The 69,015-nt window shown below is 44.2% G+C and overlaps 8 protein-coding genes across 10 annotated transcripts; 4 read left to right on the forward strand and 4 right to left on the reverse strand.

Moving 5' to 3' along the window:
* On the forward strand, positions 5,521-8,907 carry LOC8078468 (putative inactive cadmium/zinc-transporting ATPase HMA3). The gene is given in 5 exon segments (XM_021452222.1): positions 5,521-5,904; positions 6,058-6,075; positions 6,078-6,818; positions 6,934-7,261; positions 7,348-8,907. Coding segments are annotated over 5 exon segments (2,691 nt in total). The 5' UTR covers positions 5,521-5,606; the 3' UTR covers positions 8,654-8,907.
* LOC8069131 (putative inactive cadmium/zinc-transporting ATPase HMA3) lies at positions 11,694-15,111 on the forward strand. Its single transcript, XM_021452971.1, has 6 exons — positions 11,694-11,779; positions 11,943-12,552; positions 12,640-12,777; positions 12,884-13,211; positions 13,329-13,537; positions 13,654-15,111. Exons 1-6 carry the CDS (start codon positions 11,747-11,749, stop codon positions 14,877-14,879), a joined length of 2,544 nt encoding a protein of 847 aa, XP_021308646.1. The 5' UTR covers positions 11,694-11,746; the 3' UTR covers positions 14,880-15,111.
* Positions 17,327-20,053, reverse strand: LOC8069132 (zinc transporter 8). The gene is made up of 3 exons (XM_002461670.2): positions 19,361-20,053; positions 18,782-18,931; positions 17,327-17,897 (listed from the first exon to the last, which is right to left on the reverse strand). Exons 1-3 carry the CDS (start codon positions 20,051-20,053, stop codon positions 17,592-17,594), a joined length of 1,149 nt encoding a protein of 382 aa, XP_002461715.1. The 3' UTR covers positions 17,327-17,591.
* LOC110433021 lies at positions 29,902-35,738 on the reverse strand. The gene is made up of 6 exons (XM_021454566.1): positions 35,125-35,738; positions 34,635-34,764; positions 33,001-33,349; positions 30,815-30,949; positions 30,632-30,682; positions 29,902-30,374 (listed from the first exon to the last, which is right to left on the reverse strand). The coding sequence occupies exons 1-6, from the start codon at positions 35,583-35,585 to the stop codon at positions 30,298-30,300; spliced, it is 1,203 nt and encodes a 400-aa protein (XP_021310241.1). The 5' UTR covers positions 35,586-35,738; the 3' UTR covers positions 29,902-30,297.
* Positions 36,432-39,846, reverse strand: LOC8078469 (PHD finger protein ALFIN-LIKE 2). Its single transcript, XM_002461671.2, has 5 exons — positions 39,678-39,846; positions 39,515-39,547; positions 39,184-39,406; positions 37,076-37,196; positions 36,432-36,965 (listed from the first exon to the last, which is right to left on the reverse strand). Exons 1-5 carry the CDS (start codon positions 39,778-39,780, stop codon positions 36,711-36,713), a joined length of 735 nt encoding a protein of 244 aa, XP_002461716.1. The 5' UTR covers positions 39,781-39,846; the 3' UTR covers positions 36,432-36,710.
* Positions 41,648-44,514, reverse strand: LOC110433010 (F-box/LRR-repeat protein 25-like). Of its 2 annotated transcripts, XM_021454500.1 has the most exons (5): positions 44,288-44,514; positions 42,841-43,839; positions 42,365-42,535; positions 42,073-42,278; positions 41,648-41,969 (listed from the first exon to the last, which is right to left on the reverse strand). In XM_021454500.1, exons 2-5 carry the CDS (start codon positions 43,753-43,755, stop codon positions 41,960-41,962), a joined length of 1,302 nt encoding a protein of 433 aa, XP_021310175.1. In that variant the 5' UTR covers positions 43,756-43,839; positions 44,288-44,514; the 3' UTR covers positions 41,648-41,959. The 2 variants fall into 2 exon arrangements, with proteins under 2 accessions (XP_021310175.1, XP_021310174.1); XM_021454499.1 differs by having other exon boundaries at positions 41,648-42,278.
* Positions 50,138-54,507, forward strand: LOC8078470 (floral homeotic protein APETALA 2). 2 transcript variants are annotated; one of them, XM_021452367.1, is made up of 10 exons: positions 50,138-50,922; positions 51,060-51,085; positions 51,178-51,208; positions 51,303-51,390; positions 51,491-51,636; positions 52,053-52,097; positions 52,202-52,311; positions 52,396-52,535; positions 53,155-53,259; positions 53,848-54,507. In XM_021452367.1, the coding sequence occupies exons 1-10, from the start codon at positions 50,258-50,260 to the stop codon at positions 54,112-54,114; spliced, it is 1,623 nt and encodes a 540-aa protein (XP_021308042.1). In that variant the 5' UTR covers positions 50,138-50,257; the 3' UTR covers positions 54,115-54,507. The 2 variants fall into 2 exon arrangements, with proteins under 2 accessions (XP_021308042.1, XP_002459580.1); XM_002459535.2 differs by having other exon boundaries at positions 50,142-50,922; positions 52,399-52,535.
* On the forward strand, positions 63,721-67,009 carry LOC8069133 (vacuolar protein sorting-associated protein 2 homolog 1). The gene is made up of 5 exons (XM_002459536.2): positions 63,721-64,103; positions 64,614-64,744; positions 65,356-65,460; positions 65,798-66,058; positions 66,693-67,009. The coding sequence occupies exons 1-5, from the start codon at positions 64,067-64,069 to the stop codon at positions 66,828-66,830; spliced, it is 672 nt and encodes a 223-aa protein (XP_002459581.1). The 5' UTR covers positions 63,721-64,066; the 3' UTR covers positions 66,831-67,009.

Here is a 69,015-nt window from a genome sequence, read left to right on the forward strand (position 1 = left end):
GATTTATCATGAGAAAAAACACTACTGGCTGGCAGAAAAATTATAGCTTATAAAACAAGCGAACAAAGTCCGGCCTTAGTTTGATCCATGGTTGGACAATAATTAACAAATACTCCCTCCACCCCAAATTGTAAGTCATTTCAAGAATCTTGGAGAGTCAAACTTTTTTAAATTTGACCAAATTTATATTATAAAATAATTATTATTATGGTAGTAACTAAGTATTATTAGATTCTTTCTTAATTATATTTTCATAGTATACTCACATTACGTTACAAAACTTACTATTTTTCTCTATAATTTTGGTCAAACGTGAGAATGCTTCGACTCTCCAAGATTTTTGGAGTGATTTACAATTTGCGATGGAGGGAGTACAAACAAAAGTGCTACATTAGTCAAATCCAAAAAAAAGTTTTGGATCTAAACAAGGTCTTAGTTGCATCCAAAATTCAAAACTTTTTAAGATTTTTCATTACATCGAATCTTGCGGCACATGTCATTAAACAAGGTCATAGAGCATTAAATATAGATAAAAAATAACTAATTATACAATTTATCTGTAATTTATGAGACAAATCTTTTGAGCATAATGAGTTTATAGTTGGATAATAATTGTTAAATACAAATAAAACTGTTACAATGTTTAAATCAAAAAAATGGATCTAATTAAGACCTAAAACACACATAATGACCGCCGATTTGCAGACGGGGACATTTCACGATGGAAATACATAGGATATTGTATGAAATCAGATTCGGATTTGGATTGGAATTCAGATTAGAAGCGTGTAGCAGTAAGATGAACAGTTTTAAAAAATTAAAGAAGATATTTTGTCTAGTTTTAAATATCAGAAAAAAGAAACAGAATTTCGCGAATGTTAAGGAAGGTAAAGTGGATCCTTTGGCCTTGTTTAGTTCCGAAAAAATTTCGGATTTCGCTACTGTAGCACTTTTGTTTTTATTTTTGATAAATATTGTTCAATCATTAACTAACTAGAATCAAAAGATTCGTCTCGTGATTTACAAACAAACTGTGTAATTAATTTTTATTTTCGTCTATATTTAATGCTTCATGTATGTGACGCAAGATTCGATGTGACAGGGAGTCTCGAAAACTTTTTGGATTTCGGCGTGAACTAAACAAGGCCTTTCTCTAAAGAAATCGACAAGAGAGCGAACTGCTACAAAGAAGCCCAATAGCGAATGACAGTCCAGCCTAAATTCAGCGTTAGAAGAGAAGCCAAGCCTGTCCCACCGATCCATACTTGATTCAGCTTTCAGCCGTCGCTCTGCTCGTTCATCTCCCCGAGGGAATCCAAATTGACCCGTGCGGTGCCTCTTCCTCCTCCACTCCGACGGCCGCCGGAGCCGGAGCGTCCCGGCACATCCTCCTCCGTCCTCTACATCGACAGCAGCATCTCCCCGTTCGCATCCGCTTGGCCGGCAACCGCTCCTCCACGCACTCCAACAACGGCCGGCAGCACAGCGCCTCCTCCACTCTGACGGCAGCAGCGCAGCCTGGTTCCTCCTCCTCAACAAGAACGGCCGTCAGCCGCGGTGTAGGCATCTCTACTCGAATGGCCGTGTCGTATCGTGTCACCGTGCCGCGGTCGCAGCCCAAACACGGCACTACAAGCCATTAGTCGTGTCGTGCCGTCGAGCACGCAGGTTGTTGTGCCGCCATGCTTTTAGTTGCCGTCACAGACGCGCCCCAGCCACTCGTCGTCACCGCAAATGCATCATCATCATGGTTCGCCACCGCAAGGACATGCTCCAACTGTGCGGTTGCGCCTGCGCCGCCGACGCCGCTACAGGACACGACGTCCTGTCACCTGAGGTATCAAACGATTTACCGATATGATGCCATTGCAGGACGCGACGCCGCCTCGGGGACACGCCGTAGACACGATGCCGCAGCGGGGATGTGACCTTGGCCGTGCCTTGCCGGCCGCGCGCTAGCACCTGCATGAGGACGTGCTCGTGGACTCGCCTTGCCGCCGCCGGGAGGAAGCACACCAACCATACACACCGTCACACCCCCAGTCAAGTGCCTCCTGTTCGTGTGGTGCTGAGAGCCAGGGAGTGAAAAAAAATGATGCTGAGAGGGATGGGAGGGAGGAGAACGGAAGTTTGCTTATATATATCTATGTAGGTTTTGAAGATCTAAGAGAAATTCTCTAAATGAATCAAACGGTTGAGATCTATCGTGCCAGTCCAATTTTTATGCCGTGCCCGTGCCGACACTACAGGCCAGACCTGCGCCCAGGCACGGCCCTACATCGTGTCTGTGCCGGCACTGACACTATGCATTCCGTACCCGTGCCGTGGTAGTCTCGTGCTTTTTTTTCGGACTGAGCCCATATTGATTCAGCATTCAGCAAGTCTGACCATTTGGAAAACTATAACCCCCCTCTAGCTAGCTAGCTAGATAGCTGCAGCTTCCTACCTCGACGGAGAGGTTGCTGCAGAAGTGGCCTGCGGACGCAGCACTGCCCCCGGACCTCGCCATTGCCAAGTTCGACGCGGTCGACGCCGCCGTCTCCTACCTCGTTAGGTCCGTGTGCGTGCTCGACGTCGACGGAGAGGTGGATCCTGCACTGGTACCAGGTCCACCTGGACTAGCTGTGTTACGTTACGCACATGCATGATCGTTGGTATTTTCTTTTTGGCTTTCATTGTATAAAAAGTCGTTTTTTTACTAGTACACTATTTTATTCCACGTCTAAAAATATAATATATATATATATATATATATAATAAAAATCATATATGTAGAAAAGTCAAATTGACTTACAATTTGCAATTTAAGGCAGAGGGAGCATCAGCTTATCTCCGAAAATTTGGCGCAACTACAGACTCAATCTTGGCATTCCAAGAGACTTTGTATATTTTCCTAAATGCTAGGAATAGCAATTTTGGTGAAAACTACCCTCCAACACCTTCTCTAAATGGTCATCCAAATATAGTCATTGTCTATTCCGGGTTTTTCGCTAGCCAAATATAAAAGACGAGAATGACTCTATAGAGTGCGCATGAGATTTAACAAAACTGTTGGAAAGTAAAAAAATATAGAAAGCGATTTTTATGCAAATGACTCTCCAAATGATGATTTAGAAAGTGAGATTTAGAAAGACTCTTGGAGATGCTCTTAGAGCCAGATGGAGTTTGTTTGCGGTGGTTCCTCCTGATTTTTTTAACTCTTATCACATCGAATGTTTAGACACATGTATTGGGTACTAAATATATACTATTTATACAACTAAAAGCACAACTAAGGAATAATTTACGAGACAAATTAGTCTATTAATTGTCAAATAAAACAAAAATACTACACTATTAAATTTTAACACCCTCAACCAAACACTCCAAAAAGTGCTTACAATATGATCTGTTCAGACCAATGGGCTACAGCATTCTAATCATGTGCTAACGCAAGTGAGAGTGTGAGACTAAACCATTTATTAACCAGGTTCCAAAAAATATTGTTGTAAATTTAAATAAAGTCAAATTTTCTTAAATTTGACTAGGTTTATTATGTGACTCATCTAGCGATACGTATTATACATTCTAAATATTAGTATATTTTAATTATATATATTTAGTTAAATCTAAGATTCATTGACTTAAAACAACAATATTATTTTTTAGATTGAGTGAGTAAACTGCTTAGCATCTCCAATAGTTTAAAAAATAATTGGTAAATCAATAAGTTTTCCAAGTAGCTAAGAAAGTTGTGAGCATTTGTGTTGGGTTGTGCTAGCGGTTTTCAACATCTCACTCCTAAAACATAGAGGCAATTTGCATCAAGAATTCCAGACTATTTCGAAAACACCTTAACTAATTTGATATTTTCTTTCTCTCTTATACGTGTTTTGTTTGGATAACTCCTTTGGCTCATAGTGCCAACATGAGCATGACCCATTACATGTTGGCTTGTTAACAACCCATAGAAAAAACCAGTTAATGAACCAAACTATTGCTCCTCCTCTCCCTAACCATATGTCGCCCGATTCCTTCCCTATGGACCTCTTCCACGCCATCGTTCTCTTCCATGCTCCCTGATTCCTCTTCGCCCCGCCAACCACCACTCCCTCGGCTTCCTCACCTCCTTGTGATTCCTCTCCTCTTGATACACCTCTCAATTTTCGCTTCGCAACTCTACCAGAAAAAGACACTCCTTCCCTTCTTCCTTCTCTTTGCATAGGTGAGCAAGGCGTGCGCCATTGTGTAGGCGCGGCTGAATAACAATAATGTTGTGCCATAGCGTGCAGCAGCTTGGCGCCCATGGTAAGATCCATGGCTTCCCCATGGCCAATTCCAATTTGTGATTGATTTGGGGATATGTGAATTGGACTTGTGATTAAGATATGCTGAGTTTATGATTTTTATTGATTTTGTTTGGCTGGAATGAGATTAAAGGGCTTGGCATAACTCATTGGGCTCATCACTAGGCTGGTACAACATGGCTAACCTCGCTAGTGGGACTTAGGCAGAGCGCATTGACCGTTACAGCATGGGTCGTTGCCCTTTCATGCCTAAGGCCTCAATCCTTTGGAGATGTCCTACTATACTGTTTAGTGGAAGGAATTGTTTAGAGTCATTTTACAGTGTAAAAATAGAAGCAAGAACCATTTTAGAGAAACACAAGTCCTCGTGGAGAAACCCGTTGCGCCTAAATATCGGCCCTGTTTGGTACAGCTCACGACAGCTTTATGAGCTGTTTTTTTTTTGTCAAACACTTATTTTCAAAACAGCTTCATGTGTGAAGCTGTTTTTTTCTTCTCTCACAAAAACATGAGTGGGATGAAGTAGCCTATTGCAGCTCTCTCTCTCTCATTTCTTTCTCCTATCTATGTAAGAAGTAGTTGGTGAAACTATTTTACCAAACATTTTTTTTTCAAAATAGCTTATTTTTATTTAGAAAGTTGCTCATAAAATTATTTTCTAAAAAAAATAGATTCACTCGTGAAGTTGAGTTGTGACAAACAGCACCGAGGCCGTGCCATATGAGGCATGCCGCCTAGTTGGCCATCTACAAAAACACTTCCGAAATGAGAAGTCAAAAGCGTGGGATTTGGGGAGGGATGCGTGCATTGCCTTGTGTTGCGTTGCAACAAAATCGAGTGCCAACAGATAGTACTACACACACACAAAAACACGCCATTGAGCACTACTGGCTCGATGACGTCAGCGTGTCCATCTCACATTTGCACGTCCCCTACCTAAACGCGCCGTTTGGTTTGGTTGACGGAACGAGTCTCATCCGTCACCAGGTCCGGCCGGTCATGCCCTCGCTCCGCCAGCATAAACGAGTCATCGACTCGTTCCCAGCGAAACAGTCGGACAACTCCAGCGCTGATCCTGTCGCAATACTGAATTCATTCAGAAGTGGCTCACACAACCTCCAATCTCGTCGCTCATCGGTGGCCGCCGTCGTTGTCGCTGTCGGCTGTCGCTGCCGTACCGTGCCGCCAGAAATTTTTGCGTGCTCCCCGCACCAACTGCTATCTTATATCTATATCTATATATATATCTTCGTTCGTGGATTTCCCTTTCACCTTTCGCGTTCCTGCTGTCCTTGATTCTGGCCAGGAGCTCCAGCGGCGATGAGGGGTGGCGATAGCCCGGCAAAGGCGCCTGCTGAAGCCGCCGCGCTCGAGGAGAGGCTGCTGCCACCGCCGGTGACGAGGAGCGGAGATGCTGGCGCCGGCGGCGGGAAGAGGGGCGGCAGCAAGTGGGAGAAGACTTACCTGGACGTGCTGGGCGTGTGCTGCTCCGCGGAGGTCGCGCTCGTGGAGCGCCTCCTGAAGCCGATCGACGGCGTGAGGTCGGTCACCGTCGTCGTCCCTTCCCGCACCGTCGTCGTCGAGCACGACCCCGCCGCCGTCTCCCAGTCCCACATCGGTACGTAATCCAGCCTCTCCTCCTCCTCCTCCTCCGGCTCCGGGCCTCCTCGGACGGAAGTCACCATCCATCTCCGTGTTCCCAGATAGATTCTTGGCTTGGCCTTGGCTCCTCACCCTTGCCCTGCTGCCCCTGCCTCGGATCATCAACCAGTGAAGGCGCTCAACAAGGGGGGCTGGAGGCATCCGTCCGCGCGTACGGCAGCACCAGCGGCGGCGTCGGCGTCGTCGCGCGCTGGCCGAGCCCGTACGTCGTGGCCAGCGGCGGGCTCCTCCTGGCGTCCCTGCTCGCGCCGCTGCTCCCGCCGCTGCGCTGGCTCGCGCTGGCGGCGGCGTGCGCGGGCGCGCCGCCGATGCTGCTCCGTGCGCTCGCGTCGGGGCTCGCCCTGGCCCTGGACATCAACGCGCTCATGCTCGTCGCCGTGGCGGGCGCCGCGGCGCTCGGGGACTACGCGGAGGCCGGCGCCATCGTGTTCCTCTTCACCGCCGCGGAGTGGCTGGAGACGCTGGCGTGCACCAAGGCCAGCGCCGGGATGTCGACGCTCCTGACCATGGTCCCGCCCAGGGTCGTGCTGGCCGGGACAGGGGAGGTCGTCAGCGTGCGCGACGTCGAGGTGGGCACCGTCGTCGCGGTCAGGGCCGGGGAGGTCGTCCCCGTCGACGGCGTGGTGGTCGACGGGCAGAGCGAGGTCGACGAGAGCAGCCTCACCGGCGAGTCCTTCCCCGTGCCCAAACTGCCGCCGTCCGAGGTCTGGGCCGGCACCATGAACATGGACGGTTACATAGCCGTGAGGACAACAGCTCTGGCCGACGACTCGACAGTGGCCAGGATGCAGAGGCTTGTGGAGGCGGCGCAGAACAGCCGGTCCAAGACGCAGCGGCTGGTCGATTCATGCGCAAAGTACTACACCCCAGGTAACAGTAACACAGTCACCTTCATGATCTCATGGCGATATACTGTGCGTAGAATTGACAAGATGGAGTGTTTACCAGCAGAATGAAAATGATGAATTGTTGTTGCTGTTTGCAGGTGTGGTTGTTCTTGCAGCAAGCGTGGCGCTTGTGCCGCTGCTGCTGGGAGCAAAAGACCTGAAACGGTGGTGTCAGCTAGCATTGGTGCTGCTGGTGAGCGCGTGCCCGTGCGCGCTGGTGCTGTCGACGCCGGTCGCCACGTTCTGCGCGCTCCTGCGGGCGGCGAGGATGGGGGTTCTCATCAAGGGCGGGGACGTTCTTGAATCGTTGGGGGAGATCAGGGTCGCGGCGTTCGACAAGACGGGGACGATCACCAAGGGGCAGTTCAGCATCGATGGGTTCCATGTGGTTGGGGACAAGGTTGAAATGAGCCAGCTTCTTTACTGGTACGACTGATGGCTTCAGTCTTTTTTTCTGTAGTGCAATTTCACCTATTATTCAGTAAAATTTTGACCTTTTGTGAGCAAATCAGGGTGTCAAGCATTGAGAGCAAATCAAGCCACCCAATGGCGGCGGCACTTGTTGAGTACTCTCAGTCCAAATCCATCCAACCCAAGCCGGAAAACGTCACTGAATTCCGTATCTTCCCTGGGGAGGGCATCTCCGGAGTGATCAATGGAAGACAGATCTTCATTGGAAACAGAAGGATCATGGCAAGGTCCTCATGTTACACAGCTCCGGAAATGGATGATCACAGAGGTGCGTCGATCGGGTATGTGATCGTCGACGGCGACCTCGTGGGGGCGTTTTCGCTCTCCGACGACTGTAGGACCGGCGCGGCAGAAGCGATCATGGAGCTGAGATCAATGGGCATCAAGTCGGTGATGCTTACAGGGGACAGCAGGGCGGCGGCGACGCGGGCACAGCAGCAGCTCGGAGGCGTCCTGGAGGAGCTCCACTGGGAGCTCCTCCCGGCGGACAAGGTCAGTCTCGTCGGCGACCTCAAGGCGAGGGCGGGCGCGACGCTGATGGTGGGCGACGGCATGAACGACGCGCCGGCGCTGGCGGCGTCGGACGTGGGCGTGTCCATGGGCCTGTCGGGGTCCGCGGCCGCCATGGAGACGAGCCACGCCACGCTCATGTCCAGCGACATCCTCAGGGTGCCCGCGGCCGTCGCGCTCGGGCGCTGCACCCGCGCCACCATCGCCGCCAACGTGGTCGTCTCCGTGGGCGCCAAGGCCGCCGTCCTCGCGCTGGCCGTCGCGTGGCGGCCCCTGCTGTGGGCGGCCGTGCTCGCCGACGTCGGCACGTGCCTCCTCGTCGTGCTCCACAGCATGCTGCTGCTGCGGGAGCCGGCGGGCACGGGCAGCTGGCGGCGGAGAGGTGGGCCGCCCGAGGCGTGCCGTGCCACGGCGAGGTCGCTGGCGATGAGGTCCCAGCTCGACGGAGCATCCAACGGCGGCGCCGCGGGTGGGAGCGTTCGGCGGGAACCAGGCTGCCGTTGCTGTCAGAAGCCAAGAAAGCCGTTTGAGCAGGAGCACGCAGCAGTGGTGATCGACATACCGGCACCGTCCGCCGACGCTGAGCATCCTCGCGCGACGGCGAAAGGCGACGCCACCGGATGTTGCGGCGGCGCCCGCGTAGCTTGTGCTGCTCCCACCACGGTGACTAGCGTGAATTGCGCGCCACGAGGATGCTGTGGCGGCAAAGGCAAAGGAGACAGCCGCGTGAGCGCAAGGACGAGCTGCAGCAGCAATGGAGGTGGAGGAGCTGCCCGTGATCCTCCTAAGAAGGCAGGGAATGGATGCAATGCGAGGTGTTGCTCTAGTGGCAAATAAGATATATATATGAAATGCAGGATACTGTCTCATTAATCTCAACTCTGAAGTGATAGTGAAATACTGACTGTTCATGCGACGCCTGCAAAACTTAACCGGTGGATCCAGCGTGTGTTCAGATCGCGACTGGGCAGCTCGAATCTGTTGACATTTGTGTACAGTAGTTAATTTTGTACAGTGCCCTATTGAGATTTGTCCTCAACTGTGGAGTATACTCGGATTTGTGATAGTGAAAAGTAGAAGCTTTTTTTTTTTGCGAGTTGGAGCCGTTTTTGCCCTCAGTACCAAAACTAGAATACTATTAGAACAAGGTATTTTTAGGTTGAAGTAGAAAAGTACTTTTGCTGCCAAAAAAAAGTAAAACGTCAATCAAATAGATAGAACCTAAAGTTGATTTACTTTTTCGAGTTTTCGTAGAACCTTAGGGCACTATCAAGACAAGCTAACAAAAATGTTGGCCTCAACTCAGAACTACTATCCACATAGACAAGAGAACGTACAACATGGTTAATAATCCCACTCGCACAACACAAACTACCAATGATGAAAGAAAAGTTTATTGGCTTGTTGTCTCTTCATTTGCCGGTCCTTCATGCCTCCCTCTCAACTAGCTCAACTTTGTTTGGTGAGGTGTTGTTTTCCAATGCGCAAACTACAATGATAGGACATGGGACTAGTAGTCTATCTGACTTGATCACTGCATGCTTATGTGGATGCTGAGACTCCTTGCCATGGTGGTGTGTTCGGGAGGCCCTTAGGCCATGTCCAATGCAAGTATACAGTAGTAGTGATCTAGGAGAGAGAAGATAACATGTATTCCCAAACCACTAGGCCTTCTCCAACGCGCCACCATGGCTTGTAGTTCTAGTCTTCACCTCTATGCAAAATCATATCCATATCATATAGAATAGCGGCTTGGTTGCATGTCACAACATCTTGTAGAGGATGTGGATGCTTCAACTAACAAAAGGTGCAAGCCACTACTTATTGGGAAGAAAAGCTAGGACTAACTGTGAGAAAGCAAAGGCACGCGAGCCAGTGGGTGCCGGCATAGAGAGAGAAATGGTGATATCCACAATAGTAAAGTGACTAGCCTACGACATAGAGAAGCCAACTTCAACTATTTTTCATTTTCATGGCAACTAACTTTTGATTGAGGCCACTAGCATTAGTTGCCTACATAGAGAAAAATGGTGATATCCGCAATAGATAAAGTGACTAGCCTACGATATAGAGAAGGCAACTTCAACTATTTTTCATTTTCATGGCAACTAACTTTTGATTGAGGCCATTAACATTAGCTGCCAGTATGCTATAATGCAAGCCACATTGATGAGTAAAGAAAAAGTAAGCATGCAACATGCCTTTACCTTTTTTCTCTTATTACTCTCTCTCTCTCTCTCTCTCTCTCTCTCTCTCTCTCTCCTGACTCGTAAGGCAATATAGGTATTTTAGTAGGTAAACCTAAGTAAATTGAGCCTGCTCTGACCCGTGGGCTTGGCCCAAACCCACCGATTTTTGGTCCATACACGAACCTTAGTGGGGTGTCTAAGCATAGTTCGTGCTGTCTAGAAAAAAATTCTCAACCTGAGTGTGACCCAAAATATTTTGTTTTACACTGCAAACTACGTAGATGGCCCTATCCAGTACCAGGCCCCACTTAATGCTCACGTCTGAAGTACTGCTGCCACCTACAAGCTATTACTTTTTCCTTCTCTTACCTCCAAGTTAGATTTGTTTCTATGTGGCATGATGGAGCCATTAGGGCACTCATAATGCAGACTCTATCATAGAGTCTAAAGTTATTTATTACCTCGAACAATGTGGACTTAGAGTCTAAATAAGACTTGAAGTCTTATTTTTTCTACCTCTTTCTTTAATAAATATGCTGCCACATCAGCAAAATACCATAAATAATATGTAATTAAGTGTCTTGGACTCTGTAATAGAGTCTTGCATTGTGAGTGCCCTTATCCTAGCTAGTTGTCTCGTTGGACATGGTTCTAAATCCTGCTTTTGACTTTCTACTTTTTTTTCCAGTGGATGGAAATAGAAAGATGTTTTATGATCGTTTCAAGTGACACAGGAGAATGGGTATGTTTCATATCTGTTTCAATCAAACAATTTACAATTTTTTTGGGAACACAGAGCTCAAATAACTTTTTTTTCACGGATAAAAAAACTAAGGGTGAATGCTGAACCAAGATGTTTCTTAGGTTAAATAGTTTCTACTACTTGTGTTTTTTTTGCATGTAGGATTCTTTTTTAAAATGAAAGAAAAGAGTTCTTACGTAATAAACTAAGTTAAGCATGGAAACTGTAGGAAATGTTTGAGAAACAATGCGTCAATTTATTTTGAAGATATTAAGGTAACTTATAAGATTATATATTAATTGATTTTTATAGTACATTTTAGTAGACATAAACCGTGTCCTTATTCGAAATGATAAGATGGAGAGAGTAGCATGCTAGCGCGCAATTGCACGGGGGCACTTGATAATAGATTGATAGTTGGTCAGATTATTATGTGACTAATAATGTCACCCTTTTGGAGCGAGGTATCTTTGAATTGCTGCTGCTAAAATAAATCAGAGGTTTCATAGAATTTGGTTGATGATGAGCAAAAAGCATCGAAAGAGAAGGAAACCAGTCAGGTCTCCAGAGAAGCGCAGCTCCCAAAATAGGGATTGGAAGGGGAGGAACCTGGAAACTCGGGAGCCGGCCACGCCAAGGATAAAAAAACAGCCGGTGGCTAAATTTTTGGCTGGCCCCGCGGGCGCACGTCGTTTCGCGTCTCCGCTCGCCCGCCTTGGTCCTTGCCCCTGCAGGGGCCCTCCGAGATGCCGGGACCGGCCGTGGAGGCAGCGGCCAAGGGCGGCGGTCACCACCACCACGACGGCGGTCACCACCACGACGGCCACGGCTGCGGCGGCGGGAAGGCGGCGGCCGGCAGCAAGTGGGAGAAGACGTACCTGGATGTCCTGGGCATCTGCTGCACCGCCGAGGTGGCGCTCGTCGAGCGTCTCCTGTCGCCCATCCACGGCGTCAGGGCGGTCACCGTCGTCGTCCCTTCCCGCACCGTCATCGTCGACCATGACACCGCCGTCGTCTCCCAGTTCCACATTGGTAACCAAATAGAAATCCCTCGCTCGTCTCCTACCTACGATCGCCTGCTGCCTACATTGTCACATCACATCTCTCGTCTCCCTCTTCGTTACGCGAACTTGAATTCTTGCACAATGGATTGGAGTCGATCAATCTCTCTCGCTCATTTTCCGGATCAGTGAAGGTCCTGAACAAGGCGGGTCTCGAGGCCTCCATTCGAGCCTATGGCAGCAGCGCCGGCGCCTCCTGGCGGTGGCCCAGCCCGTTCATCATCGCCTGCGGCGTCCTGCTCGCGGCGTCGCTGTTCGCGCCGCTGCTCCCTCCGCTGCAGTGGCTGGCGGTGGTTGCCGCCGTCGTGGGGTCCCAGCCCATGCTGCTGCGGGCGTTCGCGGCGGCGGGGAAGCTGACGCTGGACATCAACATCCTGATGCTCATCGCGGTGGTGGGCTCCGTGGCGCTCGGGAGCTACACGGAGGCCGGCGCCATCGTGTTCCTCTTCACCGTCGCCGAGTGGCTGGAGACGCTGGCGTGCACCAAGGCCAGCGCCGGGATGATGTCCCTCATGTCCACCGTGCCCAAGACCGTCGTGCTCGCCGAGACCGGGCAGGTCGTCGGCATGGGCGACGTCGCGGTCGGCACGGTCGTCGCCGTCAGGGCCGGAGACGTCGTCCCCGTCGACGGCGTGGTCGTCGACGGGCATAGCGAGGTCGACGAGAGCAGCCTCACCGGCGAGTCCTTCCCCGTTCCCAAGCAGCCGCAGTCCGAGGTCTGGGCTGGCACCATCAACCTAGACGGTAACCATAACAGCCAACCTTCTTCGATCTGCTGTTTTCTTTTCGAGCTTCTTCAACAACAACAATGTCCATGAGGTGATGTCGCAGGTTACATCTCCGTGAGGACGACGGCGCTGGCGGAGAACTCGACGGTGGCGAAGATGGAGAGGCTGGTGGAGGATGCGCAGAACAGCGCGTCGAGGACGCAGCGGCTCATCGACTCGTGCGCCAAGCACTACACCCCTGGTACGCCGGCACGGTCACCGCCGGGAACGACCGCCGTCTCAAAAATGCATTGAATTGGCATAGGAGTTCAGCAGCAGCAGTGTCGCTGTGTCTTCTGCTTGTGCAGCCGTGGTGGTGATCGCGGCGACGGTGGTCGTCGTGCCGGCGCTGCTGGGATCCCGGGACCTGGAGCACTGGTTCCGGCTGTCCCTGGTGCTGCTGGTGAGCGCGTGCCCGTGCGCGCTGGTGCTGTCCACGCCCGTCGCCACCTTCTGCGCGCTCCTGCGCGCGGCGCGGATGGGCCTCCTCATCAAGGGCGGCAACGTCCTCGAGTCGCTCGGCGAGGTCAGCGTCGCCGCGTTCGACAAGACCGGGACCATCACCAGAGGGGAGTTCAGCATCAAGGACTTCCTCGTGGTTGGGGACAAGGTCGAAATGAACAAACTGCTCTACTGGTATATATATATATACTCCAAGTTCATTCAACTGCTGTCAGTGTACTGTTCCATCAGTAGATTAAACTGTTACTGTTTCAGTAGATTAAACTGTCAAGTTGATTACTCTTCTTGCAGGGTATCTAGCATTGAGAGCAAATCAAGCCATCCAATGGCTGCTGCACTTGTCGACTATGCTCAGTCCAAATCTATACAGGCGAGGCCGGACGACGTGACTGAAACCTGCATCTATCATGGCGAGGGCATCTATGGTGAGATCAATGGGAAGAAAATCTACATCGGAAACGAAAGGATCATGGCAAGGTCCTCCTGTCATCAACATGCAGGTAATTAAGCAAGCACATTCTTGAGCTTTGTTCACGCATTCTTGAACAACAGCAGCTAACGATTTCTGAGTTCTGACATGGCGACGGAACAAACTTTCATCATATGTAATGTAAAGCTGCCCACCAAGAAACAGATGGTCTGATGAAAGGTGTGTCGATGGGTCTCGTGATCTGCGACGGCGACCTCGTGGGCAAGTTCTCGCTCTCCGACACCTGCAGAACCGGGGCGGCCGAGGCGATCCTGCAGCTGAAATCAATGGGGATCAAGTCGGTGATGCTCACCGGGGACAGCGCGGCGGCGGCGAAGCACGCGCAGGAGCAGCTCGGCGGCGTCCTGGAGGAGCTCCACGCGGGGCTCCTCCCGGAGGACAAGGTCCGGCTGATCAGAGAGCTGCAGACGAGGCACGGGGCGACGATGATGGTGGGCGACGGCATGAACGACGCGCCGGCGCTGGCCGCGGCGGACGTGGGCATCTCCATGGGCCTGTCGGGCTCCGCGGCGGCCATCGAGACGAGCCACGCCACGCTCATGTCCGGCGACATTCTGAGGGTGCCCAAGGCCGTCCGGCTCGGGCGGCGCACCCGGCGCACCATCGCCCTGAACGTGGCCTCCTCCGTCGCCACCAAGGCCGCCGTCATGGCGCTCGCCGTCGCGTGGCGCCCAGTGCTGTGGGTGGCCGTGCTCGCCGACGTCGGCACCTGCCTGCTCGTCGTGCTCCACAGCATGCTGCTGCTCAGGGACGCCGGCCGCGCGCGGCGGAGGTGCGGCGGCGGGGCGTCCAAGGGGGGTTGCTGCGGGACGCCGCACAAGGCGCCCAAGGCGTGCTCCTCGACGGCGGCGTGCAAGTCGCCCAAGTCGTGCTGCTCGACGCCGACCAAGTCTCCCAAGGCGTGCTGCGGGACGATGAAGCCGGTGGCGACGAGGCCGCAGCACGCAGAGACGGCAGGAGGCGACCACAGCCACAAGCACGGCAAAGACGGGCACCACCATTGCAGCCATAACCTGAGCAAGCTGCCGGAGGACGCCGTGGTGATCGCGATACCGGGGCCGGGGCGGGCCGTGGAGCACCGGAAGGACGCGGCCGGCCACGAGAAGGCGGACGGCCACGGCGGCGCCGGGGGATGCTGCGGCGGCCACGGTGCTTCACCGACGGCGGCGCACGGTGCGTCCGGGTGCTGCGCGTCAGGACACGGCGAAGAAGAGGTGTGCATCGTCATCAGCGGGAGGTCGCCATGCTGCAGCACGGCGAGGAGTCGGTCTGGGTCTCCCAAGGACGCCATTTGCTGCCACGGCTCCGGTGGTAAAGACGGCGGCGGCGCCATCTCAGCCCTCGTGTGCTGACTGCTGACTGAGCTGGTACCATTAGTGGAATACGATCGCCTGGTATACCGAGGAAAATTACTCGTATCGTATGACCTGTACAGGAAGTTGTTACTATTACGAGTCCTACTGTACTTCGTAGAGTGCTCTTATGTAACCTACGGTCCCTTTGAGATCAGTTGGGACGAAGAGCTTAATTTACGAGGCAGTGACGTGGCTGGCCCATTGTCAGCCTTGTTGTTTTTTCTTTGCATCACCGTCGTCAGCTTGTCCATTGCGTGTGCTTTTTTTTCCTCAGTCGGAGCCCGTTTTTCGTTAAACAGATATGAAAACTTTAAGGGTTACAACAATGAGTGTAACTTTTGCTAAGGATCGAGTCACCAGCAAGACCGAAACACTAAACAAGTGAAATCATTAATCGTTGTACTATGCAACTGTAGAATTGAGTGACTAAGGTGGCCAATGCTCAGCCTAGACAGTCGCAGTCGTACCTTTCTAGGGCAGCCTATATGGAAAGAGAGCCCACACATTGTCTCCTTTTTCATGGTTGATAACGGTTGAGCAAAGGCTTGCTAAAATTCTTCGGAGGACGCCAACCCTAACCTCCTCATAATAACCTTTCTCACTTGAGCTTTCAGTTTCTATGTCGCCCTAAACTTATTTTTGGCTGCTAGACAGGCGCTCTGCGCTTGGACACGAAATCTCCTTGGTAAACCTAGGCGAGGACGCAACGAGCAAGGGGCTGCTATAGGGGACATATAGGAAGGAGTATATCGACGACATCAGTAGCCAAATCTTGTTTGGCGTGGGAGGTTGACTGGTTGGCCTCTGGGCCAAATCGTGGCGACATAAGGAGCTCATCAGGGCCTTCAATCTCCATAGGGTCAGTGGAGCTGGAGGCTGTGACAGTGAGCAGTTCCTCAGCTAGCCCCCCAGCAATCAGCTGTCGGATCCGAACTGTCATGGCACTAGACCAGGGAAGTAGAGTTCATTTTTTTTTAAATTTAAGTAGAGTTCGAATTGGCTTGTGGAAGGAAGGCCGGCCTGCTATCAACGCTGTCCTCTTAAAGGATGGGCCCCCAGGAACCCCACGAGAATACGAGACCCACTATGTCTTGACGACAACAGTGAGGGTAATTAGGTATGAAATGAAATCCCAACTACTGAAATTAAGCTAGGTACTGAAATAAAACGCCAGGATGAAATCAAACACTCGTCGAATTTTCGTTCCCTCCCCTTCAGTTGCAAATATTGCAACGAGGTGACACGCATGCGTGCACACAGAGCGACACACGCGAGAACGGAAGACTATAATGAATTTGGTAGCTACTAATAGATGGAAATGGAATTGTACACAGTGGTGATGGTGATGGTGATGAATTCACCAGCTCAGCAAGAGGGCATTTCGGCGCTGGGGCGGGGCATCTGTGGACAATGGTGATGTACTGATGGTGACGAATTCGGTTGCTTTGCTGGTTACCAGTCAACAAGTCCTGCGTCAAAAGTCAAGGGAATATAGCAGCTCATACATACAGTCGTACAGATATATATGTACACAGCATGATATGTACCTGAAAGTCGTTATTCCACTTCAGTCTCTCCCTATCAGAAACCGTCGTTTCCTTGGACGAAGTTGGGCATTTCGTGCCAAACTCGTCAAAGAAGTAGGGCGCCATGCGCGTGAGCCGTGAAGCACCACGGGCAACCACGTACAGTGATCTCTAACAACAAACACGTTTCGTTCCCCTAAGGTGTCGACATTCGGGAAAGCCACCATGGCAGACTTTAATTAATACTTATAATAAACTGATATTTACGTCTTCCATTATCTCAAACCAAAGTGATATTTACATCGTCAACCTGAGTAATATAATCGGGGTGTGTGTGTGTGGGGTGGGGGGTGGGGGGGTGATACACATACGTATTATTTACATCTTCCATTATCCTAAGAATGTGATCATGTAACGAACTATCAGTTTAGACCCTTGGGTACACTGAATAATGCTGAATTTCTGGGTAAGTGGGTATAATAATATTATTATCATGATCGTACATGCCTCCTTCGTACTAGTGTTTTATTTTGCCTTACGTGTTCCATATCATCCAACATGGATGCAGATCGAATCTGTTCGCTTGGCTGAAAAAATCATAGTTACAAGTTTACTAATTTGTTATGAGAGAAAAACACTGCTATACTTACCGTCAAGGACAAAATTCCAGTGTCGCTACTCTATGGTAATGTTTATTTTGTCCTTCCCTCACTTTAGACATTACAGTACTACGTTTACGCCTTGTCAAAGTCTTGGTGTACTCCTTGTCAAAGTCAAGCTCGCCTTGTGTGCACCGTCGGTAACAAACAAAGGGTGGCGACAGTGTGTCGACATTGCTGCTTCAAGAAAATCTTGGCAACCAACCGGCTGAGAAGAAGCGTATGCTATCCAGACTGCCATCGGTTCAGGGCAAGGATAGAGCAGGCCACAGTTGCTGTCTTCGTTTCTCAATAACAATAATGCTGATGTGCCTCTCCAAACAGTTGCAGCAACTCAATAAAAAAAATGGAAGACAAAAAGCAGGCAGAGAAACACTATAGTATATTCCTTGTCTTAACCACCCCCCTGTTCTCCAATTAATTAACTCTATCTAAAACAACTCCTCTCTGCTGCTGCTGCTGCTGATGATGATAGAACACAACAAAATTCATTGGAAGGGAGTACTAGTATACTAAAATAAAAATTAAGCCCATTTGGCGAGCATGGACATGAGGCCGGCGCCGACGAGCATGGAGACGTTGATGGCGAGCTGCAGCTTCCCCCTGCTCTGCACCTTGGGGTTCATGAAGTCCTCGGCGAGGAGGTCGACGAGCGCCATGTACACCAGGATCCCCGCCGCCACCGAGTTGAGGATCCCCTCCACGATCAGCGCCGTCGGGCTGTCCTCGTTGTACACCGACGAGATCCCGATCCCCACCAGGATCCCCACCGGCGTCGTCAGGCAGAAGAAGAGCACCATGGTCACGATCGACCGCACCTTGAACTTGGCCTGCATGTTAGTATAGTAGAAACCCCCAAAAAAAAGTTTAATTATTTATTTATGCAAAATTATAATGGCAAATCTCCCTTATTATCTATATATACATGAAGAAATACTTGAGCCATGGTCGTTGCATGCACGTGGGGGGCATATATTCTTCTCTAGAATGATTGGAGCAGAATGGTAAAGTTCAGAGTACTGAATTCACGTCTGCTTTGGCTACATTAGTAGATATGATTGTAGATTCACTGAGAAAGGATTTTCAAAATGGGAATCCAATAAGCGAGTGGAACTCCAAGCTTTGTGAACCGCATATATGCATGTCTCCGAACCACCCGAAGTGCAGTGCTTTGGTACTTTGTTCTCACAAAAGGTAGCGGCGGCACCCTTTCCTCACGTTTAAGGATATCAAAATCATATGCTTAGCTTCACTGCAATCCGTCTCTTCATCAATCACCTCTCGTTTCTTAATCATGGCACTAGATCAGTAGATTTTCAAAAGGGATAAAGTGCTCCACTCTTTTCAACCAAATAAAAACAAATTTACCAGCAGATACGGACCTTTCTCTTCTAGTATAATACAACTGTCCTGGACACGTGGCAACTATCCATAGCATGTATGCAGAGAGAGACATAGTGAATACTGTTATTTGCACCGATTTTTTTTCCCTTAAGTTTTAAAGGGTGGAGGAAAGAGTAGAGCTACTCTGCTTCGCGGACGGAAAAGTTGTTTTTGCTATGTAGGCCTCCTCGTAGATGTTCTATTTTAAACGCCTGGGGCTAGCGTTCCTCTCTAACAAGTGTTGCTCACGCCACATCGTAAAATAGAAACTAACCCTAAACCTGTAGCAAACGCAGTATGATATGATATGATATGATGATTAATTAAGTACCTGAACGATGCAGCCGCCAAGTCCCATGCCCTCGAACATTTGGTGGAAGCTCAGGGCGACCACCAGAGGCTTGATGGTGCTCGGGCCTTCGGACGCCCCAAGGGAGATGCCGATGATCACCGAGTGAACCACAATGCCAAGCTCAAGAACCTGCAAAATCAATTGACATTGTTATTAGTCTTCAAAAAATTACTTCTTTTTTTGGATGGAAAGTAGATATCATAGTTGAATTTTCAGAGAACTTTGTGTGCTCGGGTGGAGGGAGAGAGGCCATGTGTGTCCATTGATTTTATTATGTAGTACCTTTTTTTTACATCAAACTAAATAAATTATAGCCTCATTATTAATCTCTCATGTAGCGTGGGTCATATTCTAGCTAGAGAAATTATATATTATATTTAAGTTTCAATCTATTGGTGAACTCCTCTGGTACGGTGTTCATCACGCTAGTACAGTATATGTTTAATTATTTTGCTGTTTTCTTTTTGACGTTAGTGATGATAAATGTATGGTTAAATACAGCTGTTACGCAACTCACGATTAACCCGCTGAAACTAACTAATTACTAGTAGCACGTACCTGCGCGATGACCCGGTGGCGCAGCGCGTGCTCCTTGTCGCCCTCGGTGCCGCCGACGGCGGCGACGAGCGCCGAGGAGCCGTGCGCGTGGCCGTGCGTGGCGTGCGTGTGCATGTGCACGTGGCCGTCGTGGTCGTGGTCGTCGTCTCCGTGCGGCGCCGCGGCGGCGGCGGCCGCCTGCTGCTTCTCCTCGTCCCCGACGGCGGCCGCCTCGGCGGCGGCGGCGCCGTTCTTGAAATGGACGCGCGTGAAGTAGCCCGTGGCGACGGTGTCGACGACGAGCGTGCCGATGGCGCCGACCATGGCCCCGAACCCGGCAAACGGGAAGTCCTGCCACGGCCCGCTTTTGGGGAGGCAGTCGGAGGTGAGCTTCTCGAAGGCGTCGGGGAGGATGTGGATGAACCCGGTGGCGAGGATGACGCCCGCCGCGAACGCCTTGACGAGGAAGAAGACGTCCCCGTCGGCGCGCAGCGCGGGGACGCGGCGGCCCAGCACGGGCAGGCAGCACCCCAGCGCGCCGCACACCAGGATGGAGAAGAACGCCGCGATCTTGAGCGCCTTGGCGCGCGCGCGGTCGCCCGCCTGCACCGCCTCGCCGCCGGCACCGCACGCGTCGCCGCCGTCGGCGGCGGCGGCGCGCGCGACGAGCAGGAGCAGCAAGGCGAAGACGAGCACTGCGCGTGACGACCTCATGGCGGTGGAGCGTGTGGACGACGCGACGCGAGGAGGAAGAGGAGGGGAGAGGAGAGCTCGCAGTCGCAGCGGCAGGCCAAGCTACGTGGTTGGTCTCATATAGGGGGGCGGAGGCGGCGGAGCCTCGTGGTTTTCAGCTCGTAGATTCATTAGTTTAGGGATTTATAATCGCGTTATAGTGTGTAGTTAATTGGAGAGATTTACTGGTAGTAGGGAAACGATGACGACAGGCGTGAGAAAACATTAGTGCGAAGTACGAGTTTTCCCGGGGATCTTCTGGTTGTTGGGAGAAAAATTACCGGCAAATGACGACACTTTTTTTTTTTGGGTTATAGAGAGAGAGAAGAGCGGTGGCGACATGAATAGCCTCTGCCGGCGTGTCAAACTTGGCGCGAGATCATCTCGGTTGAGCACGTGACAAGTAGGCACTGACACGTGGGCCGTCCTTGTGAGTCAGGTGATGTTGGGGGCAGTGATGCACTTTTTTTTTCTTATGTCAAATTAGAGCATCACCAGATCGAAGTCGGTTTGTAAAACTCACTCATGCAATTGAACACAAACCCGAGATGAAAAATCCACACTAGCCCCAATTGTTGAATTCAACATTGGAATGGAACCAAGAAAATCTTGGGTGTATTTGGTTCGTTTTATACGGCTAGTAAAACTAAACCACGCTAGCTATAGCCTGTTCTAGCTAGCCCAATTCGTAGTTGTTTAGTTGTGTGTATTGTACTAGCCTGGCTAGCATTTTGGCGTGTTTTAGAGCCTGGCTCCAAGGACTGGCCAAGCAACCAAGGGCGCGTTTGTGAGGGTGGCCGAGGAGGGTGGCTGCGCCCCCCCTCATGCAAGTCGCATGTTTGCGAGCTAGGGCCCACCAGCGAGCCAGGCTGCCGTGGTGCAAATTGCCTTCTCTCTCATGGCTCCACAGATACGCTCAGAAAGTTCGTTTCCTGGGGGCTCGGCTTGCCTGAGCGCAAGAGCGGTTCGTTGGAGCTCAGAGGCGCGCTCATCTCACCTTCGTCACCTCCTCCTACCTCCTCTCCTCCGTCGCAGCACCGTCGATGTCGTGATCCCAGGCGCCCTCCCCGCCGTGCCATCTTTGCTCCTGTGGTTGTGGCACGAGCTCGGGGCACTCGCAGCCATGGCCATGACGGCGGCGCGCAGCCACGGCCACAACAACGACGGCGACGTGCGAGGCCCTCACCGCCCACGGCCAGGACAACGTTTCGCAAGGCACTCGCTGCCCATGGCTGGAATGCCAAACTTACCTCTCGCCATGGCTCGGGGGCCGAGCTCGCCCCGTGTCGCCATGGCCGGGGGACCGAGCTTGCTCCGCGCCGCCATGGCCGGAAGGCCGAGCTTGCCTCGCGCCATGGCTAGGGAGGATAAGGAGGTAGTGGCTGCACGGGGTGGGTAGACAACCAAGGCTGCTAGCCCCTGCGCAGGGAGAGGAGATGGAGCTGGCCATGGTTGCTCGCCAGGTGCTCGATGATATGCCGGTGAGGCTTCTATGGTGGTAACGCTACCACATCGCAGTGCAAAGGTTACTACACTTCTTTGGTACAGGCACACAAACATGTTCTCGTTGTGGCCTGGCTTGTTTTATACAAGGACACAAACAAGAGACCTTGCACCAATTGAGGCTGGTCTGGAAAGGTCTGGACCTATCGGGCTGGCCAGGCTGGTCGTGACCAGGGTCACAAACGCGCCCCAAACACCCCAAACCTGACCCATTCAAGCAAAAAGCCAGGTTTGGAGGCTAACCAAACACACTCCTTAAGGTGCAACCTAGACGGATGCTCGGGCCTCAGGGTGAGCGGCCAGGCCCTAGGTCCATCACTAATTCACTAGCCTTATTTTATGAAAATATCATGCATTCTCTTGAAACCTAATGGATCATTAGGTTAGTTTCGTATTTCAATTTCTAAGACTCTCATGTTGAAAATAGTCGTCTAGACAAGTTTCATTACATGAAACTCCATTGAGACAGGTGTTAGGGGGTGTTTGGTTGGGATTATTAAAGTTTAACAGGTATTGTAGCATTTTTGTTTTATTTAATGTCCAATTATAGACTAATTAGGCTCAAAAGATTTGTCTTGCCGATTATTCTCTAGCTGTGCTTTTAGTTTTGTAAATACTCTACATTTAGTACTTCATGCATGTGTCTAAATATTTGATATGACGGACGATAAACTTTACTGCCTGTAACCAAACAGGCCCTTAGAACAGAAAGAGCAAAATGCTAGATGTAGGGGGGCCTATAGTCAATAGAAAAACGTGAGTGGGAAGATGACATTGGTGGGAAAAGCAAAAAGATATCAGACATATACGCTGTCTCAAACAGCGAACTGGTGAAGGTCGATTATTTGAGGAGAGGACGGAACGAAGAGATATGATCCGAGCATGAGGACCTTGAGAGGTCCAAACTCGGCTAGGGGTTTTGGGTCTATGGATACCAATAACATTGCAGTCAAGTAGCTAATTAAAACGAAATGTTCATGGTTTGCCAACTACCATAAAAGTCAGGATCCTGAACTGACCCGACCCACGATGTTGTCATCTCTAAGGGCACTCACAATGCAGACTCTATCATAGAGTCTAAAGTTATTTATTATCTCGAATAATGTGGACTTAGAGTCTAAATAAGACTTGGAGTCTTATTTTTTCTACCTCTTTCTTCAATAAATATGCTGCCACATCAGCAAAATACCATAAATAATATGTAATTAATTGTTTTAGACTCTATGATGGAGTCTGCATTGTGAGTGCCCTAAGCTATACCAACTAGTGCTAGCGTCACTCCAACATTGGATCAAGATTGATTCGAAGCTTAGGTCGCAACACATCTCGATACATTGGCCTAAAGTCTGCCGTATGCCCTTATTTTTGTATACCATGTTCTGCTCTCTCTCACAAGTCCACGTCACTAGCTATCTATTGCCATCAATCAGATTGCCCATCTACAACATGAATACACTTTAGTGTCACCCATGGATCCTTCTAGGCTTTTCCTGACATTAGAGCAGAGGCAATAATGTGTGTCGAAAAATCTCATATTCTTCTTCTAACTGCTTGATTGCACGCCTCTGCCACCACTTCTGTTATGTGTCACCTCCTCATGTGCTTTGGAGACTGCCTTGCCATCACACTATCATCCCCCTAACACCGGTGTGTCCCTATTGCTACTATTCATGTGTTTTGTTGCCAGTGCCCGCTCATGTGTTTGCGTCGCCACCTTTGTGGGAGCCATTTTCACCGGTAGCTCTTATCCTTTCGACTCCAGTGGCCCCGCGCTCAAAACTTTACTTTGGGTTCTCCTTCCTCTGTGAGCACAAAGTGAGGTATCTAGTTGTTGTTTCTTTTGCGCTTGCGGTTCTGTGCCCTTCAACTTCAAGTGCTAATAAACGAAATGCCCAAATGGACTGATCTTGCTAATTTGGCATCCGTCTAGCACCTTCCGGTCATCTAGTTATTGGTACGTATTACTTATGTACTCCCTCCGTCCCAAAATAAGAGACGTTTTAGGTTGGGACACAGCTACCAAGACACTAGACAAAATACCAAAGTACTCCTGTTCTGCAGTGCTCTCATCTCTTGCACTCCTCTTCTCAGTCATGGATAAACGTGCTACAAGCTAGCTGGCAAGCTGGACAGCACCTAAAACGACATTAATACTGGAACAACGCTGCAATGCTAGAACGTCAATCTTAGTGGGACAGAGGGAGTACATCTTAACGAGTGTTGCCTTTGTAGCTCGAATCCTTGAGGATCCACATTTTAATGAAAAAATGGCGGTCAATGCTTTTTGGTGACGATAACTGCTTTTCCTTAAAAAAAAAAAACGATTCTTGAGCCGCATGTCCAGCCCTATACTGGCCTTACCAATGACATCTTTCGTCATCAAACTGAATAATTATGTTGTTGTTTTTTCTAACCAATGTTGTTAAGTTGATATGCGTGTTAGAGTATGGACGGATATTCGTTTGGGACAGTGATATGGTTTCTAAAGTCTAACTTTGATTTTTTGTTTTTATAAAAAATATTTATGTATATATCCAATTTTATGAAAGTATTTTTTTTAAAATAAGTCTATTCATATAATTTTTACATTTCTAAATTTAACAATTTAAAAGCTATTTATAATTTATATTTTTAATAATTGACTCAAAGAAACAACTTTGTTTATAAATACGAAAGGGAGTACTGTACCGATTATTGCTTGTTTGGGTTTCCCACTGCAGCTGGCGTGGGTACTGGCTATTTACCATCAAATCGGGCCTTGTTTAGTTTTCAAAATATTCTGCAAAGCTTTTCATATATCTCATTACATCAAATCTTATGGCACATATATGAACCACTAAATATAGATAAAAGAAATAACTAATACATAATTTAACTGTACTTGTGAGATGAATTTTTTAAGCTTAGTTAGCCTATAATTGAGCAATATTTGTTAAATACAAACGAAAGTGCTACTATTTTTATTTAGTAGATTTTTTAGAAAGACTGGGCTAGTGAGTCAACGGTTGACGGGCCCCGATGGTTTTGTCGCCTGCAACTTGTGGGCGACAGCTTGGCCATGCCCCGGCCGGATGTCACGTTTCTTCTGTACTTTTATGGTTTTCATAGTTTCTATAATTTCTATTATATATATATATATATATATATATATATATTAAAAAAAAGACCCGGTAGTCAAGTCCCGGTGGGCAAGAAGCGGAAGTTCGTCACGTCGTTTGTCATCCTGAGCGAGACGGACGACTGCAGTGGGCTGGCGTGCTTTGGCCTTGTTTAGATCTAATTTTTTTATTTTAATACTGTAGTACTTTCGTTTTTATTTGACAAACATTGTTCAATCATAGAGTAACTAGTCTTAAAAGATTCGTCTCGTGATTTACATGTAAACTGTGTAATTAATTATTTTTTTTCTATATTTAATGTTTCATGCATGTGACGCAAGATTCGATGCGATATGAAATCTTGTAAAGTTTTGGTTTTTTTACATCTATTGTCGCGCCCGCCGACGGAGCCCTGTTGGTACGGAAATCAACGAAACGGACGGCGACGCGTTTGGCATGACGACAAGGTGTCGACACTTGCCCCCCAAAGGTTTTTTTTTTAGTGGAGCGGGCTCTTGTTGTCGCCTGTCTGATGGGTCGCCACCACCAAAAACCGGTGTGATATTTTTAATTTTTGCCCAAAAATACACGCTGCATTATAGTACGTAGTAGTGGACCTTGACGTACGTAACCTCCGGCCGTGCCTACTCTACTCCGTATGTGTGTGGGAGCGTGCTTGCGGTGAAATTTGACCATGCGCCGAAACCCCCAGTCTATCAGTACATAATTAAGGTCCACGCACACGACCTCTGCTAACTGAAAAGTTTTCGGAACTGTAGCACTTTCGTTTGTTTGTGGTAAATATTGTCCATTTATAGACTAACTAGAGTTAAAAGATTCATCTCGTGATTTACAGTCAAACTGTGTGATTAGTTTTTGTTTTCGTCTATATTTAATGCTTCATACATGTGCCGCAAGATTCGATGTGATAGGAAATCTTGAAAACTTTTTGGATTTCGGGGTGAACTAAACAAGACCCTAGTCTTCTTATCCAGACCAGTACTGTGGCCACGTACATTTCCAGCACATGTCCACTTCACTGGTGTGCTGAGTGAGCTGCAGTTGCGGCGCTTTTTTTTTCCCACCCCCCGCCATGTAGGGGCCTTGCTCGCTGAACATCAGAAAGACAAACATTTTTTTTGGGAATAAATTAATTCATTCAAACGGCTTTCCATCTGATGATGCTACACCACCGGCCCATCACGCCAAATAAAAAATTTTAGATTTCGCTACTGTAGCACTTTCGTTTTTATTTGACAAATATTGTCCAATCATGAACTAATTAGGATCAAAAGATTTGTCTTGCGATCTACAGACAAACTGTGTAATTAGTTTTTGTTTTCGTCTATATTTAATACTTCATGCATGTGCTACAAAATTCGATGTGACGGAGAATCTTGAAAACTTTTTGGATTTCGAAGTGAACTAAACGAGACGTAAGTTAATTTTTACAGGGACTACTGATGATGTAGTGAAATTTGACCGACGACCATGCACCAACAAGTCCACGGAGGACCACACAACCATTGGTCTTATCCATTTGTCTCAACACATATACAATTTGCTTCTTCTTCTTCTTTTTTTATGGAACCACATGACCATTTTACAAGTAAATTTCTAAAGACGACTAAATATTCTTCGTGGGATCAGAGTGGACCACGTTATTCCACAAACCAAACGCTCTGTTGGTCCAACAATGTTGGATTAGAATTCATTCTCCTTTTTCTTTTTGTCAAACATCGTGTTTTCACTAGTGAACAAAAAAAAGTATTCCTACTGGTCTATTGGAGCAACAAATTAAAGCGCAGGTGCCCTTAGCTTGCTTGATGAGTTTAATTAGCCAATCTTATGGAAGTATAATTTGTACTTACTGAAATTATTTTACCAATACTCTATTGGCAGTCCATTATATTGATCCATTGTCCTTATGTTCTGGACAAATAATTACCAAATACAAATGAAAATGCTATAGTATTTAAAAACTTTTCACCTGCCAAACTGTAGGCCTAAATTTGTGAAGACGGCTAAATATTCTTCACGGGATGACTACCTTATTCCACAAACCGGCCCAACAATGTTGGATTAAAATTCATATCTTTGGTCAAATATCATGTTTTCACAAGTCGGAAAAAAGGTGTTGGTAATTAAATATTTTCAGTAAGTATAAATTATACTTCCATAAGATTGGTTAATTAAACTCAAGCAAGGGCACCTGGGTCTTTTGTTGCTCCAATAGACCAGTACCAAATTACCAATGATGCATCAATATAATGGACTGCCAGTATCAGAAAAAAAAAGTCAATAGCAGCAGTTTTATTTTATTTTGTTACTATACTATTATAATTTATCAATGCTGATTGCTGAAGAAAGCAACTACTAGTTGGGAGAAAGCGCATGGGCTTTTTCGTCTTGGATGCCGTGGAAAAGCAGGTGCCCAACAAGTCGCAACCGTCCATGTCCAAGGTTGAAGATGCCACCAAGCATTGGCCTCTCTTTAATTTCCAGCATTTTGCCTTTCTGCACAATATATCTCAAGCTTTCTGAATTCTAAAGCACACAACACAAGAGCATCTGTCTTACGTACCACCGGCTTTGTTTGACCACAAAACCGGAAAAGGAATTTAGGTCGTACTCTCGAAAGTTTTTTTTTTTTTTGACATTGTAGCACATGTGTAACTATAACAATTAGTGGCTAACCATAGACTAACGAGACTTAAAAGATTCATCTCGCAAAATATATATAAGTTATATGATTAGTTATTTTTTTTATCTATATTTAATGCTCCATAAATATGTCCAAACATTCGATACGATGAGTTAAAAAGTTTTTGAGTGGAAACAAAACAAGACCATAAGATATGGTGATACGGCAGTTAGTTGCAACTTGGACTCCGTCGTAGCCTTTTATCAAAGCGCATATACGAAAGGTGGGGAGGGAAAAAAAAATGACATTTTGAGTGGATTAGGCTTTAGAGAAGCTCAAGTTGAGTGGACCAAACCAAGGATGGACGCGGCAACGGAGGGAAAGGCACGAAAGAACGGCGGACAGCGTCGAGGCCTGTCCTGCTTTCAGCTGGCATCCGGTTCCACTTCGGAGAACTCGTGTGTGTGTGTGTTTTTAAAAGAAAACGTGAGAGATTGATCCATAAGCTAATAATACGTGCGTCACTTAGAGCACGCCCAACGCACGTTGGTTTCAACGGTGGTTCAAGGGGAGAAAGAAAAAGTTACTACATGTAAGCTGAAGTAACCATGCGTTAAAAATATTTTGCAACACAGGCAACTAAAACTGGTCCAGCAGGTATCATTTTTCTTTGAGTCAATATACCATGTGGCAAAGCAGCCCTCTCCCCAAACGCACGGTTCCTTGGCATAGCGGAGCTACAAAGTTTTAAAGAGCTCGGACGATTTTCATTATACATAAATATTTATCTAGAAATATATAATATTTTTATACAATATAAAGAAAATTTTTCTGGTGATAGCTTGAGACTTCCAAATTCTACAAGCCACTATTGCCGTTGATTTATGATTTGTGTGGAGCTCTGAAGGTCAACATCTGGCGTGGCACATCCTTAGGGCGTTGCTGTGTGTGCCGGTCATTTCATTCTCTTCTTAGGTGGAAGAGAGAGAAATGTGGGAAAGATATCTATTTTTATCTACGTATAATGCGTAAAAGCTAGAGTTCTTGAGATGCGTGACATTTAGGGTCTGATAGGTTCTTAGCCAGCATGTTTGGTGTGGCTATTTCTGGCTAATAACCAAACAAGTCCTTAATACTCTCTCTGTCCTAAAATATAAGCTGCTCTAGAAATTCTAGGACATATTATGGGGTAATACAAATAACGCATGTAACCCTCTCTTAACTATAAAGAGACTTTGTGTTATGTTTTATTAAGTCTTGTGCTAGACACTAATCGTAGGTTGAACTTTGGAGAGAGTTAATTCATCTAGAATAAAAAAAGGTTACTTCTAAACATCTTTTAAAAAAAATCAACTGCAAAGTTGTATATTATATTGAGAGCTATACCTTTAGTATAGACCATGTCAATATCCAACTATTTGCAAAGGCGGTCTCTCGATATGTCCGTCTCTATTAGTCACAATGGTTGTCTCTTTAAAATCCTTTTCCTCTACTAGTGTATAGCAATTGATTTTTTTAGAAAGAATAAAAAATGCTCTCTATCTAAACTCCTGGTCTTTTCACACTTAGGAAAATTTATCTAATTGCACGAAATATGCACATGTATCAATCAGTAAATCTAGAGGTGAAAAAATATGAGACAGAATAAAGAGTAAAGGTAGAGTTCCCAATACAAATATACGAGAGAGGAAGTATAAAAGTGTCAGAGTAATTTACAAACTCGTTAAATTATTTCTGTAATTGCTAAATTAAATATATCAAAAAAAAGAAAAAATGTAACTTAGGATTTTCGGAGATGATCAAAGGCATCACACAAGGTGTTAACTGGAGTTTGAGGTCGGGTGGTTTATGTAGCACTGTGCTATATTCACAGTTAACGTTGTTTACGTCGTTGAGTTACTATACACGTTTCACGTTTCGTCATATTATCTTGTTGGTTTATACATGACGTTTATTTCTAGATAGAAAATAATACTGATCCGTACGTACATAGCTGCTGCACCACGCTTAGAACAGATGTTCTTCTTGTCACTAGTCCACATTGGAATTGTATATTGTTCCAATATCTTGGGAGTTGTTTAAGCATATAGGAGTATATAGTGTTCCCCGAAGCAAGTACATACATAGCTCTCATAGATTGGTTGCCATAAACATTTCTAGTAAATCCAACTCCACAGAAACCATCCGCACATACTATGCGATACAAGACACATACGTTGTTTTCATCAAAATATAATATACGGACGTAACAAATGAATTATATTTAGCAAGTTAAAAAGAAATACTTCCACCTCTGGAACAAAACAAATTTAAATCAAGGCTGTTTCGCTAATGATCGTTTTGCCTCATTAACTGTAGTTGTTGGGTTATGTGTAAGTTCTGAATCTTTGTAACTACTCATTCGACCCATCTTTCTATTTGTGCCAAACAATTTTAAATTTATATTTAATTCTAAAACAAGGTCAGGAAAGTTTCAAGAAACTACATCAATACAAAAGAATAACAAAACTTCAAAACAAGTCATCAGCACTTCTTGAAAAAATTGAACTTGTAAATCCTTTTGCATGTTGAACACGATAGTTATCTGTGATGTTAAATGAAAGTTTCCAGTTGTGAAAAAAAATATGAAAAATCAATATATATGCATATTACAGTAGTCGGAAAGGATTATAACACAGCATATATAAACAACCACTCGTTTTCTACACAGACAAGCGTTCATCTTGACGATGTCATGGCTGTGGCATGTATTCCATCAGGTGTTGCAATTCACCTCGTAGTGTAATGACATACCAATATTGGACTGGATTTTCTCATCTCCATAACAATTCTGCTTTCCTTTTTGAAACAGAATTGAATCAATGTATTCCCGTTTTGATACAATAGAACATTTAGATTCTTTAATTCATCTACTGAGGTGCCTACAAACAGTCAGGGTGTGCATCAAGTGATAAAATGCCATGCGGCCTGAACCCCCAGATCTACTCGTTGGGATCAAGGAATCCGACAAGGCACTTCTCCAAGAGGAACTCTGCATTTACCCAAGCATGGTATTTATCTATAGTCAAGTCAAGGAGCAATCAAGAATCATAAGCATCTACAATCACAAAATGGGACAGTTAACGAATGTAATCATCAGCAGGTCAATCACCAAGAGATTGAGGAAAAAGGCTGCAAAGGCATCATAGTGGTCGCTGTATGTATGCCATGCCTTTAGCTACCACACTAACTTGCATAATAAGAATGGTCTTCCAGTATGTGTCCACAAGCAGCAAGATAATGAGTTACAGTGCAGAAATAATAATGGAAGGATACTGAACAAAGCAGTGCAGTCTTTCCCAGCAGCTTTCATAAGCATATCAACACCTGCAAATCAACCCAAAACATGGTACAGGTTAGGAAAATATATCATACAGAAAAGGCTGTGACTTGTGAGGTGAGAACAGTGGTTCTGAAACTCAAACATAATAACTCCACATGAACTAAAACTATGACTACCTCCAGGATGAAATTTCATGTATGGAGCAATGTTGTACACGCGGCCTTTGAGAACTGTCCAAATACAATCTCCTGCTTTGTGCTGCTTAACCTCTTCTAAAGAAATTAACTTTCGGTTTGACTGCCCCTTAAGCCCTATAAAAGGAAGGAAAGCAAACATCATTTCATCAATTATCAGATAATCAATTGAGGGCAAAAAAAACTTGCAAGTAGGTAAACAAAAATGGCAAACATGATTATAACTGTAGTGGAATTGTGTAAGCATATAGTTCTGGTTACTCCCAGATTGACATAATAAGGTTTACAAGATCCCAAAATGTGTCAATCTAACCTTCAAGAGATTTTAAAATGTGGGGGTTAAGCATTGCAAACCCAAGGCACTATTTCTGACACAAACATCATCCTGTTTATAATTTGAGGAAAATAGATCAATGATAACAGCTTGCATTGTAGGGATGCACTGCAAGTAGGTCATAAATATCGCAAAATGCTCAACCATGTCAAAAAAGCTGTTTTGTGGGTGCATTTAGGGCCTGTTTGGTACCCTTCCCAAACCAGCCTGGTTCGCACCAACCTTGCCAGGCTAAACTTGGCCAGCCCCAACGCATGCAACCATATGTTGTTTGGCTGCCTGTTTAAATAGAACTAGGCCACACAGAGAATTTGTTTGGTTCATAGGATGCACCAGCAAAGTTGCATGCGGGAAGGCAAAAATCGGCCACGAGCGCACGCCGGCGGCATCAACCGAGCCAGGCTCGATGGAAACGAACCTCAGCTGCGTTCCTGCTCAGCCTGGCCCGAAGGGAATCTTTGCATCTGTTCAGCCTGGCTCCAGGTGCAATCCAGGACACCAAACACGTGAAATCTGAAGCACAGTCATACCACAGTACCACACAGTGCCACAACAGCTCTCAGCTAGGCATCATTGACATGTTGACGGCAGCGCTGACAGTTCAACATTCTTTTTTATCCTTTTGAGATCATCTGATGACTCAAGGTTGTAGAAGGGGATTGGAAGCTATTTACAACGGGGATTGTACCTGATCTAGTAATAGCTTTAAACAATCTAACAGTAGTAGCAGCTGTTATTAACGTACTTATTTTTAAAAAGGGTCCGTGTCATGGCCTTCTTTGGAGGCCATTATGGGAGCCACGTCTCGAGTTCTGGCCAGTCAGCTCACACCTTGGAGCTTAACCAGGGCAAGAGAATATAGAGTGATGAATGCATGTGTGCTAATACATGGAAATTCACCACCATTACTGCCCTAATTCTCACAAGCAAAAATCACTTAAATCAGCACATACAAAGATGCAATGCAGCTTACAGCAGACACAAACAAACTCCAGAAAACAGCCCTAGTGGCTTTCCTAGAAATTACCTAAGAGAAGACCTTGACTTGCAGTCAAGTCTTCTGCTGCTATTCAGCCTAGATGTTGCTATGCACTTGCAAGGAAACTACACTGCAATTGGTTGCAGGCTTCTATGCAAGGCCAGCTAGCTCACCAGTGAGCACACAGCATGCGCACAAGTCTGCTCTAATTGCAGACTTAACTACGCAGCTGTTAGGCTGCTGCTGCACTACACGTGTACAGAGATGGAGGCTGTTAAAAGTTCTCAACTTAGTTGATTGAACTATTCATAAAGGTAAACATTGAATCTCAAGCTGGCTATGTTCATTCTACACTGATGGAACCTCTAAGGACTTTTCTTTCAGACAAAAGTGCCCGGCAGAATAATAGAGCACAGTAAATGACATGAGTTTAAGCATTTTAGTTATTACTCCCTCCGTCCACCAAAGAGTCAATTTCTAGAGTTGTCCTAAGTCAAATTTTTTAAACTTTAACTAAATTTCTAGAAAAAATGCTAAGATTTGTGGTATCAAATTAGTATCATTAGATTCATCATAGAATATATTTTCATATGATGCGCATTTTATGTCATAGATGTTGTTACTCTTTTCTATAAAGTTAGTCAAACTTAAAAAAGTTTGACTGGCACGGATTCTAGGAATTAATTCTTTCGTGGACAGAGGGAGTATAAAACATCAACTAATATAATTATGACTCGCTGTCATTCCCAGACCCCACAACAGGTCCTCTGAGAGGCACTAATTATGCAGATAGACCAAACTACCAAAGATCAGCAAACAGCTTACCAGAAAAGTCAGTAACAAGTAACAACTTACCAGCTAGATCAGGATGTGTTTGTGTCAGCTTTAGCCAATCCATTTGACTATAGCCTTTCTCAAAAGGAACCTTTGCCCGTGCTGCAGGTTTCTTCGATGAACGCTTTGCCTGTGATGGCACATTTGATTCTGCTCCACCACTTGTCTGTGTAACTGGTGCTTGCATGTTATTGTCTTTTGTTGAAACACTGACATTGTTACCAGACCTATCTTTTTCTGAGTCAACAGTTTCCAACCCATTGTTCTTTGAAGTATTTGCACTATCAACATGAACATCCTCGAGTGTCATACTTTCTACAGGAATGGCTTTAGGAGATTCTGGTTGACCGTCATTTTCTGCAGAAATAACCTACAAAACAGATATATCAAAATAAGTTCTTAGAAGTCATATCAGAAAGTAAACCAGAAAGCAAGAAAAAACAAAATGGCACATGTAAGTTTGTAAGTCATACCATTTGGGATCTTAACAACTCAAGGGTCTTAGGGAGAAATAGCCGATAAATATTCAATAGAAAAGGTTTAGACCACTACAGTAACAATTGATAAGCTATCATGCAACTGAGTGTATCAAGTGGAAGTGATACATATATACTACAACCTATATCCAAATAAGAACCTAAATAAAAAGGTAATGAAGTGACTACCCATAAAGATGCACTTGCTTTGTACTGTCCACAGCTAATTGACCCAATCCAATGGCATAAGCAGCAAGAGCATCTCCAAAAACTCCTTAAAACAACTCCCTAATTCTGTTTTGGCAAAAAAAAAAAAAGGGCCCTCCAACAGTTTTGTAAAACAACTTCCTAAGGATAAGCACTAGGTAAATCGCCCCCTCAACTCCCAGATACGTGTGTTTCGTGATTGCTATCTGCCCGGGTGCCCCCTCCCCTGTGCTTCGTGCAGTTTTCGCCCCATACTGCTTGGTATTTTATTTTTAGGAAGCTAATTATTGGAGAGAGGAAAGAAAATAGAGCTCTTATCCATTTTATTCACTTGAGATAGTCATTGGTTTACCAAGTGTTTTTTAAGGAGCTTTTGGAGATGAAGATAAATAGAAAAATAAATGAAAGCAACTGTTTAAATGCCTGTAGTGAGAGACAGCGCCAAAACAGATTTTAAGCAAGCAAAAAGCAATTAGACCTCGTCTCCCTAAGCGATCAGGTGTTTTCTCAATTGCTTAATTCCTGTTGACTTGTTCACATAGTGTTTGAACAAAACTTATGCCCTATGCACTTATACTGGTTTCAGAAATGAACATATATCAGTGAAATGATATCCCATGCTTATTGTGGGTTCTTGAGACAATCCACAAGATTTTAAACTTCTGGTGATATTTTTCATGTGGAAACAACAAGTGAGCACAAAACAAATCATTCAGTATGGTATGGTAAAGCATAAGGCCCGCGAAACTGGCAATCACAATCTATATGTTAAATGGTCGATAACAAAATGCTTCTCTTATGTTGACAATTTCTATGATCACCCCGATAAACCATGAATTAATCAGGCACGATGATTTTATGACCAGAAGAGTACCGATAAGGAACAGACATGAAGCACTAGAACAACAAACAAAGTAGCTTAACATAAACGACCACCATGGTGTAAAGTGACACAAGCAGAAGCATGCATACCTTGCAGAAGGTGAAGTCGGATGAGTCCTCATCAGCCATCTCAGAGCCAAAGTAAACCTGTCCGAGCTCACTTTGGAAAGAGGGATTGCCCTGCCAACCCCGTGTTTGCGAGCAGCGGTCCAAGTATATCCTGGTTCATGTCGACAAGATTGAGAATACGTAAACTGCCAGCTGACTTCATCAGAAATAACAAGTACATTCTGGTTCATGTTGACAGGACTGAATATGCAAAGTTGTAAACTACCATCTGATTTCAGAAATCTCAAGCAAAACCGGGACTGATTCACGATTGCATAGAAATGGCCGAGAAACAGCAACATGCGGTTACTGTTCAGGTAAACGCTAGTTTTTTTTTTTCTTCTCCCCGTGGGATTAGAGCACCCACCCCAGAAAGCGAGATTTGGAATCCATTGCCCGCTTGGGAGAAGATATGTACAGGCAAAACAAAACATACATCCAGAGCAAGCTAGGTTAGGGCGGGGCGGCGTACCAAGAAAAAGGAGAAGGCGATCCAATCAATTCCTGATGGATCCCCCGCTTCCCCCTCCAGGCCAGTAGAGCGGGGGTGCGGCGGGGGAACACGAGGGCCCCGAATCCCTCCGAGCTGGGCGGCGTGCCTGCCGCGCGTCGGTGGGAGGCGGCCTGGGGCGCTGGGAGAGCGCGGGGAGGGAGGGAGGGAGGGCTCGACGTAGGCGCGGGAGCTTGCGAAGGCAGGAGTAGATAAGCGGAAGGCGGCAGGGAGTAGGTTAGGAGAGCGTCACCGGTGACCTCGGCGCTCCTCGCCGCCGCGCTCCAGCCCGCAGGGGAAGGAAGGGAGAAAAGCAGAGGAAACAACAGAGGAAGATCTGGACTAGTTTGACAATGGACACGGCGTGCGTAATTTGACTTTGTTGGTGCCTTTGGTGGTTGGCCGAACGGGGCTGCCCGGCACGGCACGGCACGGCACGGCATGCCTGCCAGCCCACGGGCTCAGCTGGCGGCCCAGGCAGCACGGAAGGCCTGCAACAGCCCACCGCCTCTCCACCGTGCCGGCGCTCGCCGGAGACGGTGGCGCCGCGCAGCCCGTCTGTCACTCTCTCCCCGCGCGCCGCGTTCGCCTACCTACGCCACCCCCAGCCCTCCACGCAGGGAAAGATCTCCGATCCGTGGCGACGAGAGGCACCCACATCCACAACTGTGAATCGTCGTTGATTTGTTTTCAGACTTCTACAAACTGTAGTACAAGACAAGCCGAAACGAATCAACTTGGGTCTTGTTTACTTCCACCCAAAATACAAAAACTTTTCAAAATTCTCCGTCACATCGAATCTTTAGACGCATGTATAGAGTATTAAATATAAACAAAATTAAAAACTAATTGCACAGTTTAATCAAAATTTACGAGATGAATCTTTTGAGCCTAGTTAGTTTATGATTAGACAATAATTACCACAAACAAACAAAAGTGCTACAGTGTCCCAAAAAATTTCGGCAAGGAACTAAACAAGGCGTTGACGACCTTCAAATACGCAGTCAGGGGCAAAATCTCAGATTTCCCAAATGGTAATCACTCATCACGTTGCTAGAGCCCACAACGCAAAGATTACATACAATCCACCAAGACTGCAGCCTTGTTTTGTTCGCGAAAAATTGTGTGTTTAGCTAGTATAACACTTTCATTTGTAATTGGCAATTATTGTCCAACCATGGACTAACTAGGCTCAAAAGATTCATCTTACAAATTACAGACAAATTGTACAATTAGTTATTTTTTTAATTTATATTTAATGCTCCATGCATGCATCTAAAGATCCAATATGACGAGAAATCTTGAAAATTTTTTGAAACTAAACAAGGCATGTATCAACAAATGACATTCCAAGACATGGCCAGTAAACAGGTGTCAATGAAACAAGCACAAAAGCAATGGACCAGTCTGTAAGATCAACTATCCTGTATATGTCTTTTTTCCAGCATCTACCACAACAAAGAAGAAATGCCTAGGGTAATTAACATCTACGGCCAACTTGGAGAGAGAGTATGGTTTGGTTGATCAGCTGAGTCAGCAATAGGAGGCCAGCAGCAGCCTCACGGTTTTTATTGCCTGCCGCTTTTCTTGTAGCTGCAATCAGGACACTTGTAGTGCTTTATCTGTTCCGCTTTCGCTGGAGTTATCCTCACGCATTTGCCGTGGAACCACCGCTCGCAAATGTCGCATCCAATCCAGAACTCGCTTGAGTTGTAGAGACCACTGCAGGACCCGCAAAGGGTTTCACTGTGTTCATCATCATCCCCATACCCATCTTCGACAACTGCCACTCTTGAGTTCTTTGTCTTGCCATCATTTGATCGCTGCATATATATGAACAAAGTAAAATGCCAGTCTGTTAAAGCTCAAAGACATCTGATAACAACAATGTGCAAACAGACTAACAGAGTAATAAAAGGTATCAAAATGGAACCTTTGTTGAGTGCCTAGATTTGCTGCTGTTATCAACACCAGGCTTATTCTCCCTTCCCTTCCGTTCAGTCATTGTTTCATACACAGATGGATGTTCATTAATCATGTTGAATAAGCGCTTCCTGATGAATGAAAAGGTAGCATACTGAGTGCAGGAGAAGATTTCAGTTAAGGCATTCAACCACACTTTCTATTAACCATGCCCACTGCATTCCCTAGAAAAAGAGGTGGTGGATGCTGTAGCAGTAATTACAAATCAGTATGAGAATCAAGGAGACTAGGTACTTGACATATCACCTTTAACAAGGATTCATTAAGAACATCCTAAATGGGCCCTGAAAACCTGAAGAAAAATATAGTGCAGTAAAACAATTAACATGTCACCTTATAGTACTATTATTTGTATGCTCTATATTTGTGGCTCCTGTGGGATTTCATCTCTAGCCTACCCTAAATTAGCTCGTGGTACTAAAATGCTTTGTTGTGGAATGATAAATAAACAACTAAAATGTACTGTGAAAACAGAGTGCAATCTGTTGACGTATATACAGGCAACCTTGTGAACTTATGAAGTAACTACCACAGAATATTCCTGAACACTTTACCAAGGATAAATATTTAGCAAGATTATATTCTCATGCCAGAAGACAGTCTGCGAACTATCCTGGATATTCCATAAAGAGATGAGCAACAACAACAAAAAATGTAATATACAATGAAAGCGTATTAGTAGCACACATGCTGACAGCACCCCTATTGGAAAAGGAGAAACACTTCTGGAAATGGATGAGTAAAGTCCTGTTATATCACAGGTTCCATTAACTATGTTCATGCACAGAAGTAATAGAAAGTCATAAAACAATATCACAATGATAGCAAAGAGGTTTTGTGAAAGGGCTAGATTGTCCACCATTCAAGTAGGTCAATGACCAGAAAATATAGTTATAGTGTGTTTGTTCATCATACTTCTTGCAAAAGACATAAAATTGCAATATATATCAGCAGGGATGTCTATGTTAAGCTGAAGTAAGAAAGTGAAAGAAAAGATAATCAAAACTACATGACTAAAACAATAAAATGAAGAGAAGCTCAAAATGTGCATTTTAAATAGCTTTGAAAAGCTTCAATTAGCTTGAGGAATTCAAATTCAGGGCATGTATATAAGAAAACTGGGTTTGAGTTTTATGGTTAGACATGTGGAAATTTTATTATTTGCTTATGTTGGAGTTTTGTGATGAAAGAATGAAATTCAGCACTGCAACTCCAAATATCTATGTACTGAAGACTTGAGTTAATTCACTATTAGAACTGAAAAGCACATCATATAGATATGCTAGCCACTAGATCTTATGGCCCATGTGTGCTCTACCGAGCCACTGAGCCAGTGAGGGACCTTAGGTGACCGAACCAAGCTGTAGTCCATCTCCACCAGTTCAGTTCCAGAAAGCTCAGTTTTTCGAAGGTGTAAAATCCAGTTTAAACAAGAAAAGAAAAATGGGAGTATATCAGAGCAAAACATAAGTATATACTCGTTTCTAAGGGAACAGCCCCTAGAGATACATCATTCCTTCAAACCGCATATCGTAGAGTGCAAACATGAAAGACAAAAAAAAAAAAGATGCTTGGTCCAAAGAGACATATACTTGTCAACGACCCCATAAGAAACATCCAAATATCTTTTCACTTGAAGATACGGGCTGGGGCTGGGAGACTATTTGCACATTATGTGCCATTGTAGCAAATTTGTACATTATGGCCATGGTAGCAAATTATTAAGGACCAAATCATAAAGCAAAAGCAAAAACATGGCCCATTGACAGCAGGATAAGAAGATAAGACTGGAAACAATGGAAGCACAATAACCATGTGCACAAACATGTCGCAGGTGATGTGTGAAATAAAATAAGCAAACCCGTAAGCCCCACGAGCACAGGAGCAGCATCTCACCGCCACATAAACCAAACCATAACGCAGACAAGACAAAAAAAATCAAGCGGTTACGAGAATCCAATTCTCCAAGATCGACGGTTACTTGAATTAACGAGATCAAACAAGCCGAGCGCTCCCAGTCAATCTAATGGAGGGGCGTAGCCCGGAGCACAGTAGTACCTCTCGTTGGCGTTGAGTTTGGCGGCGAAGAAGAATGCGACGGAGACGACCCAGGCGTCGGAGTGCACGGCGACGAGCGAGAGCCAGTCGCGGCGCTTCATGCCGTCCCTGGCGAAGTTGATCCCGAGCGCCGGCTCGGGCATCTCCGGCGGCACTTCCTCCACCGGCAGGGACACCTCCCAGCCGCCGTTCGGGTGACCGTACAGGCACAGGTTCTCCTTCTCTACACGCACCCCGAGAAACCAGTCAAACCCCCAAACCCCAAACAAGCAGAGGCAGGAGCGAGCGCAACCAAAGCGCCGCGGCGGCTCAGATCGGATCCGGTGTTTACCTGGGTCGCACATGCTGTAGAACTCGTCCACATCTGCAAGCAGCAGCAGCGGCGGCGGCGGCCAAGCAAAGGAAACCGGAATGGTGTGAGACGCGAGATCCGGCGAAGAGGCGCGCGCGAGAACGGCAGAGAGGGAGAGTAAGGGAGGTGTCGTCGACGTTACCGGAGGTGAGAGCGCGGACGAGGCCGGCGCGGCGGCCGGTGTAGTCCTTGTAGATGTCCTCGACGGTCCGGGGCGCTGAGGAGACGGGGCCGGCCATCTCCATCAGCGGCTGCGGCGGCGGCGCGGGGGCTGTGTCGGCGGCGCCTCCGGTTGGGCAGCGAGGGGTTTCTGGTTCAGGTCGGAGGTCTGACACCGCCCGGTATTTAAGGCGAGGGCCGGCTGGTCAGGCGGTGGACGCGGTCCACCGAGGAAGACCCCTGTAGGGCCCACGAGTCAGTGGGTAGGTTCACATGGGCGCGTGGAGGGGTGGGTCTGGGAGCTGCTCGGTGGGGTACGACGGTTAGGCTTACCTGGCGCTGGCGAGGGTCGCCGGGATCTTCCGTGCCCGATTGTGGACCTGTGGACTGGTTTGGAGACAATGATAATGATGACTAGTAGGCCCACACAAGGTATTAGTGGCAAAAAATCTTTATGTCTTTTTTAAAAAATTACATATACTCACAAGCACGCACATTTATCCTTTGAACATACTTTCTTTGTCCCAAATTAAGTGTTGTTTTCGATTTTTGTGTCCCAAGTTTGACTCAATTTATAAAAAATACATGTAATATTTGTATCTCTAAATAAATTTGTTAAAAAACTAGATTTAAAGTTCTCCAATGATACTAATCATGTAACATAAATATTAATATTTTTTAATATATATTTAATCAAAGTTGTTTCTCGATAAGCGAGAATGACAGTTATTTTGGGACGGAGGGTGTATGTACGCAAACACTGTCCTATGAGCACCTTCAAAAAAAACTGAGCCGACAGATGACAAAATTTATGAAAAGCGCGACCACAAGAATGATTTTTTTTTTTTTTGAGGAAAGGCCATAAGAGTGAGTGGGACTGTGTTTTATTGCTGGGTGTGTGGCCTTTGGGCCTTTAGAAATGGGCTAGCAGAGGAGATGATTATTCGTATCCAAATTAGACATCTTATATCTCTAATCTGTCAAAAACATTTAAAGTACCTCTCTAAACTGGTTTCAACTTGTTTTGAAGAGGATTATGTATATCTCTCCTTTAAGTTACCGATAAATACTTATTAAAGTTTGTCAACCAAAAAAATGTTCCTAAAAATCTAAGAAAATAGTAGAGATTGTGATATGATGAATTCAAATAAAATATTTAGAGCTCATAAAAATATATGTAGAAACTTTTGAAAAAAATCCCAGTTTTAGTTCTAGAAAAATGGGAAATATCCAAAAATGCAAAAAAAAAATCCAAAAAAGACTCTAATCATTGTCTAAACATGTATTGAAAAACCTTTGACGGCAAAAATATGAGATGCAACCAATACAGCACACATTAATATTGAATGCATTCATGCTAGGCGTCCATGCTAGTTGCATCTTATGTTTTTGTTATAGAAGGTTTTCAAAACGCGTTCACACATCAATTAGATTGTTTGAGAATTTTCTAGATACTTTACCATTTTATTAGAGCTATTTCTAGTTTTCTGAAGCTCGTAGAGATCTTTTCATAGGTTATAAATATTTTATTTGGAATCATTGTATCGCAATAAATCAGTCTACAACGACAATTTTAAAGTGGTAAAATGAAATTTCCCCTTATTATTCTAGCAATTGTGCCCACTCAACACTCATGCCGTAAAAATTATTTTTTAAAAAAAAATTATTAATCCTCTAAGGACTTAACAAAACAATTAACGCCTCAATGGCATATTGGCATGGGAGATTTCCTTGCCATCTCCCTCCAGTTTTTTTTCATTCCATCCAAACAATAATTCATGCAAGGAAGTCTGTGTTTTCCGTGCTCGTATTTTACAAATGCATTCCTATTGTCTATTGAACTCTCGTGTTTCATGATTCCATTTTACCTCCATCGCTACTGTACCAAACAGATGTCTTTACGTCCATGTGATTTTGAGTTCCTATAGGTTGTGGAAGCTGAAGATTATACAATGAACAAAAAACCCACAAAAATCAACTTTATGGGGTTCAAATTCTACAAAAGAAACACACATGTGGAATCATATCCAACGGCAGAAAATAAAATTTCGAACACTTACATATATAAGGTCAAATGACTTATGTTCCCCAAATGATATAAAATTGACCCAAACCATGACTGCAACGGTAAATTGGTCCTGGCGTATCAACTTATGCATCATCACAATAGTAACACAGAAATGAAGACCATACGCCCTATGCACGCCAACTTCACATACACATCCACTCAATATGCTAGAGGTAGAGGTTTCAGACTTGAAGGCCTCATGGAACACTGCAAAGAGAATACACATCCACTCAATATGCTAGAGGTAGAGATTTCACAGACTTGAAGACCTCATGGAACACTGCAAAGAGAAATGGGCTACGGATGAAACCTATCAATTTTGTTAAGTTTGATATTGGCATCTGGTAATCTCCTTCCAAGACTCCACACTAGTTCAATTAGTTGGTGATCGTGATCATGATCATAGATGACTTCTATCAGCTTCAGCTTTTGACAATGGAGAATCTTTCCATCGTGACGGGGTAGGGTGATGTTTTTCCTTTCTATCTCCCAGTCCGAATCAGAAAATGAGTAGAACTTTTGGCACAAATAGAAAGACTCATGTAAGATATCCAAGTGAATGATCAGAGACATGACAATACACACAAGACATAAGAACTTACCATGCAGTACTGCAAACTAAACTTCTCCAAACAAGGTGCATTCTGAAGAAAGCTCCCTAAAGCCTCCAATTTGTCGGTCAGTTCATATTCATTAAGAAAACAGGAACGAAGGACCAAGGTTTGCAGATTATGAAATACTGGAAATTCTTTAGAATTATCATTCAGCATCACCTGAAATGAAGACAAAAACCAAACCAGGATTAAGTAAATGCATCAGCCATACGCAGAAAGTGTGAGATAATAATCTGTTCTTTTTGAGCCATGCATGTGAGTAACTATCCAGTAGATGAAAAACATGCTACCCTAGATGAAACAAAGACTGCATAAAATTTATCCGCCGGAAACAAATGGCAAATCTCATATAAGAGCAGCCAGCAGCAGTGATCACATATGTGTAATATTATTGTTCAAATGGCCATCTTTCAGGGATAAGGAATGCAAAGGAGAACGAAGGGAAGCTCGTCAAGAAGACATACCTCTGCTTCAAAACCAGTCAACTCTAAACTTGTGACATTGCACAGGCTACCAAGCAGATTGCGCTGGGTCTCCTCAGATATTTCAGTTTCTGAGACAGAAATCTCTGCTTTGACAAGGGAATCCATTTTGCATAACAAAATACCCACTCGAAAGTATTGAAATGAGATATAGAGATAGGTAAGGCTAGGAGCCGTGATCACCAAAGGATAAAGTGTATTATTCAAACAAAGGTCCATTACTAACTTATTCAGCTTGGGTGATATAATGCCTTGAGGACAGTTGTCACAAAACTCACAGCAATCGAGATTCATATCTTCCAAGACAGGGCATGCAGAACAGAGAGAGCCAGTGAAATGGCTATTCAAAATAATATGCTCAAGGTGCAGCCTTTTAAGACAACAGAAATTTGATTCCACCATGGGAGGAAGCTTGAACCCAAGAACATAGCCTACTAGTCTAATCTGGAGCACAGAAGGACAGTACTCAATGCCACGGCGAATCCATCGATCCACATGACGCCAATTATGTACTCGACAACACAAGCGGAATTCACCCAAGGCTGAGGTATTATCATGGAACAGCAGAAGGTTGGTGGCGAAGTCCTCAAACTTTGCCCACCTCTCCTCCAGGGTGTTGGTCCTGATCTTTGAAGAGATCACAAATTCTTGTTCGTGGATTTTGATGAGAGGGGTGGACCGCCAGAGGCGCCTCCACCGCCGTGACAGCAAGCTCGTCTGAACAACCAGCGGTGCCGGGAGGAAGGACAGGATGACATGGAGGAGCTCATCCGGCAGGGCACTGAGCCGGTCCACGGCATTGGTTGGGCCACCTGCACGCTTCATTGTTGGTTCCGGGTGCATCATCTGCGCTCTCACCACCACAAGGACATGATTGTTCTCAGCTTCGCATTGCATGGATAGGATCTTGAGCTTTCGATCTCAATGCAAGGGCAAAGCTAGAGCCGGAATGGTCCAGGTGCACCACTTTACCCTTGTACACTGCAAAGTTTGTAATTTGTAAAGATAATACGATATGAAAATCTAGGTTAAATACAAATGGAAGAAACCTACCCTGGTTTAAAACTACAAAGGTCATAAATATACTATGAAATGGCAACTGAACTACTAAAGCATGGCTTTGTACACCTCTGATTTATAAGAACAATATGATCCGCGCTTACTATACAGTCAGTTCTGAGGTCGTTTAACTTCACATTTGTAACACTCAGTTAATAAATAACAACTGTCCCAGTGTATCCCAATTTATCCTCAGATCTTAACCCTAGAATATCACAGATGAGATGAAACCACATTCGTCAAACCCTAAAACCATTTAATATTCACCACCCATCCATTAATCTGCCCCTGATGGGCATACACAGCTCTTAACTTCAACGAAGTGGAACGGAATTTTATAAAACTAGCACAAAAAATATGAAAGAAATACCCGTGGATTGCCGGGATGAGCAATCGATGGGAAGTCAGGCGCTCAGTACTCGACCGCCGTCGCCAACCCTCCCTTCGGTGCCCCTCCAACCGCTGGAGATTGTTGCCGCAAGGCTCCAGGATCCGGCGGCCGTCGGTCCCGCGACGGGCGGATGTGGCGGTCGCGCGGTCGCGCCGCGACGCGAGCGGAGCTGCAAGTGGTTTCCTGGCGAGTGGGGAAGAGAGAACACGGCACCGGGAAGGGAATGGATTTTTTTTAAGGTCTTGTTTATAGTAGTGAAAACTTTTTAGATTTCGTTTGTATTTGACAAACATTGTTTAATTATGTACTAACTAAGTTCAAAAAAGTTGTCTCATAATTTACAGATAAACTGTACAATTAGTTATTTTTTCATCTATATTTAGTGTTCCATACATGTGCCATAAGATTCGATTTAACAGGGAATCTTAAAAACTTTTTGGATTTTGGTGGGAACTAAAACAAAGCCTAAATATGTTTTTATGGAGTTGCATTGTTTTTAAAATTTAGATTAACTTCAACAGATATGTTATCCATGTTATCTAGGTTATTTTTACATTTTTAAAGTAAAAAATTAAAGTCCAACAGGTGTGCTATCTCGTTTGCTAAAATAAGAGCATCTCCAAGAGATTAAGTAAAATTATATTTTAAACTACAAGATTTAGTCATTGTGTAAAATAAAAAACTCACTCAAAGCATAGAGTTCTACAACAGACTTTGTATAGGATAGCTAGTGAGGACGATATGCTATATATGACAAGCGAAAATTTAGGGATAGCAAACTTTCTATTTTAGCAAACCAGATAGCACACCTGTTGGACTTCAATTTTTGCTTTAAAATGTAAAAATAGCCTAGATAATATGGATAACATATCTGTTGGAGTTGTTCTAACAAGTTTGTTATTCCTAAACTTTCGCTTGTTATATATAGCATGTTTTTTATTTTACATAATGGCTAAATCTTGTAGTTTAGAATATAATTTTATCTAGTTTCTTGGAGATGCTCTTAGAGGGTTGTGTGGCTTTTAGGGCTTTTGAGACCTTAGCTTGGTTATCCAAAAGCTTTTAGATTTTGATATTGTAGCTTTTTCTTTTATATTTGGTAATTATTATTTCATTATAGACTAATTAAATTTAAAAGATTTGTCTCGTAAATTACACGTAAATTGTATAATTAGTTGTTTTTTATCTATATTTAATGCTCCATTTATATGCCGTAAAATTTGATGTAAAGAGAAATCTTGAGAAGTTTTTGGATTTTGGGAATAGGGCTGGTGCAGGAGGTAATTTTGAACGGAAAAAATCCTTTGAACTTTCCTCGTCTATTAAATTAGAAAAAAAAAAAGAAAACTAGATGTCCATGCTCCTTTAATTATTGAAACCGTCTGATTTACCTGATCTAGCAGTTTGGCACCACGTCAACCGTCCTACGTGACAGCAAATCAACCATGAGGAGGTAAATCTGACTTCTATAATAATTGAGGGAGGTTAATTAAACGTTACAAACAAAATTGTAAAAATAAATTAATAAAAAGTCATATGAGTATTTTTAGAATAAATATATATTAAAATTAGTAAAATTTGATTTAACGTTAAATTAATTTCATGTTTTCCCCTAAAATCAAACTCTATCTTTTTATTCCTTTCTCTAGAATTATTTGACTCTTATATGATCTCCTAGAATTTAAAACTAGGCTAAACATATGGATGTAAACAGAGACAAATCCTTGTAGAATGCACGTCCTGTAGTCAATTAACAAGGAGATGGCATCAACAGCACGTCCTGTAGTCTAGTGAGCAGTGAGGTCCGAGTCATGCAAGTGACACCCAGTATATACGCAGCCAATTAACAAAAGCTAGCTTAGGTACGTCATGCCCCTACACTGCTACACATGAGATGCGATTCCTGGCCCTTGCATTCTCCAACAGCTATTGGCTCCAACGGAGATTTAAAAGACAAAAAAAAAAAAACTGCTAGTGGCACCAAAGCTAGCTAGCTCTCCCCATTTTAAAGGAAAGGGATTGGAAAGTTTTTGTGTACTAGGTCAATTAGTTTACAGGTCATTTTCTTGCTTGCTATCGATGTGATGGTTGGACAAGGTCGTTTTGCCGCCATTTGGGTCATATATGTATGCTTTGGTCTTTCATTGTTTTTTACTTTTTTTTCATACGACTTCAACTTGATCAATGTTTTGGCCTTTTTTTTTCCTTGTGCGTGTTTCTGTTTTATACTTCAAGGTTTTTTTTGCAACAGTTTTATACTTTAAGTTGACTGATGCTTGTTGCTTGAGTTCAGAGAGGAATTTGAAGGACGTCGTAGTTTTCTTTACACACACACGGAGATGTAAAACTCTGGGTCATCAAGGTATAAATTTTTTATCATAAATTTATATATATATATATGGAATCCATCACAAAAAGAGATCCTCAAATGTGGAGGTAGCACAATATAAGTACAACCCCGTTTCCCAAAAATATGCACGCGCCAATGAGCCTGGACACATATAGCGTGTCACTTTTGCATGTTTTTCATGAACGACTTGTGTAATAGGATTATTTTGGAGGTGATACATTTCAGACAAGATTTATAAGTTGGTACTTTAGAAACCCAAGTAGGATAATTACATAATAGTATAATATATGGGTCAAACAGGACCAAACCAGAACACTATAATGGTCCAGGATATTACACATCAAGTGTGCAATTAATCTAGGTAATATTAATTTACCTTTAAAGATAGTGGCATTAACGAGCTTGCAACGAAACTTCGAATTCAAGTTTTTTTTGCTGATGTACAAAATAGATATGTCCCTAGTCCCTACGCAATGATAGTCCTAAATGGTTATGGTAGCTTCATGAACTTCTCAATACTAAGGGCATTTTTGTTTCAAGTTTTTTGCTGGCTTCTGCCAGTGAGAAGTTGAGACAAACATTCTAATGGTTGAGCTATCTTTTGAAAATTTGAACAACTATCTTCTCAAGAAATGAACATAAAGGTGAGAAGCACGTTCTAAGTAGTTTTCTAGCATTTGATGTGTTAAGAAGCAATAAATTTATTATAGAAGACAAAGTCTAGATCCAAATTAAAGCCAGCTTTTGAGCTAAAAGCCTAAAGGTTACAAATCAAACAAACATGTCCTAAAATACAAACAAAACATTACAATACGGACCTCTAAACAATCTTAGAATTAATTTATTACTAGGCCACCACTTGGAAAGAAGGTGTCAGTCGCTTTTGTATACAATATATAACCTTTTCCTTATGAGAATGAATATAATATATAACCTATTGTATACAATATATATCTTTGTTGATACATGGTGTGACGAGATTGATAGAGAATATTTCATCCTCTCGTCTTTTTGTGCGTTTTCTGTTGTTATCTTCTATTATTTATACACATGTGTGCATGTAGTTCATGGCGCACTAAGTGATGTTTGGCCAATTCTAAATGCCAAAAGAAGCTCTAGGTTCCATTGTCTTGTTAGCAGGAAATCACTATGAACAGCTAAAGAAAATGCCACTAGTCTTTAAGCACACAGTAGAACAATTCTCATGTTTGTTAGGTGTCCAATATTTGGGTTGGACTGCTAGAGTCATAGTCATGTTTGGGTGCACAACTCCTCCTTTGGACACTTGACGCTGTGTGTTGTTCAGTGCTATATCCTCATTGCCTCCAATCAAAGTCTATTGTTGAACTTGATGATCGATCTTGGGTTCTTGACATTAGGGGCACACTAATGGTTTAGGTGTTTGTCCAACAAAAAAATCATTTGTAAACCTTGGAAATGTGCATTCATATGCTAGAGTTTCATAAATGGATCGGTATGGTATGCATTGGTCAAGTGATGACAACTTCTCAACTCCTACTAATAGAGCCTTCTTTGTTGGTGATGTTGGTCTTGCAGGCAGGGAAATTTGGAAAAGCGAGGATGCTACCAAAAGTGAAGTTTTTATTTTGGCTTGCTCCTTATGATTGGCTTTAGACATCTTCTGATCGGAGCATCACAAGGCTATTTAGATTGCATCCTAGCAAGTTTAGCAAGGCCGTGATTTCCAGTCGCTAAGTGCTCAAAATCAACGACATGGGTTGCTACTGGCCAAGAAATATTGCCTCGACACCCAATATAAGAGGACCCACTTGTATGATTCAGCAAAATATGGTCTCTGTGATCAAAATTATGATACTTCAAATCATCTTTTTGTGAAATGTGTTTATAGTGAGGAAGTCTAGGCTAGGCATCTACTTAGTACTTTGTCAGTTGGGGTTGGACGCTATTGTGCCAACTTCCGTATGTGTCTATGGCAATAATGGCATCTAGACATCCTTATTTCACAAGTATAGCACCATTGTTTTTTTTCTATAATAGACCTATACTTAATTGTAACTTGGCTTGGCACACTGTAATTGGCTAGACACTCATAGTTGGTATTGTATTTCCCCTCATCTTAATGTAAAAATACGTACCAAGAAATGTTTGTGGGAAAACCCAATAAGGATGTCATGAGACTATGGGGCTGTTTGGTTGGCAGCCAAAGGCTGCCACCGCCATGAAGCCTGCGCCACACTTTTGCGGCGATCGTTTCGGCCGCCACACTCGCAACGACATAGTGCAGGCAAAAGCAGTGGCGACCGCATGACGAGGCGAGGAACCAAACGTCAGCCTTTTATCTGTGGCAGCCGAACTTTAGTCATGGCGAGTTATAGTGAGCATCCAAACAGCCCCTACAAGTGTCCATCCAAGAATAACATAGAGCTTAACAACAAGATGGAAGTCAAATAATTATTTTTCCTCTATAATGTAAGGAAGGAAAATGGTAACATCTCAATCTCTATATGTACTCATTCCATCTTAAAATATAAAGTGTTAAGACATTTAAAAGTTATCCCAAATTATAAAGCATTCTAGGTGAATTAACTCTTCCAAAACACCAATCAGATATGTACCTACCGTAAGTGTCGATCACCCAACTCAAAATATGATAAACATAATATCTCTCTATAGTTGAGAGAGGGCTATATGTGTCATTTTGTTTACCCAATAATTTGTCCTAGAATCCTAGGACACCTTATATTCCAAGATGAAGAGAGTACCTATGACGAGTATTTGAATGCGTGATATGTGTTGGAGGAAGGATTGTTGTCTAATCAACACTACGCTAACATGTTGTGTAACTATGTCTTCTTTCCTTCTAGGCCATGTGAAAAGGGAGACATGAATGTGAGAATGGAAGTGAAAGCACCAAGATGGAATTGCAATACTTACTAGGATAGATTATATAAGTGTATCGAGCTCTCTAAACACCTAGCTTCAAATTTATTGACAATTGACCTTAGCTATCATAAATCAAATACTTGCTATGCAAATGTCGAAACTTGTTTTCCCTTTACTTAAAAATAAACTGAAGCACTTGTAATATCTAGGTGCCATCAGAAAATAATGAAGAAGAATAACCCTCCACCAAACGCAATGGTGGCTCTACGTTGCAAACGGTTTTCGTTGCAAAGAGGCTCTCCGTTCCTCACCTTTCAGTTTGAATGTCAAAAAAAAAACTCATAATAAAACACTAACGGTAGCTCTACCTTACAAGGGAGCTCATCATTCCTTACTTTTGAATCCCTAACTACCTAAGTTGTCCCTAAAATCACGGGACATGATTCATACCAAGGGCTTCACGGAGAAACGCTTGTTGGGTTGCAGTGGTAGAGCTAAGGGTATCACTTTAACTTACGAATGTGGTTTTAATATTTTATTCGTATATAGGTAAGTATAAAATGATATTTTTTTGAATTAATAAGTATAAAATAAACTCATAAGTCTATGAAAATTGCCGTATTATGTTTGATGAGGGTACCGTGAAAAAAAAAAGAGCAGCGTGTGCGTAGCATTTCTTCGCCGGCTGAAGGCGTGGGTCTCGAGAGCTGCTTAAAAAGCTTTGCTGCACAAAAATGGCTTCGCCTGCGATACCATTCGCCCCTCTCACGTCCCATCGCGCCGTTCCCTTTGTCTTGGGGTGTCCTCCTCCATGGCCACCGCGCCCGCCGCCTGCCGCTCCCGGACGGCCGCCGCGCCCCGACGCTGCTGCAGCTGCTAGACTGCTAGAGGAGGAGGCCAGGGCAGGCAGCTCGCGAGCTCGATCGCCTGCCGGCCGGCCCGAGCTGGAGTCGATGGTGCTGGATCTCAATGCCGAGTCGCCGACGGCCGGCTCGGCCTCGGCCACCTCGAGCTCCAGCGGCGTCTTCCGGTTCGACCTGCTCGGAGGGACACCCGACGAGGAGGGTTGCTCGCCCTCGCCGCCCGTTGTGACGCGCCAGCTCTTCCCCTTGCCGTCGTACCCGGACGCTGCTGCAGCTCCCACCGCCGCCTCGAACGGGTCGCCGCCGCCGCCGCAGGCGGCAGGGCCATGGGCGCGCCGCGCAGCGGATCTCGTGGCGCCGGCGCTGGGACAGGGACAGGGACAGGGGGCGGTGGTTATGCCTGCGCCTTCGTCGCCGCCCGCGGCTGTGTCTCCAGCCGCCGGGAAGAAGAGCCGACGGGGGCCCAGGTCGCGGAGCTCGCAGTACAGGGGCGTCACCTTCTACAGGAGGACCGGCCGCTGGGAGTCACACATCTGGTGAGCACTCTCGAGTCTCGGCGACCGCTCTCAGCCAATCACCACCTCTCAGCCGCTTAATCCGTTTTGTCCTCATTGGCGCTTGCTGTTGCTGCTTGCACTTAGTAATCACTCGTTTGTATCATCCAATTGCGCAGGGACTGCGGGAAGCAGGTCTATCTGGGTGAGCTCAAATTCTAGTTTCCCCTGCTCTAACTGTTAGTGTGCTTGGCTTGATTCTGCTGTGCTGGTGGTGGTGTTTTTTATTTCTTCCAGGTGGATTTGATACTGCCCACGCCGCAGCAAGGTTTGAACTTAGCACTGATGCATTCAAATTGGACTGTCAGTGGAAGTTAATTTTGCTTGTTGATGTGCTGAGATTGTTGAATTGGATTGTGTAGGGCCTATGATCGTGCTGCAATCAAGTTCAGAGGCCTTGACGCAGACATCAATTTCCAGTTGAAGGACTATGAGGATGATTTGAAGCAGGTGTGCTCTAGAAGATGTGTGATGCTGAGTTTTTTCAGTTTTGACATCAACTTCCTGTTGTGATTGATCCATCCTGATTGGTTAGTTTGTGCACTCTTAGATGAAGAATTGGACCAAGGAGGAATTTGTTCACATACTCCGACGGCAAAGCACTGGGTTTGCCAGGGGGAGCTCAAAGTACCGCGGTGTGACACTGCACAAGTGTGGTCGGTGGGAAGCTCGGATGGGTCAGCTTCTGGGAAAGAAGTAAGTAATCTTGATACCTAGGCACCTAGCTCTGGTGTAGTTATGGAGCACCTAACTTTGTTCGGATGAACTGCTTGAAGTGAACAGAACTTGGCAGTAACTATTGAGATGGAACGTAGGTGCTCCATTCCATGGTTGTAGCTGCTGTAGGGTCAACAAATGGCAAATCTGAGTGGTACAGTAATGTATTGGAAGGAGCATGTTTATGATTTCTATAGCATTTCATCCTAACTGTTGACACTAAAATGATGGTTTCTTTAGCATAGCATCCTCGTGGCAATGCTAACTCTAAATTATGTTAAAGGCCGCATTTCTCTAATCATGATTATGCTGGTAATACAGTGATTGAAAACTGCAATCCACGTGCAGTATCAGTATGGCTAATAGCACCAATTATCACTTTATAAAATGTGCAGGTACATCTACCTTGGGCTGTTTGACAGTGAAATCGAAGCAGCAAGGTTCAGTTAGTAGCATCGCGCACTTCTTTTTTATTTTTTTGTATATTTATGGATGCCAAAAACTTAAACCCTCACACATTTCGATCTCTTTGTTGATTCTGTAGAGCGTATGACAGGGCAGCCATTCGCTTCAACGGACCGGATGCTGTTACTAACTTCGATTCTAGTTCCTATGATGGAGATGTCCCACTTCCAACGGCAATCGAGAAAGATGGTACTATTGAAATACTGTATTTAGTTTTATCTGGTGTCCACTAGACGATCCTCTACAAATCTTACTGGGAGTAATTTTTCTTAGCAGTGGTTGATGGGGACATCCTTGATCTGAATTTGAGGATTTCACAACCTAATGTGCATGATCTCAAAAGTGATGGTACCCTGACTGGTTTTGGATTAGGTTGTAATTCTCCTGAAGCTTCAAGCTCCATTGTTTCTCAGGTAAATACAATGGTTAAATTTTTTTTAGTAGCTTATAGCATAAGTTTTCAATATAGTTACATGTGAACTGTTGTACACATTTGGCCATTTTGGTAACCCTGCTTAACACTTGCTATACATAAGCTTTCTGCGGACCTATTATACTGTTGACCTAAACACCAAATCGAAGAATATGTGCTCTTTGTTTTGTCCTCATCATAAAAATCACAAAAAATTGTTCAGAAAACCTATAACTTGGAGAGTTATGCTAGCAAATTTGGTACGTTTATTACGTGCATATTGTTTAGTTCCGAAAACTTTTTGGATTTAGGTACTGTAGCATTTTGTTTTTATTTGACAACCATTGTCCAATCATGGAGTAACTAGGCTTAAAAGATTTGTCTCGCGATTTACAAGCAAACTGTGCAATTAATTTTTGCTTTCGTTTATATTTAACGCTCCATGCATGACAGAGAATCTTGAAAAGTTTTTTGGTTTTTGGGGTGAACTAAACAAGGCCCTAATAAGACAGTTAATTCCTAGTCATAAAGCTCAGTTTGTTTGGTTCCAATTGTGCTAGCTGCGGTACGAATGTATAAGTGTATTGAACTCACTGGATCTTTTTTATTTGGTGTTGTAGCCAATAAGCCCTCAGTGGCCTGTGCATCCTCACAGCACACCGATGCAACTCCAGCATCCACATCTGTATGCGTCTCCTTGTCCAGGCTTCTTTGTGAACCTCAGGGTAACTCTTACACCCATGTTTTTTGTGTTCTGTCGTCACAAGTGTAGTTATAATTACCATACCACTGACTTTTGAATGGACAATTCTGAAGCACACGCATGAATATTGCTAAAGTTATGTAGAACTTTGCTTATATTTTCCATGTGCAACCTTTGATATTCCGAACATAACTCAATATATATGTTTATGTTGTTTCCTTGATGTTTAGTTTTTTTCTCCTACTACATACAGTCTCGTGGTAGTATCCATTGTTGAGGGAGAGCTGCTGTCGATAGGATTAGTTTTTTGATGTTTATATTTGTTCCTCCAAATAGTATGCATTGTTGAGGGAGAGCTGCTGTCGATAGGATTAGTTCGATCAGAATCTAGCCATAGCTGTCAACTTACATCTCGTGGTAGTACTGTTGTTGCGTCTGCATGGATGCTCACCTATATACTAGTACGGTAGTCGGAGTTCTATGGAGCCTGCTCTGCCTACATAGCCGCTGCCCAGCCCAGCTTTGCAGGAAGAAACGGCTGTGTTTGAGGTGTGAGTCGGCAAGATTCACGACTGACGCATCTCGTCGTGTCTGTGTATGGCAACTGCAGGAGGCGCCTATGGAGGAGGAGAAACGGGCAGAGCGGGCGGGTCCCGAGCCGGCGTTCCCCTCTTGGGCATGGCAAACGCAGGGCTCCCCTGCCCCGTTTCTCCCTGCCACTGCTACTGCAGCATCATCAGGATTCTCTACAGCCGCCACCACCACCGGCGTGGACGCGGCCACAGCCGCCCGCAGCGTGCCGCCGTCCTTGTCCGGTGGCCCCCGGCAGTTGTTCTCCGGCTACCAGCTCCAGCTCCGCTTCCCCCCAACCGCCTGACTCTGTAGTTGGAGACGGCGTCTGAGCTGACCGGTGAATGGGGGTGTCTGGCTGCCCCGGCCCAATTGCCCATGCGCCGCCGCTGGTGGGTGTGGGTCGGTCGGTAACAGTCAGTCTGCCACTTCCACTTGGGGGTATGGTTTGGTGAGAGACAGAGCATGCAGCGATCTTTGCTGCTGTGTGCTGTCTCACTCACTTCCCCCACATCTGGTAATGAATTTATCGTCGAAACTCTGTGGCGCTCATGATCCGTTCGTTCATCTTCGTTGGTTTTGATTGATGGCAAACAAGTAGGCAACTGATGGATCATGAGCGTGTATCGAAAACTCGTGTAATAAAACCATGCATATTACTATCTTCTAGAGTATTTATTTATGATTTATGATGATACAATACTCTGGCTGACTGAAGTTTGCTGGGAACAGAAGTGGTGGGTGGGGCCACGGCCAAGGCCAATCGGGTAGCCTGGGCCGGACCTATCAGGCAATGCCTTTCCCTCGCTATCCGGCAAAACTATTCCTTTGCCTTGCCTGTCCGCCATTGCTGTCTCTCCAGCTGAAGCTGATGAGCTCGCAGTCGCTGGCCTGGTCACTGTACCTACCACTGTTTACTTCTGGGCTTTCTGGCACAGCTTCTGATTACTGATTGGTCCACGGTGTGTGTGTGTGCCATGTCGCTGTCGCTGTCACCTTCCCCTGCCCGACCCGTGGTGGGCTGGGGCTTTGGCAGTGGCAGTGCCATGCACCGCACTGGGGTGCAAGGCTGCCATGCAATGCCACTTCCGGAGCGGGGGGTTGGCTGCGCTGCGATCTCTCTGCCTGTCTGTCTCTGCAGTGCTTTCTGATGCCGTTTCGGGAGTGGTGCCCGGTGCGGTGCGGTGCGGTGCGTTGTCGTGGACGGCGAAACGCCGAGATACGAATACGATAGGCTGGCTCCCCATTGCCGTCGTCTGTGTATGGTATGGATGGCCATTGGCCGCCTGCGCAGCTGCGTTCTCTCGATAGGGTGGTGGTTGTTAAAAAGCGTCGGGGGTCAGGCCGCTGCTGCTGATCCGCTGGACTGCTTGCTCCTGCTTTTTTTTCGCGTTGGTTTGAGGGCTTTGAGTCTAGCACATACATAAAAACATTAAATATAAATGAAAATAAAAATTAATTATACAGTTTACCTGTAAATTATGAGATAAATCTTTTGAGCTTAGTTAGTCCATAATTGGATAATAATTATTAAATAAAAAATAAAATGCTACAGTACTCAAAACGCAAACAATTGTGGCCTTGGTTGGATTCTCGTTTGTTTGTTTCTTGTTAGGTAAAGTTATTTTTGTCCTTGAGGGTACGTCCTTCCACTTCTTTCATCGCTAGATTTACATTGGGAAGTGTATAAACACATATCTCAATGTGGTGTATATATTTTTGAATGCGAATGCATAATCGCCTTGTTTGTTGTTCGATGCAGTGTTTAGTTCTAAAAAATTTGACAAAACGGACATTATAGCACTTTCATTTGTATTTGATAAATATTATTCAATTATAGACTAACTAGGCTTAAAAGTTTCGTCTCGCAAATTGCAGTTAAACTGTATAATTAGTTAATTCTTTTATCTATATTTAATGCTCTATGCATGTGCCGATGTGACGGAGAATTAAAAAGATTTATAAATTTTTTTGAACTAAACAAGGCCCGAATGATTTGGGATGGGTCATGGCTGGCAGGTGGTAGTGGCAGCGTAAAGGGCTGCGTGCTCAGGTTGGAACTTGGACTGGCTCGAGCTGGATGCCAATTTCTGTGGTTGCTGATCATCTCCCGCAGCAAAATAAGGACTTTGCACACGTAAAATATAGAATGTTTGGACATAGGAGTATATACAAAACATTAAATATATATAAAAAATAACTAATTGCATAATTGGTATGTATTTTGCGGGACAGATTTTTTGAGCTTAGTTAGTTCATAATTTAACACTAACTACTATAGTTACAAATGTGCTATACTACCCAAAAACTTTTGTTTTGCATACTAAGCAAGTCCTAAATGCACATCTCATTTTTTTAGTAAATTAAAATGTCATTAAATTAATCATGAAACAGTTATTGACAAATAGATATATGAGGAGATATAAATACCAATTATCAAACTTGAAAATATTTAATTTTTTTTGGGAAAGTAAAATGTACAATTATTTTGAAACAGAATGAGTACTAATACATTGAGTTTTTTTTTTCATAGCAACTAATATACTGAGTTGGTAGCCAAGTCGTGGTCCAGGCTCTTGATGCTCGCCTTTCCTTTCCTCTCTTGTGTTGTGAATGGTCCCAGCTCCAGTCCATAGGCGCATATTACTCGGCTACTCGTGCAATCTTTACAATGGTGTTGATGCTTCTCGTCTAGGAAAGTAGGTGAGCTTTTACCCTTCGTCCAAATCATTCCATACACTTCCTTCAATATAAAATGTGTGCACTCTAACAATAACGTGGTTTCCTTCTCCTGATCAAACACCAGGTAGATCAGCAAGCTGCATGTGCACAATGGGATTTGAGAAGGAGAGCATAGCAGAAGCCGCATGCGGCCACGAGGGAGTTGGAGGCGGCCCGTTGTTCGTGCAGGAGTGGCAACTCCCGCTCCTGGATGCCGTAGCCGTCGAAATCCCACCGCACATGGCGTTGGGAGGCGCGAGTGGTGGGAGCCGTGACCCAGAGCCGCGCCCACGCAGGACCGGCAGGCATCAACGGAGGTAGCAAGTCGGCAACTACGCCCTGTAGTGTGGACGACGAGCGAGGATTTGATGCATCCCTTGCTAGACGGCTATAGATCATGACCCTAGGAAAAGGAAAGATGAGGATTCCATTTTGATAGATCGCAACATCATCGCGCGCGCGCGGCCGGTTGGGATCGGATGCATCGATCGATCGCCTTGTGTCCTTGTCCATGTCTGCGTATATGTATCGTATGTGTTGCAGCTATAGCTAGCTCCTTTTGGAGTTTCTGTTTACCGGCAGGAGCTAGGAGTAGAGGACCGACTGATCGAGCACGAGCAGAGGAGGTCTGTGCTGTGCTGTGCCGTCGTCTGCCTGCTCCCCAGCAGTGCCCGGCCGAAAGTAGTACGTACTTTGGTACAGTACTACAGTACAGGCCATTGCGGCATTGTGCTCTACTGTACAGGCCACTGAGGTAGCTGTGCTCTACAGTTGCCGTACTTGCGAGGCTGCCCCGTTTGTCCCGTTCATCGACGACGGACGCCGGCTCTGCCTTTTCGTACGTACTGATCCAGACTGAGAGACCGTAGCCCACCAGTCCCCCAGCCTACGGCAAATCAGGAGCGGGCCGAGTATCGAACCGCCATCCCACATCAATGATTTCTCTTCTTTTCGATTTTATGTTCTAGCACAAACACTTATTTTGCTTAAAATAAAGAAATTACTTCATTCTAAATCATAGGATGCTTTGGTTTTTTTTTTTCAGATACATATATTTTACTATGCACTTAAATAAATACATACTACTTTTCAGCGAAGGAATAATTTTTTTCCTCTCAAAACATTTCAGCATCAACGTCAGCATAAGCCCAATTTTAGCTCGATATACAAAGTTAAAGAAGTATATCTAGAAAAATCAAAATATCATATTGTTTTAAATGAATAGATTAGTAAATTACTCCCTTTGTCAGCGGACGAGCTCATAGCTCAGTTAATAGCTTCCATGTGGTGGGAAGCTTTAGATTGGGAGTTCGACTCCCCACCTCCGCATGCGCAGTTTGACCATTGTTAAGTAAAAAAAAATTCTCATCCGTCCTACGCCAAAGCATAGGTATAAGGTCCAACCTAATTTTACATGGGCTACGGTATCGTTGTGTATGAGTGGGACAAGGGTTGAGAGATTTCTCGATCTGCGTGAGAAAGTCATCTTCTTAAGTTAAATATCTAGTGGACCATTCACTCCTTATGGTTTGAGTTTTTTTTACAGTCCTTTAGTCATAAAAATACAATTGAGTTTTTTACTCTGTTCGTCATGAAATACAATGTAGGGATCAACTTTAAAACCAAATAAAGAGTATGGCAGAAGACTAACTCTAACTAATTAATTTCCCAAAATGAATCCCATTATTATTTGTTAAAAAAAGAAACGACACGCAGAGAAGGTCATCTTCTTAAGTGAAATATCTAGAGGACCATTTGCCCCTCAAGGTACGAGTTTTTTCCACTCCTTTTGTCCCATTATTATTTGTTCAAAAAAAAAACGATAGAGGTTGAGAGGTTTTCTCAATCTGCATGAGAAGATTGTCTTCTTAAGTGAAACTAAGTATATTGCCCGTGCTAACACTACGGTGACATTTAAATATAAATATAAATCAAACAACCAATAATGCAGTAAACTAAAAGTTTATGTTCAAAAAACACCACTTTCATTGTGGCTAACTAATTTTGGCAAATCTTAATTTGAGGCTCATCTGGACTTTCATAACAATTTGGCATGTTCCACTACCTTGTATTTGGATGAGTGCCAGACGCGTGCTCAACCAAGCCTTATGCAACCCAGCATGACATGTCTTTCTCGACAATTATGAGGTGGTGGCCATTTTCCTGCACGAAATAGTATATACTTTTCAGTGCAAATTATATTGTATATTAGCAAAGTAAACCTAATAGTGACCAAACATTTATAGGAAAATGGCCAAGAAATGCCAGGTAACATGAGTTCTTGATGAACTTGATCACTTAGAGACGGTTGCACCCTACATATCAATGTCAACTCTCTAGACAACAAAAAATAATTTGAGGCCCTTAAAGATCTCCAATCAAAGGTTTAGTACAAACTGTCAGAAATGTAACAGCAAAATTCAGTGAACACAACTTGCTAAAAACTGGAAGGAGGGGAAACCTCTAGTCCTTCATTCAGTGAACACAACTTGCTAAAAACTGGAAGGAGGGGAAACCCCTAGTCCTTCACTGATGTAGGCTATGGTACAACCAACACAGAACCTATTAGGATGAGTTTAAGAGCATTTCATCGAATGGCTTACCTATAGACTGTGTGTTGAGCAGGCTAGTGCATATATAACCCATCTGTAATCAGCTCCATTCCAGCAAATACAAATTCATGTAAAATCCAACACACCTAGCTGGCTACTCAAACAATTAATCAAGAAACAAGCACCACCATCCTCTCTCGAAGCAGCAACCTGTCTGCGAGCAATTTCTTAGTGCAAGTTCCTTATTGCAGTCCCACATAAATACAAGCAACACTGTATCTTAATGGTTTGCTTACACATTTCATTAGAGCAAACATTTTGTTACACTCAGTTTCCTACCAAACAATAAAGTGGTAAAGCAATTATTTCTTAAGTGCCAGATTTAGTATAATATATCGATGATAATGTGATGCACCAGACAACTGAAGACCTCTATTTCTCATGGAAAAAACAAGTGAAGCCTACTTCTCAATCGGGGCTAGCAACAATCAGATACATAGGACTGCAATAGAGCAGTTTCTTCTTTTGCTACCTGAAACTCATTTCATGAAAACAAATGAAGTCTACTTCTCTCGATAGGATAGCTGATGCATTGATATTGAAATACTACATGGTAATTGGTAACTGTATTTCAGTTCCTTCTTTGGCTACCTGAAACTCGTTTTATGAAAACTTGGAAATACATTCCAACTCACCTTGGTTGTGTCGGCAAAGAGAGGAGCAACGACAGCGTGGCAACAGGCAGAGAGCACCACCACGCCACTACCCTTGAGTCTCGTCTTGTTTTCATGTATGATCATATCCATTCAATTGAAACTGTATCCATAAAAAATGTTTCTTCTTAACTTCAAAAACCAACAATGCATTATTACAATAATGTAAATCCTATAAAAGGCTGGTCTGATAACAAGTATTGAACACAAAAGGTACAGTCAACTAACAGAGAACAATTGCTCAACCAAGAAAAAAATAAGCCATGTTTCAACTAAAAAACAATGGATCGATGACCATTTCCAGTATAAGCAACATGAAAAGACTACATTCTAGTAAGCACAATTTTTTTCGCAAAATTCACATCTAGCTGTACACTTCAGGTTAGAAATTTTCTTCCCAATAAGTAAAATAGTCATGTGCCATAATCAATATTTATTAGAAAGCTAGTGTGCTGGAGACATAGGTTGTAACTAGCTAGATATTTTTAAACATTGTGGTTATTTTAATTTGCAACCACTACGCATAAAATTGGACACCTAGGGATAGTTTCCCTGTTGTTCATCCGAAAGAAAAAATAAATAAAAATAAAGCATTGCATAGGAAATTGTTTACCTGGAAATGAGATGTACGCTGATCGGTATCGCTACACGGATGAACGGATCTGAACAACTCAGATCGGATCGCGCGAGTAGCAGCAGTGTAGCACGCTAGCAGCAGGGTGGGTGCTCAGCCTCGTTGAGGAAAGTGGTGGGGCGGCTCAGCGCGGCGTCGTCGGAGGGGTCGTCGTCGGCGAGGAGCGACATCGTCACGCTGGGACCGGTACAGTGCGGATGCACCGAGGGACGTGGCCGAGCCGGTTCAGGATCGCGGCATGCCCTATAAGTTGCGGCGGCAGCGGCGGCGAGATCGATCAACGGGTGCTCGTGCCTTGATGGTGCGTCACCGACTATGATGCTCACAGAGGCGGGAGAGCACCTCGCGGCGCTGCGGAGACACGACGTTGGGTGCCACAGCCGGACCCTTAGTGCCGTCGACTTACCCCTCGGCGGCGTCGGGCGGTTTATTTCCTTTTTTTCTGCGATCGGCGGCGGCGGGTGGCGGGCGATGGTCGGATAGCGCGTTGCGAGGACGGGCGGGTGAGCGGACTAGCGCAACTCCGGCGGGCGGCGCAGCACCAGGGCGGGCAGCGGCGGCCGAGCAGCGGCGGCCACGCTCGCGGCGGGCGACGGAGCCTTATGCGTGGTGGAGGTTTTCTGTGATACGGAGTTTTCATGGAGAGTAGAGATGACGCGAGGCTGAGGGTGTGTAAGGTCGTGATCATACTTCTAATCTGGGCCGTCTAATCTATAGGATATGTACTGTGAGTCGTTGATCTTGTAGGTGAAATTTACCTGGAGAAGATTTCAATTATAGTAGAGATATCTAGGGGACAATTTGCCCCTCACGGTTCGAGTTTTTTTTCCACTCCTTTTGTCATAAAATACATTTGAGTTTTTTTTACTCCCTTCGTCATGGAATACAATGGAGGGATCAACTGTAAAACCAAATAAAGAGCATGGCAGAAGACTAACTCTAATTAATTAATTAATTCCCCAAAATGGGTCCCATTATTATTTGTTCAAAAAAGAAACTAGGTGGAAATATTGGCTGTTGCATATCGTCTCCTTGTAAAAGGACGATCTAAACATATTGACCCTTACACTATCGGAATCCGGCTCTTTGCCGAGTGTCTAGTGGTTTGCCGAGTGTTTTTTTTCGGGCACTCGGCAAAGAGCTTCTTTACCGAGTGCTAAAGAAAAAACGCTCGACGAAAAAAAACTCTCGGTAAAGAGGGTTCTTTGCCGAGTGTTTTTTTGACACTGGGCAAAGACCCTCTTTGCCGAGTGCAAAAAAAGAAACACTCGGCAAAGAAAATTTCAAATCAAAATTTGAAGCCCTAAACAAATTCAAATCAAAAAGTTTTGAACTACAAAGTTGTATAAATTCTCAAAATCTATAATCTTTATTTTAGCCATTTCTTCATTTGGCAAAGTGAAAATAAATTTGTTCACAAATTTTATCTCTCTCTTATAGTTCCTAGAACTACAAGAGAGATATATAAGATTTGTGAAAAATATTAGAATTACCGTGTTAGATGAGCAAATGATCAAACAACCAAAATAAACTTTATAGATTTTGACAAGTTATAAAATTTTATAGTTGACATTTTTTTCATTTCGGTTTATCTTATCATTTAAAACTGCGTCATTATTTGAAAATTTTTAATTTTGATTTTATGAAATTACCTCGGATGAAAAAACTGACTAAATAAACTTTGTAGGTCTCGAAAAGTTATTAAACTTTGTAGTTGATAACTTTTTGATTTGAAATCATGTTGTCATGCAAAAACTACGTTTAAATTTCTAAAATTTGAAATTTAAATTTTGTAAACGACCTCGGATGGAGAAACTTACTAAATGAAAATTATAGATCTAAAAAAATTATGAAACTTTGTAGTTGACAACTTTTTGATTTGAAATCGTTTAGAGGCTCAAATAATCAATTTACATATGATTTAGTATGATATATGAAGAACCAAAACGTAATGTAATCACATCTCGGTTCGAATCTTGCTTGCGGCGTATTTATGGATTTTGTAGAAAAAAAAACTGAAAAAAACATGGAGGTTGCGCTAGCGGGGGCTAGCTGATGGGGCAGCCTTCCAAAAAAAAATTTTTTTTTCTATTTTTTTTTTACTTTTTTTTCTTTGCCGAGTGTCGGCACTCGGCAAAACCTTTACCGAGTGCCCGATAAAAAACACTCGGTAAAGACCTCTTTGCCGACCAGAATTTTGCAGTGTGCTCTTTGCCGAGTGTATTTGGGCCTTTGCCGAGTGTTTTTGACACTCGGCAAAACATCTGTCTCCCGTAGTGTTACTTATAAAGGTGATGCGGTCGGAACGAATGTTAACTGCTCAACTCGCTTCTGCTATTGCTTTGGCTGCAGCTATAGCATCCATCAGCTTTCCATTTCCTCTTTTCGTTGGAGGTGGCTAGTTTCTTAGCCAGTCTCAATGCATAATTTCATAATACAGTTACCAAGACTATAAACTAGGTAACCGAGCCATATGAGTTTCATGGGGATGAAACTCTTCTCATCTGATGAAACTCTTTCATTTAATGACACCATATTTAATGTGCATGACACTCTCATGAAACATACATTGAGACTAACCTTAGGGCACTCACAATGCAAGACTCTATAACAGAGTCCAAGACAATTAATTACATATTATTTATGGTATTTTGCTGATGTGGCAGCATATTTATTGAAGAAAAAGGTAGAAAAAATAAGACTCCAAGTCTTATTTAGACTCTAAGTCCATATTGTTCGAGGTAATAAATAACTTTAGACTGTATAATAGAGTCTACAGTGTGAGTGCCCTTAGCAGTGCCACTACTGAGCACACTAAACAATGCGGCAAGGAGCTCATGGACATGCAACTGAGCAAGCTATAAATCCATAATTCCATATGGATCCTTCTTTTTTCCTGGTAAGTAATTATAGGATTCATTACTTTATATAAACAAAATATAGGGATCTGGCATTTAAAAAATAAGTGATGTTTGTCCTTCACATTACTCTCTCCGCTCCGGAATAAACGCCTGTCTCTGTTTTTTTTCACCCAGAGGTCAAATTGTCATTTTGACCTTGCTTAACACTGTTTTAAATCCTCAAAACTAACACAAGAGCCATACAAGGAACTAAGGATAGCTTTCGGGCGAAATAGATATTTTTAAAAATAGAAAAGCCAAGAAAGGAAAGGACACTTTTTTTAGTCCAAGGAAATAATTCTCTAAAAAAAAGTGAACTCCAATCTGTTTGTGGCCCATAGCCAAGCTTTTCCTAAACAACTAAATTTGGGCTACTGCGCTGCATGCTGTTGGTGGCCCATCAAAATAACATCTCTCTATCAAGCTTCCTCTCCAGAGTCCAGAAGCCCAAAATCTTTTTTTTTAGCCTTTTCTTTTTCTTCTCCTTTTTGATACTTTTTTATTCTTTTTTCAGTTGGGCTTCAGAATCAGAAGAACTCCACCTTGCGGTGGCAGCAACTGAAAAGCGACCGAAAAGCGGGGAGGAGGGGAAGGGACGGTGAGGCCGATCCAATCATCAATCCACCATCGTCACTGAGAGGCGAAGGAAGGTAGCCTACGACTGGCTCGATCGAGTTCCCGGTGGGAGGTCCTCTCGAATCGCCCCCAATCGAGACCCTACACGAACCGAGGATCCAAGATGAGTTTCCTGTTCGGGAAGCGGAAGACGCCCGCCGGTAAGACCTTCCTTCCTTCCAATCCTACCGAAAGATTCGTTCGCTGTGAAATTTGGTCCGATTGATTAGTCTATAGCTGCGTAGCTTGTTTTTGGATGATGAGTTGTTCCTTGGAGATTCATAGACACCGACGATGTCTTGTGCTGGGAGCGAAACTGCGGGGAGGATTTCTCGGCACACTTTGAGCGGGGCGTGTAATCGGAGAGTGGTGCGAGCTCGGGATTTCAACGTAGGGGCTTCCGCAAGACCTGTAACATAGTGGAGTTGGGCTGGCAGCTACTGTACTTTGTTAGTTTAGATTTAGATCTGTTCAAGCTTGCCACCTCTTTCGATTCTCGAATAAATTCAGCTTGTAATATACTCGAGTGGTTTTGAGGGATAATAAGTCATACATCTTTTATGTTTTCCTTTGAGGAAAATATCTTTCGTGTCTTCATTCAATGAAGGTAGCCTTACATTTCCTCCCTTGTGACTTATGGTTTTGCTGCTTATGGTTATTTCTTTCATCAGAGTTGTTAAGAGAAAACAAGAGAATGCTGGATCGATCCATTAGGGAAATTGAGCGGGAGAGGCAAGGATTGCAGGCCCAGGAGAAAAAGCTCATCACTGAGATCAAGAAAACAGCTAAAGAAGGCCAGATGGTATGAACTCTGGTATCTTTTGGAACTTCGAAGTCATATTTTGACTCTCTTTCTCTTACTCAGCGTGCTTGATATTTGGAATTGTTGGAAGCCATTTTTTCAAAGAATTTATTTTGGAGAATAGCCTGACCTAAATCATATGTATACAACAATTACCATGTGTGCGGGAACTGGGAACTTCAAGATATGTCCACCTATTTTCACTTTACTGGAACACCTGTAAGTTTGGTTGATAGCCACATTTTGCCACAATGAAGTCAGGAAAATTTGACTCGCCTGTTGATTTGTTTGTTCACACACCAATTACATTTTCCTAGCCCATGTGTCGCTTGTCATATGTCTGTTCCATTCCCAAGCTTGCAAGACTCATAAATAGAACATTAAGGTCAGCTTAGGGGTCTAAAACTTCTATCTAAATTATATCAAGTATGTTATTTACTTCATTCAGTAGCGTAGCAATATTAACCTGGCAATTCTTTCTGTCAATGTCTTGCATCTTCAATTTACAATGCATAAACGACTAAACGTACACGGAAGTTCTGTGTGCAATGTTAGAATTTCATTCATTTTGCATGTAGTGTTTGTTTTCTAACTTTTTGTTACTGTTATAGGGAGCTGTCAAAGTAATGGCCAAAGATCTTATTCGTACCAGGCATCAGATAACAAAGTTCTACCAACTTAAATCTCAGCTCCAAGGAGTTTCTCTAAGAGTTCAGGTAGCCATGTGTTTGCTCTTGTCCTTTCTTTATGTTGGTACCTTGCCTTGTCAAATATTGCTATCATGCTACATTAAGTTACCTCAGTTTATGTTGCTCTAGTGACTTAACATTGTTTTCTACTGGACATAAAAAAAGAGAGAGGTAAAAGCTCTTAATTTTGCTGTCCCAAATCCCATGTGTTTTCTATAGCATTATTTTTGTCCTGCTTTCTTGTTATTTTCTGTAGGAAAAAACAGCTTTATGGCGAAGTCCATATTTTTTGTATGATTAATTGAATCTTGTATTGCGTTCATTTTCCCTTCCCCTTAACATCGGATGTGCGCAACTGTTGCAGACACTAAAGTCAACTCAAGCTATGGGTGATGCCATGAAGGGTGTTACAAAGGCAATGGGTCAAATGAACAGGCAGCTAAATCTGCCAGGATTGCAGAGGATAATGCAAGAGTTTGAACGACAGAACGAGAGGATGGAGATGGTGAGCGAAGTGATGGGAGATGCCATAGATGATGCTTTGGAAGGAGATGAGGAAGAAGAAGAAACTGAGGAGCTTGTGAATCAAGTACTTGATGAAATTGGCATTGATATCAACCAAGAGGTGATTACCGTAATAATTCTACAATTTTCACACATAGCAATTCCTATTATTTCGTTTACTCTTATCAGGTATGATCGTAACATTTTTTTTGTACCTACTTAGTCTGATAGTTGCTGTTTTGTAGCTTTCAAAATACCTTTTTAGTTTTTTTAATCCTGCTTTCATTATTAATCATGTTATTATATAAAGGCTCGTAACATTTTTTTTGTACCTACTTAGTCTGATAGTTGCTGTTTTGTAGCTTTCAAAATACCTTTTTAGTTTTTTTAATCCTGCTTTCATTATTAATCATGTTATTATATAAAGGCTGTGTGCCACCTATATCAAAATATTATATGATTTTCAGACCTTTTACTTAACATAGTATATGTCCATGTTAGAAATAGCTCTACCATAATTTTTTTTTAAGAAACTCACTACATCCATCATTGGATTCATGTAGAAATCATGCACACAATTAAAGTTATGACTCTTGTAATGCTAAACCTGACCTTTGAAAGTGTCGCCATGGCCAAGTGCTAGATCAGGACTGATGCTTGTGAGTCTGCATGGATAGGTGTTTGATTGGAGAATACTGCAGAGTGAGAAAGCTTAGTGTATATATATAACCATGTTTTGTATTTGAACCTTGCAGCTTGTTGGAGCACCGTCGGCCGCTGTTGCTCAACCTGCTTCTGCCGGAAGGGTCGCCCAGGCCGAAGGTACTGGGAATGCTGACAGTGGAATCGACGCCGATTTGCAGGCAAGGCTGGACAATCTGAGGAGAATGTAGGTGCTGCAGTAGCAAAAGAGTAGCGCCTTCTAGCACTGTTGCCTGCGGATGTGAATGTGAATGAATACCCAGCCAATCAAAGCAAAGTTTACAAGCCAAGTGTGTATGTTGAAATGAATCAAGTGTTCAATATGCCGGTAGTGATGACAAATGTTAATAAATATATTTTGTTACATGTATGTATTGTGTCGTATGCAATTTCTTTCCCTCCTGCTGCGTGAGCCCGGCCGGCTGCCGTCGGCGTTGTGGTTGAAGGATCGGATTTTCGCCGTCGTGGCCTCCGGCGACGCGCCGCGTGGTCTTCGGCTGGACCGTGGTTGCTGGCTCGCTCGATTGTCTCTGGAAGGCTGTTCTAGTCAAAAGATAAACACTACTGGCCGGTAGAAAAAGTACGGCTGAAAAGAGAAGCGAATAGGCTTGTGCGCTCATGCTGATGGTGGGTATAAGTTCACCTTAAAATCTTAAAAACTTTTGAAGATTCTTCGTCACATAGAATCTTACGACACATGCATAAAATATTAAATATAAATAAAAAATAACTAATTGCACATTTTACATGTATTTTACGAGATGAATTTTTTAAACCTAATTAGTACATGATTAAACACTAATTGCTACTAGTTATAAATATGCTACAGTATCTTTTTTTTCGTGAATTAAATAAGGCTTCCTAGTAGCTAGCAGCACTCTGCTGACTACTGATGTCCTCTGGTTTTGATGTACCATTGGGCCGTGTCCTGTTCTTTGTTTGAACAAAATTCTTTGAATCTGGACTAATCTTTCTCTCGCGCGCGCCAGATGAAAAGGAACGGGGGGAGAACGAAGGCGGGGCAACAGCAAGTTCCTGAACAACAAAAAGAGATTAACAACCTTTCTCAAAAAGAAAAGAGATTCTGCTATAAAAAAAATATTTATAGCCGGCACTATACATATGCCGTACCACTGCAGCCCATTCCATTTGCATCTCTCTCTCCGTACTGTATCCTCTTCGAAATGGCGGCAGCATCCAGCTGCAGCTGGCTCCTCCTTCTCCTCGCCTCGCTCAGCGCGTTTTCCTTCTCCTCCCATGCCACCGCCGTGCATCGCCGCCGCTGCCGGCGGCGGAGCAAGCAGGATGGATGCGACGACGGCGGCCACCACCGGCGATGGCGGTGACGACGACGCCAAGGTCCAGCTACGCTAATCCATATTGCCCATTTTATTCTACAAGTAGTTATTAATCTGCTACGCTTTCAGTGATCAGGTGGTCTAACATCGTGTCGTGCCTACGTGCAGGTCTACATCGTGTTCACGGAAAACTTGTCCAGAGCCGTCGTCGTCGGATCGATCATGTACTAATTACTTGTGAATGCGAATGCATATAGCTTACGTCGTCGTGACGGTTGCATGTGTGTTTTGTGTCACATCTATCTATCGACCAGTTCCAGCGCTCCAGACCGAGTGGTGTACCACACTGGTCTGCACGGCTTCGCAGCCAGGCTCACCACACCAGGGATGAGAGGAACAGGCTCGCCAGTAAAACAAATGTTGCTACGATGTCATTACAATGTTGCCTCGATCGGAAATTAATTTCACCTTTTCTTTCAGCTCTAGGTAGATTAGATTATTATTATTACATTCAATCTATTTGGATTGTACTAGTGTGACTGAATTTACTCTGTATATGGATTCACACACTTAGGCTTAAAAAATTCATCAAGCAAAATACATGTAAACTATGTAATTAGTTATTTTTTAATCTATATTTAATGTTACATACATGTGTCTAGACATTCGAAGTGATGGGACGAAAAGTTTTTAGACAGAAAGAAGGCTATGCATGGATTTCAACTGTTGCAAATCACACCACAGCACCAGGGTGGAGTAAGAAACATGATACTCCCTCGGTATAGAATTTAGAAGCCATTTAGGACATTGACAAGGTCTTCAAACATAACTTTGACCTCTTATTTTTGTAAAAATATTTAGAAAAACATGATATATATATATACTTTATGAAAGTATTTTTCAAGACAAATCTATTCATATAATTTTTACATTTGTAAACTCAACAATTTAAAAGTTATTGATGATTTATATTTCCAAAGTTTGACCCAAACCTTGTCCAAAATAACTTAGGGAATACAAATTAAGACTGGTCGTAAGTATTAACGGAGCCCTCAAAGGCACTCTAAATATAAAATCA

This window comes from Sorghum bicolor, chromosome 2 (genome assembly GCF_000003195.3).
Source record: "Sorghum bicolor cultivar BTx623 chromosome 2, Sorghum_bicolor_NCBIv3, whole genome shotgun sequence".
Lineage (NCBI taxonomy): Eukaryota > Viridiplantae > Streptophyta > Magnoliopsida > Poales > Poaceae > Sorghum > Sorghum bicolor.

Bases quoted from the DNA above. Each gene is read 5' to 3' on its own strand.
- LOC8069131 (XM_021452971.1), top strand. From the start codon at position 11,747: ATGACACCGCCGTCGTCTCCCAGTTCCACATTG. The intron at 11,780-11,942 runs GTAACCAAATAG...GGATCAGTGAAG, and splicing joins CGTCTCCCAGTTCCACATTG to GTCCTGAACAAGGCGGGTCT. The intron at 12,553-12,639 runs GTAACCATAACA...GTGATGTCGCAG, and splicing joins TGGCACCATCAACCTAGACG to GTTACATCTCCGTGAGGACG.
- LOC8069132 (XM_002461670.2), bottom strand. From the start codon at position 20,053: ATGAGGTCGTCACGCGCAGTGCTCGTCTTCGCCTTGCTGCTCCTGCTC. The intron at 18,932-19,360 runs GTACGTGCTACT...TTGATTTTGCAG, and splicing joins GCCACCGGGTCATCGCGCAG to GTTCTTGAGCTTGGCATTGT. The intron at 17,898-18,781 runs GTACTTAATTAA...ACTAACATGCAG, and splicing joins TTGGCGGCTGCATCGTTCAG to GCCAAGTTCAAGGTGCGGTC.
- LOC110433021 (XM_021454566.1), bottom strand. From the start codon at position 35,585: ATGCCGTGCCGTGCCGTGCCGTGCCGGGCAGCCCCGTTCGGCCAACCA. The intron at 33,350-34,634 runs GTATGCATGCTT...TCTGTTTTGTAG, and splicing joins CCGACTTCACCTTCTGCAAG to GTTATTTCTGCAGAAAATGA. The intron at 30,950-33,000 runs GTAAGTTGTTAC...TTCCTTTTATAG, and splicing joins AACACATCCTGATCTAGCTG to GGCTTAAGGGGCAGTCAAAC.
- LOC8078469 (XM_002461671.2), bottom strand. From the start codon at position 39,780: ATGGAGATGGCCGGCCCCGTCTCCTCAGCGCCCCGGACCGTCGAGGAC. The intron at 39,407-39,514 runs GTAAACACCGGA...GGGTGCGTGTAG, and splicing joins CTACAGCATGTGCGACCCAG to AGAAGGAGAACCTGTGCCTG. The intron at 36,966-37,075 runs GTTCCATTTTGA...ATATATATGCAG, and splicing joins AATCTAGGCACTCAACAAAG to CGATCAAATGATGGCAAGAC.
- LOC110433010 (XM_021454499.1), bottom strand. From the start codon at position 43,755: ATGCAATGCGAAGCTGAGAACAATCATGTCCTTGTGGTGGTGAGAGCG. The intron at 42,536-42,840 runs GTATGTCTTCTT...TCTTCATTTCAG, and splicing joins TGACTGGTTTTGAAGCAGAG to GTGATGCTGAATGATAATTC. The intron at 42,279-42,364 runs GTAAGTTCTTAT...TTGTGCCAAAAG, and splicing joins TTAGTTTGCAGTACTGCATG to TTCTACTCATTTTCTGATTC.
- LOC8078470 (XM_021452367.1), top strand. From the start codon at position 50,258: ATGGCTTCGCCTGCGATACCATTCGCCCCTCTCACGTCCCATCGCGCC. The intron at 51,391-51,490 runs GTGTGCTCTAGA...GTGCACTCTTAG, and splicing joins ATGAGGATGATTTGAAGCAG to ATGAAGAATTGGACCAAGGA. The intron at 52,536-53,154 runs GTAAATACAATG...TTGGTGTTGTAG, and splicing joins CAAGCTCCATTGTTTCTCAG to CCAATAAGCCCTCAGTGGCC.
- LOC8069133 (XM_002459536.2), top strand. From the start codon at position 64,067: ATGAGTTTCCTGTTCGGGAAGCGGAAGACGCCCGCCG. The intron at 64,745-65,355 runs GTATGAACTCTG...TTACTGTTATAG, and splicing joins CAGCTAAAGAAGGCCAGATG to GGAGCTGTCAAAGTAATGGC. The intron at 65,461-65,797 runs GTAGCCATGTGT...CAACTGTTGCAG, and splicing joins GAGTTTCTCTAAGAGTTCAG to ACACTAAAGTCAACTCAAGC.